General features: G+C 46.7%; 1 pseudogene; it reads right to left on the reverse strand.

Annotated features, from left to right (window-relative positions):
* Positions 1–14,068: 14,068 nt before the first annotated feature.
* LOC121047572 lies at positions 14,069–44,490 on the reverse strand (annotated as a pseudogene).
* Positions 44,491–72,089: the final 27,599 nt, after the last annotated feature.

A 72,089-nucleotide genomic window follows, 5' to 3' on the forward strand; every position in this document is an offset into this window, starting at 1 on the left:
AATTTTTAAATTTACAAGAACTATTAAGACAACGGCTAAAAAAAAAGCAATGGCAAAACCAACAATCGAATTCGCCTGCTCTCCAGTAGCACGACATCTATAGAAGGCAGACCTGCAGAATGAACAAGCAGTCTAAAGAGTATGTCCCATGTATAATTTGTTTCCATGCTGCAAAGCAAGTGCTGGAAAGAGGTTTCACGACATTAACAAAATTTCTTGCAATCAGTTGAGAACAAGTTAGAGCAGTGAACTTGCCCTTGCCCTTGGCATAACATTTTAGTGTTGCCCATGGAAACTCAAATAAATTTGTGAATAAAAACAAAAAAGACTAACCTTCATAAAAAAAATCTAACTTTCGCAAAGAAAAGTTATCTTGAACAAAATATGCGGGATACAGTTGTACAGCATCCATTTTTGTGCTGAACCAATTTTGAGGCAAATCTGCGACAATGAAAAGAAAACGCCTGAGTACATTAGGGAAAGACAGAAAGGATGCATACCTACAATAAAAAATTTAGAACGACCACGGGCAGGAACCTCTGGTGAAACTCTCGGAGTGACTCCCTGCAATGGGCCTGCGCAGACCAGAGAACAAGATCGGTCAGAGCTTGCAGCCATAAGGTGCTTCATACCATGAAGTTCCAGAAGTAGCTGCAATTGGAAGCAAAGTGCATTTCATTTCTCTGCAGAAAGGAGAGTTTAATAGCTAGTATGCATTCATAAGGTGATACAGTCACAAATGCAGATTTTTCAATGCAGCACTATATCACCAAATTGTTAACCGTGCCGGGCAACACTAAAAACCGGGAGCATTATTCCAAACTATCTCAGTTTAAAGTTAATTACGGCAGAAGCTGCAAGCCATGTGACCTTCTAGTTGGATGCCATGGTACGTCGAGCTTATAATCATGTCTCACACTGTTTTTGCTGCAATGGCTTGTAGTGTCAAAAGTGGTCCAGCTTAAAGAGATGCAAAGTATAGACGTTTGTGAGTGGGGCCCTGACCTAGTCTTGAGCTACATTGCGAGGAAGGACGTTTCAACCGGGATGTTTGCTGTCTGCATCCACACGACCAGCTTGTGCACAGCGATTGCTCGAGCCGAGCACATGTCCTCGACAGTGCCATTATTTGACAAGCAGTTTTATGAATGTTAAACATGACTGACTTGCAGAGAGACTGCATCTCAATGACTAATGGCTTGGGATACCTAACTGAATACTGATATATTAACTGAATGCAAAACAAATTACCTGGCAGGCATTAAATTTATCAACAGGGTGGGTCAACTCCGCATTAAGTTGGAGTCGATGCGTCAGGCACGTAGCCAGGATTTTGTTTCAGGGGGGGCCCCCTCATAACAAAACGCTGTATGAGGGAGAGGGGGGAGACGAGGACCCATGCAAAATGGAAGATATCGGGGGGAAGGGGGGGGGCCGGGCCTCATAAGCCTCCCGCCCGCTACGTGCCTGCGATGCGTAATAGGACAATACAAACAAAGATATGCCTTACAATTCCTTTTGCACCCCCAAAATGATGTGTTTTTGAAGGTAAGATACACAATGTTCTTGATTCAGAAAGTGCCTCAGCTGTACAAATGCATATGCAGTAAGGGCACTCGCCAAGCCTATTCTCCTCAGCTCTGTGCAGGTTAAGCTAAGTTAGAGTATAGAGGTACACGCTCACTGACAGCATGAGAAAGGCAAGGAGAAGTCTCCGTTGTTCTCCCACCCGCCCGTCTGCTACCTTCGATGACGTTTCAGCGCCTCATGAGCCTGGAGCAAGCACATCTGTCCAAAGTGGGGTGAAAAGCACAAGCACGTGCTGGAGGACGCCCAGCCATTCTCTTTTTGTCATCGGCTATTTTACATATTTTAGTATGACATATTTTTAAGTGAGAAAAAGTATTGCAAATATGCAGTCCAACTTTGACCATAATACAGAAGTCTGATAAAGATAACAGTTGCCATTCACCATTTTCCAAATAAGTGCTCCCACCTATCGGAACATCTACACATGTGGTGCGTGAGTGGGTTCAGGACTGAGACGCTAGAAAATGAAGCGCTCACAAGGCTTGTCTGGCCCTTCCAACCATGCGGGTACATTCATCGCAACTCCCAGATTTTTAGACAAAATGATTTAGAATAAGCAAATCTTGTCTACGCCCGAGGTAGAACATTGAATTGTGATTCCCCCATATTGTGCCAACCATCCTTCAACCTGCGGTACCACCTGCAAATGAACTATGTTGTGCTGCGGCACGCATCCATGCTGCCTGCTTGAGAAAAAAACCACTGCTCGTGTTGAAGACGACATCCCACAATGTACAGGCAACAATGTTTAACGAACTAAAACAAAATTGATATCATTCAATAGACACAGATAGGCTTACAAAGTGTCAACACCATGATTGTTGTTGTTGGTTTTACTCCTGCATACAAACATAAGTGACTTCCTCTTTCCTCTGATGTACAGTAAAACCCCCTTATCTTCGTGGCCCCTATTTCTTCTCGAATCAGTCACAGAGGACATAATCGATGCCACTGAATTCTGAAATTAAAGGCCGCGAAAATTAAAGGTTCGCCAACATTAAAGAGTTTACTGTTCTTCCGTGTGTCACATGATGTTAACATTTCAAGGAGGCTGATGGAATTGGTTTAAGAAAAAATTGACCTATGAAAAAAAAAGCCCTTCTCCAGGTTAGGCGCGCGAGGTTCTTTTGCACTACCTATACACCTTTCCAAAAAACGCTCCTAGGCCGCCGCCATGTTACTGATGCGGCTGGTGCTACTCTCGCGCCCTCTATCAGCTAGAAGTTTTCTGCCACTCTCTGGGACTGTGAAGACCCGCTCAGCGCGGTTCTCTACATGCATTTTAGCCGTTTTGCATTCGACGTTTCCTCGCTGTCTTGAAAGTTTCCACTTCATTTTTTTATGCGTGCTGCCTACCCTTCTTGTGTTATCTTCCATTGTGAGAAATAAGGCTGGTAAGTGCCTGTCATTCAAGCTTTTCTGCTCGACATTCACGGGAAACGAAGCAGGTGAAGGACGTCGAACAACCCTCGACGCGATTTTGCGAACATTGTTCTCCCCCCTCCCAGAGATAATCCGCGTAGAATCCTCAGTCATCTCCAAAAATAGTTGCCCGGGTTGGGGTGAGAAACGGGTCAGTCGCGTTTGTTTCTTTGCCTTGGCGCGGTTGTGAAAAAAAGGAAGCTCTCCCCGAGACGTGCCCCAAACGAAGTCATCTCGGATTCCGTCCGATCGTCAAGATGTGACTCTCGTTGACTGTGACTGTGTTGTTTGAGATCTTTCTCAAATAAATTATTTTCGGATAACGCTGCATCGTGTGGTATGTACGATATATTGTTCCAATGTTACCACTTCCTCAATTGTATGTCCGTGTCCTGTCCATCGGTAAACACGTTATTTGTGAGCGTGAAAAATGCATGCCTTTCGGCCGTCTTCTGTTGCAATTTATTTTTGACAGCAAAGCGCTTTGTAGCTTCACATGCGGCGAATCCCGCGTCGTCGTCAAAACTGATCGTAAGAAAAAAACAAATAACTAGAACTATACATTCCAGTCGCACTCGATCTGTCGCGCGCGTACTCAACAAAAACAGTTTACAGTTTTTTTGTTTTTTTTAGTGTGGCACAATGCTTTCTCAATGGCCCTCGGGAAAATACATGTACAATGAAACAAAAAATATTGCGGGAAAAGACGAGAATTTAGCCGCCAGCAGCGTTTGAAACTGCGCCTACGCAGGCTGCGCCTATTGAAATCACAGACCACTCGGTTAGGGTTAGGAGGGACGCCGGTGAGAGTCTAGCCTCAAACTCAGTGACTGGGCTCGAAAACGGTTTGTTGCCCCTGGGGTCGAGTGTTTTTTGGAAAGGTGTATAAGGCGGCAAGTTTGTTTCGGCAGAGCTTTTGGTTAAACGGAGTCACAAAAGTAGCTATACTTGGAGTCAACTATTTTGTGCTGCATTATAAAGCTAGAGTAAATTCCACTGTGCTTCTGCACAGCACTGTTTGTTGCGAGAGCATATGTGGTTCAGTGTTGCATCCCATTTGCATGATCTAGAGAAACTAGCGCTGACATTGGGAGCACTCAAAAAAAAAACAAAAAACAGCCGACTGTGGAAACATTGAGAGATGCACACATGCGAACTGTGCATTTCTTAAAAGTGGATTCGAGCAAAGGTAAAGACAATATGTATACTTACGGCGGCCATACTTGCCTTTCCCAAGCATGACCACTTTTCCCTCGGTAGCACCATCCAGTAAGCACCAGCAACACGCCCATGAAACGCCGCCGACTCATGGATTGAATGACGACCCGCCTGAGGTCTTGGAAGGAGATCCGGAACACTGCTTTAGGCCAGATGTTGTATCTGGAGGGGGCAGGGACTAAAAGTAAAAATTAACAAATTTATCTGAAGCTCTACATTCCTATAGCATAAACTCTAGGATAGCAGTATTTTTTTTTAGGTCAGTGATGCATTTTAATTAAACAGAAATGGTTGGTTTATATGATGAACCAGCAGCCCCTATTTTCCTTAAGTGTAACGGAGTGTCTAACGTTACGTCCAACGGAACCCGAAATAAATATTAAAGTTACGCCCAACGTAACTGTGAAGCATTCGAGTTGCGTCCGACGTAACCCAAAATAAAAATTAAAGTTACCGTATTTACTCGAAAATAGGTCGAACCCTATTTATTGTATCCACAAAGAACAAAAAAAAAATTCAAATATAGGTCGAATTTTTTTTATTTTTAAGAACAGGGGAAATTTTAGGCAAAAGAAAGGAAAAAACCTTTATTTACATCACTCTCAGCTAAATCACGGGGCGATGCCAAAAACTTCATCACCGTCAAAACTTCTGGACATGTTATCATCGTCCGAAGCTTCGTCAGCTGGGTAGACATCCTCGCAAATTCGCAGCAATACTTCACTGACACCGTTGTAAAATGACGACAAGAAACGAAAAAAGGTGCGAAGCGACGGAAGACAAACTACAAAGACGCAAGCCAAGCCGCCGTGTCGCCATGAGCAACACGCGAGCCGAGCCGCCTCAAGCAACTAACAAAAATAACCGTGCGCGTTTGCGAGGATGGAGGGTAAAGTGCATGGCGCATCGCGTTCCTCTCCTTACCCGTTGCCCAGCAAGGGGAACGCTAGAGGCGCGATGTCAAAATCCGACGCCCGAGGGGTGCACGCGATATCGGCACCGGCCACCGCGGGCGGCGAGCCATTTCGGCAACCAAAAGCTTTTTGAAACAAGAAGCGGCGCGGCTCTACGGCAACGCCGGCTAGGTGACTCGATAGCTTCCTGCCTCCGGTAGGGTCGCAAAATTTGGTCGCGAATGTAGGTGTCGACATTCTTTAATCACAATTTCCCCCCCCCCAAAAAAAAAGGCCGACTTATATTCGAATAAACACCGCAGTCAGCCGCGCGACGAGACACACATTATGAAAGCGATTGGTGCGAGCGACCAAGGCGATGAGCGACGTTTTCTAGAAGCCCAAGAACCGAGCGGCGCAAGCAGCGAGAGTGAGAAATCTTCGGCGCTCGGCGCCAGCTCTCGTAGCTTCTCGCCGTCGCTCGTCTCGTTGATCGCTATATTGCTAACATGCCGTTCAGAAAGGCGCTCTAAGTGGTTACCATCGCATTGGGACCAGCCTCGCATCCAACCGTAACCAGTCTTGACTTTTTTTTTTTTAGCCGCCCAGGTAGAAGTTAACATCGTACATACACCGTTTTCAAGCATGGCTCCTCGTTCATTGCTCGATTTACATTTTCGGCAAATGACCGCAATGAAGCACAATTATTCTAGTTCAAAATTGTAACGAACACTTGGCACGCATGCTTATACTGTAGCGCACCTAACGTAATTTAAAAGTAGAACGAAAACGGGACGAGATTCGCTTACCGTTTCACGGATCCTAGGCCTAACGGCCGTACTTGGAAGTCGCCTGCGGTCCGGCGATCAGACGAGTCGAGCCGGCCTGACGCAGGCTGACCACGCCTGGTTGAACTATGAGAGGCGCCGTCCAGTTGAGAGCCAGAGACGCAGTAGAAACGGACCGCAAAACATCTGTCCCGTAACCGTAAACGAGCCAACGACCCCCCACACCGCTCTATCTTCGCCATATCCGCGACAACCGGAAGTGGAAGCCGCGAAGTTAGAAAAGCCGCGGCAGCGGAAGCCACTGGGCGGAAGCTTTAAGTTTCGGTTTCGCTTTTCTCCAACGCAGGCTACGGTCGCTACAGTTTCGGGCTGGTGGGTTTGTCGGGTTTGTGGCTGGTTGCGACGACGCGAGGGGCCACGAAAAGACGCCAAGTTGGCCGAGTACGAGTCACGGCCCACGATACGAGCAACGGGCCGTTTGCCGCTGTCGACCGGCGATGCGGTATCCGCGGCTTGGTGTCACGATCGGTTTGTTGCCGCGCACGTTGACTCAAAGCTCGAAGTTATGCAGTTCCGTTCCGGCACCAGCCGCACCACGTTTTCCGGTGCATCGCACGTGGAGGCCTTTCGACGCATTCAATGAACGTAAAGATCGTGCCCGCTGTCTTCGGTGCTGTGGAAGAAGTTGGGAGACGGAAGGCGTTTAGGACTCCAGGCCGGGCCGCCGGTTCACTCTGAACGAGAGGCGACGTGTGTGTGCGCGCTTTGAGGAAGCCTCCGCGTTTCGCCGCGCCAGACCTCGCCGATCGCGACCGGACCAACCGGACCCCGAGTCCGAGAGGCTCTTGCGGAGTCAGGAACTGCACCGAGGTAGGAGCTGCTCGTTCTGCGCTACCATGCAGTGCTCTACAGTGCTCGGAGCTCTCGGTGTCATTCGTGCTTGCACTGAAGCTTTTGTGACCCCTTCGGACGCGCAAGTCGTACTTCGCAAAGGTTTGGACGGGGCCGCCCTCACCGAGCAGCTCCGCTATATTCCGCTTACTTATGATCGCAATAAAAGCTTGCGTTCTCGGGAAAAAAATTGCGGGACCGCTCTCCGCGCCGCCGACGAGGTTGGCCGCCGCCATGTTCTCAGCTGTTCACTCGCTCCCGCAGCGAGCGCCTTCCGATAATCCTCCCCGTTCCAAAATGCGATGCGCTTTGCGTATTATGCCGTTTACATGACCGCATATTGAATGCGGCAACTGGATTCAATGCGACTAAGTCGCATTCGTGTAAACGTGGCTTATGTTCTTTTTCGACATGTATGGTGTATGTAACGATAGCGGTGGTGAACGATGGACGTTTTTGTTGGAAGATGGCGGTCGTCTTTCTGCATGTATGATTTGGTTATACAGGTGGTCCTATGCAGTGTGGTATAAGCGTTTTTTGGAAAGACGGCAGTCGCCTACGTCATCGGACGCAAAATCATACCGGCCACACCGAATCATATCGGCAAGCAAAGTGGCTGCCAGTATAGACAGACCCGGAGCCATAGCGGTGCCGGCATCTCCAGTTATGTAGAACGCCAAACCAAACTAGCTGCATCCATAACACAAAGAAATTATGGTGGTGTCATACCAGAACTGTACAGGCAGCAGGTTTGTTTCTTGTACGTGTTTCCAATAGGGTACCGAATAAACTTCGTTGTTGACTTGCTACAGCCTGTCGGATACACACGGTGATCATATAACAAATAGCGAAAAAGAAGTTCGCGTTGGTCACTGTCCTCAAAATCAATATCGGCGGGACACGCTAAGCGATCGCCAGCGATACAGCTGATTGCTGGTGAGACTAACAAGCACAAAGAGCGAGCAAACCTCACTTGCGCGGCCGTTGCCTAGTCTGTTCTTGCTTTATCGCACAAAGTAAAGCCGGCGAGAATTCAGTGGCGTAGCCTAGGGAAATTTGAGCCCCCCCCCCCTCCCTCCTCCTCCCCCCCCCCCCCAAAAAAAAAGACAACCCAACCGACCCTATATTGACATTTGCAAGTACGGCTTCTGGGCTCCGCAATCTTGCGGCTGATGTCAGTAGACAGTATGCAAACAAAGCATTGCTAAGGCGTACCTGATAGTCAACCATTGTTGGGGCGTACCCAGAGTTCAGTAATGCTTGACTATCGGACAATCTACCTACACGAGCAGCAAGATGGACGCGTCCAGAAGCTGTACTTGCAACCGTCTGCAGACCTCGGAACAATACATATCTGTCTCCTGTTTTTTTACGTTTTGTTTTCTTCGTATTGAATAAACTTGCCGTAGCTTCTGTTTCTAGGCAATGCAGCCGCCAAAAAAATTCAAGAAATGTGAGCATCGTTCAAGCCCATAATAATTGTGTTGGGTGTATGTTTATATTGCAGGAATTTAGTCATCCCAATGGGCGTCTGGTTCCTCAGCTGCAGATGAGAACCTTTCCCCGTGCAGTACAGCCGCTAACCTCTTAATATGCACCAAGCAGCTGGGAAACACGACCGCACGCCGGTACGATACTCGTCCAGATCGAAGCGGGGAGGGGTGGGGATTGAGCCCAGGATGCCTGGGCTCTGCAAAGCGAGGCTTTGCTCCACGTGTTCCGATCTGGTGTATGGTAGCCGACTTTGGAAACTGATCTCTCTCGTCCTGTCTCGAATTGCGCTTGGCCAGTCGACAACAACATATGGCGCCAGCCACCCCTCCTAATTTCAAAAAGAGAAGCCCGAGGCTGCGACATAGACAGCCGTCCAACCTAAGCAAAACCTGTTCGCACCGACGCTATCGCATTGTTGTTGAGCTAGATGTACCGGGAGTTCCTGAGAAGAGAGAACTGTGTTATTCTGCCCGGGTAAATCAACTATGCATCGCAGAAAGTTTATACTCCGTGAAAATGTGACGCTAGTGGTTGGGACGGACCGCGAAAGCTTGAGGGCATAACGTTATTTGGATCAAGATACAATATATAAAACGAAACTTCTCTATTATCCCAGGTGAACCCATAACGCTAATTTATTCAAAACAAGAAATGACACTGTGGGCGCTGTCGCATTTATTTCATTAAAAAAAAAAAAAAAAAAAAAACAATGTCCTCTCCCCTTCTCACGACTGTTTTCCACAGATATTGGTCATCCACAGTGTCGAGTTCTTTTTTGACGATATTAGGCGTCGAGAAATTTCGTTTTTCTCAATTATGTTTTTATCTATTTAACGTCAAGTTTTTAAACTTTCGCGGTCTATCCGAATTATTAGCGTCACGTTCTCGATGAGTTTGAAATTTCTGCGATCCATTCCTTACAAAAATGGCATATCTGGACTTATATAACAAAAATATGGTTATATAAAACTTTCGGCGAAACAGGCCATATAATTCACATCAGTTTATATAAGGCATATCTGGCCAGGTAAGCCAAACTTTTTAAATATCCATATCTGACTCTGCCAGATAGGGGTATATCTGCCTCCCATATAAAGCCAGATATGTCCCAATCAAATAAGGCAACCTCTATATATAATGCTGTTTTCTACAAATATCTACCAAAAGTGACTTCTTACTTGTATAAGAAATGTACCAATTAAATATTGACCATGTACCAAATTTCATTAATTTTTACATGAGCTCCGCTTTATGCCACTTCTGATTTCGGTCAACCAAATTCCCATGGAAAGCAGGGTTATCGACATTCGCGTATTGAACGTTGATGAAACGTTAATAGGGAGTTTTCGTAGATCGTTTTCGCCGTCCCGCTATGCCCTCCGCAACACGCTACGCTGCCCGGAACTCTACAGTGAAGGCCATCGGCGCGCAGGCGCGTTAGCGGATTGTTCGTTGCGGAAAGCTTAGCGGAGGGAAAAACGCGGTCTACGAAAACTTCCTAATGTCGACGAAGCGTGCGTCCGTGAAACGTTGTCTCCACGAGAAGGTGGCCGTGGAACGTGTTATCACGAAACGCAGGGAGCATAAAAATATCAGTATTCTACCTGCAGTTGTGAGATGATTTCAGACGGCCAATGGCAGGTGAATGCTGGTAGAATTTTGGAGAAAGTATTCTCCCGGCTGCCAGGAGATAGACACGGCCAAATTCTAGAGGTAATCTGAAAGAGCACCTGTATGAAAACGATCAATTGTCGCGAAGTAGGTTGCAGTGCACTTACGTTGACGATACCGGACCTGAAAGGTGTAATTCGAGATACAGGTTGACACGGGCATGACAACCACTCTTTGCTTTAAAAATGACTCTATGCAGCCTCGATTCATAAAATTACCAAATAATTTTGATATTTGAGATTCTGGAGGTCATATGAAGAAGATTTAAAAGTGTTTTCTCAAATACAAAACTGCTTCAGCCTCTCTCTAAGTATAGTATGTTCCTGAAATTTGTAATCAGTGAAAATAGACCCAAGGTTCCAATTAGAAACTTGCTAAGCATCATCAAAGCACACTAATCAACTTTCTTCGTGAAGATATAAAACAAGAGCAGCATTTTATGGCGTTCTAAAAAAATGGTCAATTTGGAGGCGTTTCCAGACTTTGGTTTCTTACCAGAGCGCATCTTTGCACCTGCGGTCCTGCTGCCCGGTGGCCACAGTGCGAAGCCGCCCCTCGCCTCCCTCGGAGGATGGAGGGAAGCAAGGCGCACGTGCGTTGCGTGTCTAAGGGGGAAGAGGACCTTGGGCGCAGAGATGAGGTCTGATAAGAAACTGAAACCTAGAAACTCGTCCAAATAAAGCGTTTTTACAGAACGCGTAAAAGGCTACCCCTGCATTATATCCTTCTGAAAAGAGTTGATTTTGTGGTTTTCAATGACTCAGCAAGTTTCTAATTGAAACCATATTTTCATTTTCACTAATTTAAAAGTTAATTAACAAATTGTATTTAATTATCTGACTGATTGTTACGATTAGGTCCCTATACTACGTACGCCTGGCCGTATAACTCGCCTGCACAAACCGCATTATTTAGCTTTCACGACCTTTCTAAACATATATGTAAAGCTTAAAACTAAATCGCCCTGTACAACAGTGAAAAGGCGAAACCAACATGTTGGAGCCATATGGCTCCAACATGCCGGTATTGCCTTTTCGCTGGTATAGGTTGTCCCATATTACGTTATGCATGTATGGTTCCACATGGTTCCGCCATATTCCACTACGCTGGTATAGGATGTCCCATAATACGACACGCTTGTATGGTTCCGCCTACCTGTATCGTTCTGCCTTAATCCACTATACTGGATCCGCCGATTCGCTTGTATAGGATGTCCCATATTACGGCTACGCTTGTATGGGCCTTTTCCGTCATCTTTCCATCATCGAAATTTTCCAACAGGGTAAGCAATTAGTAATATAGGCCGACGCTGCCAGTACAGATACTAGGCACGTGGCTCATGTTAATCTCTTAGGAAAAATGACAATGCGGTTTACATTCAACGTAGACGTGACTTGCACGATACATTTCCCTCTGTCTACGAATGCGATTAAGAGTTCCAATTATAAATACGCTGAAGTTGTGCCAAGTTGTGATCGTACTGCAGCCGCTCTGGTTCTCGGGTTTGCCGTGTGGATCGCCTCGGAGCCGCAGGTGTTAGACGCATTGTCTGCCGGCGGCGTTGGTGGGTTTGTGGCAGGAGAGTGGTGTTGCCGCAGCTACTGCCTCGGAAGGACTGTCACTATCCGAGTTATCGATTTCGGCAGCCTCTTCACTAAAGGGCTCGCCTGTTGCAAGAAGATGTCGTCGGTTGCGTCGAAGAACTCGGTTGCCCTCGGTAACAACCCGATACGATCTTGGTGCCTTTGAACACAAAACAGGAGCTCTCTGCAGGCCCCACACTTTGTCTCTCACCCTCACGACCTCCCCTTTCTTGAGTTCGATCAGACTCCTTCCTCGCATGGCCAGTTTCTCGTGCTCAAAAACACACCTGCGTGGTTGTTGGTTGAAGTCAGGAAGTCGGCTGCGTAACCTTCTGCCTTGTAGCAGCTCTCCCGGCGATCGACCATCTTCTAGTGGTGTGGACCGGTAGCTAAGCAGTCCAAGCCAGAAGACCTCGTGTGCCTCTTTTAAATCTTCATGATTCGCTTGACAATCTGCACCCCTTTTACGGCGAGTCCGTTTGATTGGGGAAACTGTGGGCTCGACGTCACATGTTTGAAATCGTATCTGGAAGCAAAAACGGCAAAGTCATGAGATGAAAACTGCGGACCGTTGTCGGGCTGCACACTTCCATCGGGATTCTGTATTTTGAAAAGATAGCGCTCAACTTTGAAATAACGGCGCGTGCCGCGGTGTCCCCTAGTTTTTTCACCTCCGGAAACTTAGAAATCGCATCCAATACACACAGGTACGAACTTCCCCATGCTGAAAGAGGTCAATCCCAACTCTGTACCATCGGTGATCTGGCGTTGACCTTACTATAAGAGGCTCGCTCGGTTGTCAGTACGCATACTTTCGGCACACGGCGCAGCCTTGCAGCAAAGTTTCAATGTCCGAGTTAAGCCCAGGTCAGAACACCAAGCGTCGGGCTCTTGCTTTACACTTGCTAAGGCCCAAATGTCCTTCATGGATTCGTTTAAGAATTTCCGGCCTCATGGATTTTGGGATCACCACTCTGCTCCCCTTCAATACAGTTCCTTGAACAAGTGATAACACGGAAACTAGTGGTTTCAGTTGGCCTTCCACATCACCGCTGCCGTTCATGTAGCGTATGACTGACTGCAAGTCCGGGTCTTTTGCGGTCGCTTCAGCCAGGCGATTCAAGATTTTCTCGCTTACCAAGCCCGCGACCACGATCAGGGCGTGAACTTCCACATCTTCGGTCGAGCCGGCGGTATCCCCAGTTACAAAACTTGAAAGTATAAAACAGAGAGGACGAGGACGGGAACAGGACAGGACATGAAAGATGTCCTGTTCCCGTCCTCGTCCTCTCCGTTTTATACTTTCAAGTTTTGTATCTATTAACCAACACGCTCGTTTTCAATTGTAATTTATCCCCAGTCTTCACTGGTGATGACCTTGACAGCATGTCGGTGAGGAGCAGCAGTTTTACTGGTACGAATTGAAGGGCGTAATCGTACATAAGTAAACGCAGGAAAAAATGCTGAAGTCGCGGAAGCATGTCACCAATTCCTTTCGAAGCAATCGCTATCAGTGGCCGGTGGTCTGTTTCGATTAGTATGTTACGATCATACACAAAGTCATGAAATTTCTCGCAGCCAAAAGTAATACCCATCGCTTCCTTTTCAATCTGCGAATATCTTTGTTCTGGGCCTGTCATAACCCGTGATGCGTAAGCTACAGGCCGCCAGCTGTCGCCGTGACGCTGTATTAGTGCGGCTCCCAGCCCATTTCTTGACGCGTCAAAACAGATTTTTGTTTCTCGGGCTGAATCAAAGATAGCCAGCAAGGGCGCGCTAGTAAGCAATACGCAGACTTCCTTCCATTGCTTGGCGTGGTGGTCCGTCCAATCGCAGACTGTGTCTTTTTGAATGAGACCACGCAAAAGTTTTGTTCTTGCCGCTAATTTCGGTAAGTACTTTCCAAAGTAATTGGCTACTCCAAGCATTCTATGCACGGCCCCCTTGTCCCTGGGGCACGACATTTCGCCTAGCGACGTGACTAACGCGGAGCTTGGCCTTATCCCTTCCTGGCTTATGACGTCACCCAAGTAGTCGATCTCCGTTAGCCCAAACTTGCACTTGTCGGCAGTGAAGGTCAAGCCAGCCCGCCTGGCCAACTGCGATACGTTTCGGAGGCGCGCGTCGTGCTCCTCTTGCGTTGCTCCCCAGATCAAAATATCGTCAATGTACACACGTACTCCCGGGGCCGAGTCAAAGATCTCGCTTACAGTTTTCTGAAAAACCTCAGGTGCCGATGCTATACCGAAGGGAAGCCTCAATAACGGGTAACGCCCGAAAGGCGTGCCGAACGTGCAAATGGTCGAAGTGGCCTAAATCTAAGGGAATTTGGTGGAGCCCAGAGTTCACGTCGAGACGGGAAAAGTGTCTGGCCCCCGCTAGTTCGGCCTCAATGTCCTCGCGCTTAGCCATCGGGCAGTGTTTGCGCTTTAGACAATCGTTAATACGTCTGGGGTCAATGCGAACGCGAAGTGTGCCGTCCTTTTTTTCGTACGAGGACGAGGGGACTCACCCATTCCGTTGGCTTGCTGGCCTTTTGTATGATGCCTCCTCGTTGCATGCGCTCCAGCTCTTCTCGAAGGGGCTCTCGGAGTGCCAGGGCCACTCGTCGTGCCGGCTAGACCACCGGTGTCGCGTCCTCTCGCAGGACCATCTGGTACTGTCGTGTCACGCAACCTGTGCCTTCAAACAATGAGTGAAATTCCTCTACAATTTTGTCGGTGCCACTGCTGTTCTCAGAATCCACAGATCGCACCACAAGTCCGTGCGCCTCGCTTGCTAGCAGTCCGAGTATTGCCTGGTTGCCTTTCTTGACAATGAAGAAGTCGATGTCTCCCGAGTGACTGTTCGCAAATACTGGTAGGCTCGCTATGCCGATGTGCTTGATGACGTCTCCGCTATATGCTCGAAGCACGGAGCTCCTTGGCTCCAAGCTTGCCTTGTCCATGCACCTTGGGTAGACAGAGTAGGGCAGCAAGTTAGCTTGAGAGCCCGTGTCCACCTTCAAGAAGACTGTCTGGTCAGCCACCCTTGCGTTGATGATCCAATCTGCCTGGCTCCTGACGCTACAAATCTTCACGTCGAGAATATCAAAGTTGTCGTGGTCATTGAGAATTTCTCCGACACGGGGGTCTCTCTTGCAGCACGCCGCAAAGTGATTAGTGCCTCTGCACATAAAACACGATTTTCCAAGTGCCGGACATCTCCCACGCTCATGCTGGCGGTTGCAGTTGCCACACTTGTACGGCCGCCTCTTTTTCACGGGCGCCACGAGCTTTTCCCCCGGCGCAAACACCTCGCTGTGCAGAGCCGATACTTCCGCTGCTTTGCAGTCTGTCTCAGGTCTGTCTATGCTGGAACGCCAACTACATGATGTACAAAACTGCATCGGGCACTGATTGGCTTTTCTCTCGGGTCACGTGACATGACGTTGAAATGTAGTTTTTCCCTATGCAGTTCGAGCTATGCTCGTAAAATGATGCAGTTAGCGGTGACGTCAAAATGTCGTCACGATGCACTTTCACGATGCAGTTAACTGAGTGGTCGAGGCGAAGCCAGAGATCAATCTGCATCGTAAAAGATGGCGACCCTGACATATGCATCTCTACTGTTGGGTTCGCCAGCGGATAGAGTTTTTAGAGATCACCGGGATGCTTTCGAGACGAGCGATGCGAGGTTTGTGGGCGAATACCAACTGACCAAAGGGGTGACTCGCTGGTTGTGTGACAACTTCGCGGAAAGCTCCAGCGTTGTCCTGAAGGGCCCCGTGTGCTGACGGTCGAACAACAAGTCCTCGCAGCTCTACGCTTTTACGCCGCTGGCGGCTGCTACGGAACCGTCGGGAGCGACGAAAACATTGGTGTTCTCCAGTACTCTGTGAGTCACGTACTTGGTGATGCCACCAACGCTATCATCGATTGCCTCGGATCGAAGTGGCTGTGTTTCCAACAAACTCAAGCAGAGATGGCGCTCACAAAAAGGAAGTTCTTCGAGCGATGCAAGTTCAGCGGCGTGATCGATGAATATTCTAAATACTCTTACACGAATTAACACGATTGTGTTTTCATTCGAGTGCACCCCATATAAGCGATTTGGCTGAGCGAAAAGCCAAGCAATTGGCAACGGTAACAGGCTTAAGTTGAGCTAGTTCGTTCATACTTCAGGTAGAGAGAGAGAGAGGTATGGCTTTATTTTAAAGCAACTACTTCAGGTCAGGCCAGCTGAACTAGAATAAACATACACATAAAGAAAAGACCATACACACCGTGGGACTAACAACTGATTTTCTTCTTCCCCCTCTTCTACTACGAACCCAACTTGAGGGAAATATTCTTGACGCACGAGGACACAGCGCACCCGTAACAAACACTAGGACAACGTTCACAATCACACCAATAGAAAGGGACACTTACACAGCGCTGTAAGTTTTAACAAGGAAATATTCTCTTTTCTTCTTTTTTGCTTCCTACTTCACCGCAAATTTAACCCCCGAAGGAACATTTCTTCTTTCTCGTGCAGCACGAGAGAAGTTGCACTAACGCAGTCAAACATAGTCAAAAAGTAAAATTGGTCGTTTGTTGTTTATACAGCAAAAGGTTAGTATGCCTGAACATGACGACCATTGTTACTCACTGTAGATAAGCAATTTAGCAAGTGCAGTACGACTGCTAGCCCGGGTTCTTTAACGTGCATCGCGCAGTACACGACCGCACGCCGGTACGATGCTCATCCAGCAGACCGAAACGGGCAGAAGCGGGGATTGAACCCAGGATCCCTGAGTTCTGCAGTGCGAGCTTTCGCTCCACGTGCTCCGAGCTGGTGTGCGCTAGCCTACTCGGCGATTCTCCGAAATTCCCTGTAGGGAAAAAGAGAACGATGTAGTTTCAACTCAATCGCCGCTGTTCGGCGACGTCACCAGACACGTCACGGTGCAGTTCTCTTCCGATGTAGTTTGTTGGCGATGGAGATTAGGCTCCTCCCACCGGCGACGTCACGATGCAGTTTCTCCACCGCTTTTTCCAGCATAGACAGAGAGATCTGTCTGTCTATGCTGGAAAAAGCGGTGGAGAAACTGCATCATGACGTCGCTGGTGGGAGGAGCCTAATCTCCATCTCCAACAAACTACATCGGAAGAGAACTGCACTGTGACGTGTCCGCTGATGTCGCCGAACAGTGGCGATTGAGTTGAAACTACATCGAAACTACGTACGCAATTTTAGCGCACGCTAGCGCTAAATTTAGCGCTTGTATTAGCGCACGCGACGCAAGAGTTTTAGAATAGCGTTTCTCCGCCGCGACGCAAAAGCCCAAGCATCTCGCGCTTGCGACGCCACCAAGATACAGTAAACAATTTTATTTCACACACGAAATGATGTAACTTTAGAAAAAAAAAACGAGTTTTTTGGTCCAGAGTAGCATTTTAATTTGTTTAAACATGAGAACGCGACGCGAGCGGTTGAGCGGTCGTGTCCGCTTGCGTCGCCTCGGCAAGAGAGGTCTCGTGTACTGACCTTCGCACATCGTTCCTTCGCCGTGAAATGTTCGCGCGTCGCAAGCATCAAGTTGTTGGGGATCGCTGCCAAACCGAGTACAATGTCGTCCCGTATTGAAAGTTGCAGTCGCGAGGATACCGCCGACGTCGCACTCACGACGCCGCCAAAGCAGCCGCCGACATAATCCTGAAGCCGCCATTTTTTTTAACTGTGCTCGTCTTGGCTTTAGCCAACTTCTCATCACGAATCCTCCTGGGAGAAGCGCAAAGACTCTTTGCGTCCGCACGCTATTTCCGAGAAATAGCGCACGCTAAAATTGCGCACGTAAAGCGCAAAACGTGATTTGCGTTCGGAGCATGCGCAGTGGCGACGACGCTATTCTTTGCGTACGCAAAGCTTTAGCGTGCGCTATTCTAAAACTCCATATTATCTAGTGGCTGCGACGCGCGCATGACACCACCTATTGTACAGGGTGTCACAAAAAAAAAAAAATTACATGGTCTTTTTTACCGCAAAAAGAAACTAGGCATCGCCGAACGCTCATTGTTCGTCCAAAAGTAGAGCTAGAGGTCACAACCAGATTCCAAAGTTTCAGCCCGATCCGATAACTTAATCAAAAGTTATAACTGATTTTCTAAAAATTTCAATGGGAAAATGGCGGCCAATAGAGTTTTCGAACAGATGGGGCTCTATGGCACATGAAACCGAAAACGGGTGAAAATGGGCTCCATATTTCCATTGAAATTTCCGGAAAATCACTTATAACTTTTGATGAAGTTATCGGATCGGGCTGAAACTTTGGCATCTCGTTGTGAGCTCGAGCTCTACTTTTGGGCGGAGAATGAGCGTTCGGCGATGATTAGTTTATTTTTGCGGTAAAAAAGACCACGTAAATTTTCTTTTATGACACCTTGTATATGCCTCACACCTTGATCAAGACGCAAGGAGCGTTCGACGATACGTAGCTTATTTTGCATTTCGACAAACCCGGTTGTAATTTCACCCAAATACCCAGTATGTAATCTCGTTGCCCGTGGATTGGATGCATTGGTGCGTGAGGCTGGCGTTATTACCGGCTTTAATTTCTGTGGTAATTAGGAAATATGCAACCTGTATTTGGAAGCGAGAAAAGGGCAGGAGTTCCCCCAGTTACCATGGTGCCCGTGCACAACTTACTCTGGCCTTTTTGTGAAAAGAAGTGCGCGTGAACAGCTCTAATCGAGGTTCACGCGCGTGTCTTCCAAAGCGACAAAATCAATCAATTTTTTTTTCGTTGGGTCGTTTGGTGAGGCGCGCTACTTTTTTTTAGTTGGCCGTCGCACTGCACATTTAGTGTAAACCGAACGGTATCTTAATGCTTACAATTTCGGTATACTTCCATACAGCTAAAACCCAGTAATTTTCAGTGTTAACTGTCGCTTCTTCTTTCACTGAGAAGCTATGATTGAACACTAAATAATAACAGAAAAAGCTCCCAGTCACGAGGAAGCTCGCACTTCGAACGCATTAGCCTCCAGCATTATCTCTCTGACTGGTGCCACTGGCAGAGGTGAGCTCATTTAGCTTTGTATTTTGAAACCTTGCTATTGCGTACCGATTCGCTTTTTCAAGGCAGGAGAGTTGTGTTTTAGTGGCACCTCGGAGCTGGGTATTCAGGGGCGTCTAGTACCTGGCGTGTAAAAGAGAACCGTGTCTTTTGGCCAGCGTAAATGGACCACACATCGGAGGGAGCTGAAACCTCGTGAAATTGTGCAGCTAGCGGGCGGCAGAGAAAGCGAGAGTTTAAGAACGTGCTCTTAACTGGGCCAAAGCTAAAAGGAGAGAAAAGGTTTCTTTTTGAGCCCACGTCTACTTAAGCACGATATTGTCAAAAGAATAAATAACTTTGCAGACATGTATAGGGTGTACTTTACTGGAGGAACCAGCAAGAAAGAAAGCAATATTCCTTTCCTTGCCGCCAAGATTTTTGTCGCCGAGAGCGAGATGCGAAACAAGCGAAATGTTAGCTGTGTTTCAGGTGAGCATTCCGTTTGCCTTAGAGGACTAAATCACGCAGTGTACCCTCCTTCTGGAGGACTACTGGCTGATCTTGTTCGCGCACGCCTCTCGGTTAGTTCCGAGCAAGTGAAGATAATCCCCAGTTTTTGCGCACGGTGCCTAGCTCGACCCAGGTGGCCTCCTTGGGGATCAAATGGTAGTTCGTTAGACGAAATTCTGCCTTTCCTCATTTGAGACCATCTTCTTTATTGGAGTGTGGAGCGTACTGGTGAACTCAAAACATGTAGGTGCGCACTTATGCGCAGTATCCATTCGACTAGTTGAGATACCACTGTTAAATGCACACATTTTATCGTTCTAATGTTTACAATAAAGTCCTTCATGATTAGTATGATGACTGCACTTCATTAGTGAATATTCTGTTTATTTTGTTGCTCCTAGTGAGCATAACGAGTTCGTCTAATGTTATCTCCCTTTTTTGTAGCTGTACAGTACATTTTGAAAGAAGAAAGACTCGGAGGATGACGCTTTTTGTATAACTCGATTTCGGGCTCTCTTTCCAGGTCGTCAAAAAGAAATGTTGTTTACGGTAATCTTCATTTTCGCTTCGCTGAAGGAAGTTGCACCAGCGAGCATTGACGGAAGGGACGGCGGTTACAACGTCGTTGTTGCTCTTCACAATTCTGTACCACCCTCTGATCTGATCATCCAGAATACCAAGGTACTGAAGTAACACCTTGGGTTAAGATTCTAGATGCGTAGTTTATTGGCTGTCACGTGGCTTTTTTGGGCCTCGGTAAACCAACGAAATGTCGTAAGTAGGCTTCAATGCTGATTTCTTGGTTGATATGTTGCCTATTTGGCTCACGTCTGGAGTTTTATCAACTGCTCTAGACGACTTCATTTTTGCGAAAACATTATCTCCTCGAATTTCGCGAATCACCTACGATTTGAGAAAAATAGTTCCCGTGAACAAGTCCGGTGAAATGTAAACACATTAAAATCTGTATTGAGATCCCATCGCGTCGCAAAATTTGGAACCCGCGAATTATTATAAAAACTCAGCTTCGACCTAAATCGCGAAATATTGAGCCTGCGAAAAATACGTCGCTTACAGTGTGTGGCAAAGCAGAAAAAATCATAGAAAAGCAGACGATAAGTACCTTGACACGACGTAATGCTGAGGTAGCATAGTGAAAATGCAGTTGAAGAAGAACGGGGCAACACAAAGTGGTAACTCGTAACTTAGGGTTTTACTGTAAAGAAGGAAGGACAGAAAGAATGTAACACCGCATTACACACCTTCGCACGTGCATTCCCCACTCTGCGTCTGATGGCTGATCATATTGGCACGTCCAAGAGCCACACCGTCAACTTCATCGTAACTATTTTTGTGTTCGACTACATCATTGATGCTTCACTAATGCTGTCTGTGTTTTTTATGTAGATCTAGCACGCCTCTAGCACCTGCCCCCTCTATTTGTTATTGCGCCTTTCACAGATAGTTGTGTTCCTTAAGCGTGGTTGCCATAAAGAAAAAAGGGTAATCGTATCTTCTTGTATGCACCATGTTGCCAAGGATCGCCAAACGTAGAGCAAGCGAAGCGTTTTTTTGGCGTGCTGCCAAGGAAACGTTTACTAACATCCAGTATCTGACCCCGTTTTCAGTTAGTTTAGTTGCGTAATTCACCTTCAAGATGAACCTATGTCAACGACAGTAATTACAGACTAACTTTTTATAAACTTCCTTAATATGGGAGCTTGGGCGATTTGGTGATTCACGTTGAGGTTACAGCGCACGAGACACTGACAAAGCGAGACACACGCAAAGAGTTGTTGATTACGGGCTTTTTTGGCGCAAAGCGAAACACGCACAAAGAGACAAACACAAGTCCTGACTTACAACTCCTTTGTATTCGTCAACTATTTTTTATTCCCGAAACTAGTTTAAATAGCAGATGATTATGAATGAAAGCAAGAAAAAAAAAAAAAAGTATTCTGACAAGCGATTGCTATCATCGCGCTAAATATTCTAATTCTTCTTTCAGATGGCGTTATGGAAGGGCTACTGACACAATTATATTCTAGGCGCGCGATCATCGCTGCTTTCTATTATTTCTCTTGAGAGCGGGTTCTTACTCCTAGCTATGCTGGTACTTTTCCCGAGATCTGCCGAGCACCCGCAATCCCTGCAGTGGATGCCGAGTTGTACAGAAATGACTTCGTGGGTGTTATAATTGTGTTCCCCTAATTGATCATTTAAGCTCCGGCCACTTTGTCCGATATATTTCTTCCCGCATAAGACAGGAATAGAATAAATCACTCCTTCAGAGTAAGGAACAAAGCATGTTTGGTGCACGGTGTGCTGAGTGATTAACTTTCCTACACACAAACAAGCTTTTTAGCCTGTGAAAGACAGTAAATCACCCAGCACACCGTCAATAAAAAACAAACAAAGAAAACAAACATGATTTGTGTTTTTCTTCGAAGAATTGATTTCTTCTATTCCACTGTAATGTGGGAAGAAATATATCGAACAAAGTGGCCGGTGTTTAAATGAGAGATTAGGGGAACACCATTATAACACCCACGAAGTCATTTCTGTACAACTCGGCATCCACTACAGGGGTTGCGGGTGCTCAGCAGATCTCGAGAAAAGTACCGCCATAGCCAGAGGTAACAACACACTCACCAGAGAAACAATAGAGGCAGAGATGATCGTGCGCCTGGAAGATAACTGAGTCGGTAGCCCATTAGTGGTGAGATGTTTCGGTGGCACCCTCGCGTGGTTACCTTTCGTGACGTCATTACCTTGCGAACAACAGGTTCGATGGTGTTTGAACTTTGCATGGCGGAAGCTTGAAACCATAGCGTTCTTGAACCAACACCGTCAAAATTGAAGTCCTCACGTTCCTCTTATTTCCGTCCATGAGAACGCCTTTGCTGACGTCATAGTCAGCATTCGGGCAATCGTGGAAGGCCGACCACCGCGACGCTTTCGATCGAGCACATTGCCAATACCTAACGCTAAGTGGAAAATAATTAGAATAAGTGGCGCAATAATCGCAATGGTTTGTGAGAAGACTTTTGGATTGTTCTCCTTGTTTTCATTTAAAGCAATCTAAGATTTAAAATAGTCTCGTGAAGATGGAGATAGTAATTTATAAGTGAGCGCTTGTGTTTGCCTTTTTGTGCATCTCTCGTTTTGCCCTCGTCTTGTGCGCTGTAACCTCGAGATGGTAATTAGGCTTTGCATAGAGGACACGTTGCCACACAGATATTCTGACTTCCGTTTGGTAACTCTATGACCGATAAATGAAATTTCATTTCACCAAAAGTACGATATATTGAATTAGAAGTAATCGACGATTTGTTCTTAAGAATCAATTTTATTTCTTTCCAAATAATTTGTGACCCAAATGGCTTGGAGTGTGATTGCAACGAGGCTTCCTTGCGCTTATTGGATATTTATATATCTACCTTTTTAACACAGTCTACAATAACGTACTGACGTCCAATGACGTTTGTTACTTTTGTCCGTTGTGGTTCTTGTTACACGACGCCTTGATCATGCGAATATAAAAATGATCCTTGTTTTATTTCGGTCTGCTCATCTTCATAAACTCCTCCTAAAGGTGCTCTTCAGGCAAGGCTCCCGACTACTGCACCGGGCGACGTACGGGAAGTTCTTCTTCAAGCGCGTGACCATTGTCGTTCCCTCCTCGTGGCCCCAGACGAGTGAGAGACAGGTGACAGGGGACAGCCTCTTCCCCAGAGCTGACGTTCGCGTTGGCGGCGCCCCTAGCGGTGGGAGCGAGACTCACCCTTTCACCCGACACCAGAGAGGCTGTGGAGAGAGGGGAGAATACATCCAGGTGCCGACGGAATTTCTGGTCAGCATGAATCTTTCTTCGCTGGCAGAATGTGGGAGTCCAGGTAGGCACGGCATTAGAGATTTTTTTCAACACGAACATCATTTAAGCATTACAAACATGATGATCATGTACCAAGCGGGGACAAAAAGACAACTTCGATATATCAAACATCAAGAACGCGGAATGAAAGTGCGCGTTGTTTCAAGAAATTCAAACTACGAGTGAAACCTAAAGTTTGGCGCATCGATTGCCAAGCCTACGTAAAATGTACTGAGCTTTCGAGTTTATTTTTTTCTTTTCAGTTTCAGATGCTTTTAATTTATCTGAAATTTTACGCTATACTCTATTTCACTGTAAGAGAGATCGCGGCAGAAGCTACAACAGCGAGCTCAGGGCTTTCAGCGTCCCTGCGAAGCGCGCGCGCTCGTGCAGTGCAAGCATTGTTCAGGGCCACATGCTTGCGCTTGTGACACCTACTGCGTCTGGGCTTAAGCCGAAAGGGAGTATATACACGAGCCTTGTAGAATGCCTAGACGCCCACGTACAGGTTGCGTTTGAGTGCGTAATGGACATTTTAAAGCAACGAGCGCCGTCTGGGGAGTTATTTGCGAACTACAAATGAAAGGCAGCCCCACTTGCCTTCGCTCGTCAGAATATATTGGCATCGTGCCGTTGTAGCGGTTTCCAAAGCTTCTCATACGCCATACCATCAGTAATAAACAGATGAAGCTCAAAAATAGACGAGATAAGCGTGAATATAGATGCGGACAATGTTGGTCCTGCGGGACTGTGCCCTGCGAAAATGGCAGGAGCGGGAGGGTAGTTCTTGGGATAAAGTGTACGCATTCGGCCACGCTTACTGGAAAAAGGTGCATTGGTGTGAGTCATACGAAGCAGGGATGCCCTAGTTTGGAAATAGGCAAACTGGAGTCGCGGCCATGGCGAGACGGAGAAAGTTCACGGCAAACCCGGGAAGACCACTCCTCGGCACGACACTCTCCGGCAAGTTAAGACATACCGCATCATGACGTGTTTCATGAAGAAACAGCTGGATGCTACCAATCACGTTCGCGATTGGGGTAGAGAGGAGGTTAAGGCTAGGTTTACATAGAGCCGGACGTCGTGGCGTCGGCCGACTCCCGGATGCGAAACTCACCGAGCACTTGGACATGTCGATTGCTGGGGGTGGGCCAGTCACATCGCTTCCCCATCTCCGGCCATCATGGCTTGCCACAGCTCCCCCTCCTGTTCAAACAGAAGCACAGAAAGGGAGTCGAGCTTTGTTTACGGAGCGGTCGTTCCCACGCCGCCAGTTTGAAAGCCCTTTGATTCGACGTCGTGCGGGGAGCCCCTGTCTTCTAGGTGGTGTATTGGTCAGCTGCGCGCAAACGATCTCTTACGCATCTGTGTGTACCGGCTTTTTGGTAAAGCGAGCTCAACTCTCCTTCGTCATGTCCCGTGAAGGACGTTTCGGGTGCACTTCCGGTCCGGGGTGTCCCTGGGAGACGCCATGCGGGCAGGGCTTTGCCCTGTTGTTTTGAAGAAGCCAGACTACCACTTATTAACTTCTAGACAAAACGCCGCTACTGAAGCTGCATCGAAAGAACAGGACAAGGGGTCAAGATAATTTTTTATGTATTTTCGGCCTTCCCGGTTTGTTCGAAAAAAAAAAAATAGAGAGGGCCTTAAAAAAAGAATTTGCCGGATCAGGTTGCTTTCTGCGGGAAGTGCTTTGGGTTGAATTCGCGTATACTTTTGGTCCTCAGATTTATTGATTTTGTTCCAACACGAATGCCGAAAAAGCGCGAGTTTGTCCGGACCATCCGGACCACGTTCAGTGCGCTTTCAGATTCAAGCGGACCCCTGACGGTTCAAGCTGTTGTCTGCTCGTTCAAGCTGTTGTCTTCTTGTTCGAGTGACCACGACCCGTATACCGTACGTTAACACGGTAATTGCGATAGGAAGTAACTGGAGGAGACAAAAGACTTTTAAATAACAAGATTTTTCGTGGCTTATATAGACTCGGTGTAAAAGAACAATGAGAAGGGGATGTTGATCACTGCTACATCCTTAAAAATGTGCATTCACTTTCTACAGAATTCTTGTAGAGTATTGTGTAGGTTTCAAAGGCGATATCTGCACTCTTCTATACACTGTCTGTAGGTTTTTGGGTATCCACGTGCTGCGAGTTTCGCATCCTTCTGCAGCTGGGAAAGCTTTAAGAGCGGCAAGCGCAGACTCAAGCCGGCTGTGACCACTAAGACATCCGTCCAAAGAGGAGCGCTAATATATGAAGAAGAATAGTGCACACTCTACCACTATACACCTTTGCAAGTGGGATCCCGGCTTAACCTCGAACCGCGCGCCAAGGTAAGGCGGACCTACTTTCCAGCCAGGACGTTCGCTGGTTGTCGTACAATGTTGCCAAGCGTGACATGTGACAAGTATGTAGCGCCCCCCTCCAGTCCGCCCGTCTGTGGCCGCCAGGCTCGGCGGGCAACATTGTTCACCGCGCCAATAAACACCGTTGAGCGCACGCCGCTCCGGTCAGTCATCGTCCACCCTCACACCCCACGAACGGTAGGCGCGTGTACTGGAAGAGTCCCATGGTTGTTGAAATGGTGACATACTTCCGGGCGGCATCCTGGAGCACCAGCTGCTGGTAGGCATCTCGAAGGTCGAGCTTGGAGAACTTCTGTCATCCGGACAGAGCCGACCAGAGATCTACCCGAGGCAGCGGGTACTTCTCGACGGTAGCGACGGGGTTTATGGTGACCTTGAAGTCCCCGCAGATCCTGACGCGTCCGTCTCGCTTGAGGACTGGAACAATCGGTGAAGCCCACTCGGAGGTCTTGACGGGCACCAGAATACCCTCTCGCTGCAGCCGTTGCAGCTCCTGGGTGACCCCGTCCTTCAGGGCGAACGGCAGCGGACGCGGCTTGAAGAACCGAGGCCGGGCTCCCTCGGGTACGTGGATGCCGACCGTCGTGCCGGCGAAGGTGCCCACCCCGGGCTGGAACAGAACAGCGTGTCGTCTCTTCTCGGCGGGTGCTTCGGCCCCCTTCGCCCACGTTCCAGAAATATCGTGACACTGGCGACGAGGAACCGTGGCACTGGAGGCCACCAACATGCACGGTTCGGCCCACGCCGCCGAGAGAGTCGCAACACCGCCCCCCGCTCCGGTCGCCATGCCGCTGTACGGGAGGCTCGAGCCGTTCGAGGGACATGGGTCCGCCTGGCCAGTCTATGAAGAACAGGTCCACGTGCTCTTCCGGGCGAACGACACGCCCGAGGCGAAGCAACGGGACATCTTCTTGGCCAGCTGCGGGACCCGCGTCTTCAGCCTCCTGCTCGACCTCCTCAAGCCGGCCACGCCGCACGTCAAAACGCTGGGTGAGCGGCTCGCTACGCTGCGCTCGCACTTCAGCCTGGCGCCGTCCACGCTGATGGAGGGGTTCCGTTTCAACAACCGGAGCCGCCGGGACGGGGAGACCCTCGGGCAGTCCGTCGCTGCGCTACGAGGGTTAGCGAACACCTGCGCCTTCGGCGACCAGTTGGACTCGCTACTCCGGGACCAGTTCGTCTGCGGCATCAACAACCCCGCCATGCAGACGCGACTCCTGGAGCTCCCCGACCACTCGCTGGACGACGCGATGAAGGCAGCGCAGGCGATGGAAGCCGCAACAAAGGACGCCAGCGAGACTGCGCGTGCGGCCGGCTCCCCGTCGACGGAAGCGGCGGTGAACAAGATGGCGACAAGGAGCGGTGCGTGCAGCCGCTGTGGTGCTGCCCACTCCCCCTCACAGTGCCAGTTCGTCCAAGCACAATGCTTCACGTGCGGGAGAACTGGGCACCTCGCACGTGTCTGCCAAGGGGTGAGGACGAGCGGCGGCCAGCAGCAGCAGCAGCAGCCTGTTTCCAGCCAAGCCCGCGGCCAGGATGGCCGTCGCAATAGAACGCGGCGGGGACGAGCGGCACCAGGCCCGGGTCCGTCTTCAGCCAGGGTCCACGTCGTGGCCGAGGAACCGCAGATTTTTGACGTGTGGCACACCAATAGACTTTCATCGTCTGTGCCACCTTACTTGGTGTCAGTCGAAGTCTGCGGCCACCCCATCACCATGGAGCTGGACACAGGGGCCAGCGTGTCGGTCATGCCCGGGAAGCTGTTCAAGCGGACCTTCCCCGGCGTGTCCATCGAGGCGTCTGACGTCATGCTGCGCAGCTACTCCGGGCAGCTTTCCCAGGTCCAGGGTCGGGCCCAAGTCAGCGTTCGCCTTGGCGACAGGGAGGCAATCCTTCCCCTTTACTTAACCAAGGGGTCGTCGCCGACGCTGCTGGGCCGGAACTGGATTCACTCGCTGGGTGTTCGGCTGCCGGAGTACCAAGAAGCTGCGCTGCACGTGGTGAAGGACGTCCCGAGCCTCCTGACCGACTTCGAGTCCCTGTTCCAGCCGGGGGTGGGCGCCTTTGCGGGCACGACGGTCGGCATCCGAGGGAGCCCGGCCTCGGTTCTTCAAACCGCGTCCGCTGCCGTTCGCCCTGAAGGACGGAGTCACCCAGGAGCTGCAGCGGCTGCAGCGAGAGGGTATTCTGGTGCCCGTCAAGGCCTCCAAATGGGCTGCACCAATTGTTCCAGTCCTCAAGCGAGACGGCCGCGTCAGGATCTGCGGGGACTTCAAAGTCACCATCAACCCCGTCGCTACCGTCGAGAAGTACCCGCTGCCTCGGGTAGAAGATCTCTGGTCGGCTCTGTCCGGGGAACAGAAGTTCTCCAAGCTCGACCTTCGAGATGCCTACCAGCAGCTGGTGCTCCAGGATGCCGCCCGGAAGTATGTCACCATTTCAACAACCATGGGACTCTTCCAGTACACGCGCCTACCATTCGGCGTGGCCTCAGCCCCAGCCATCTTCCAGAGGGAGATGGACAACCTCTTCAGGGACATGAGGCACGTGGCGGTGTACTTAGACGACATCCTGGTTACCGGTAACGACGACGGGGACCACCTGCAGAACCTGCGCAAAGTGCGTGTTCCTGACCCCCAGCGTGGAGTACCTGGGACACATCATCTCCCAGGCTGGCCTGGCCCCGGCACCCCGCAAGATTGAGGCCGTGCTCAAGGCGCCGAAGCCCAAGAGCAAGAAGGAGCTTCAGAGCTACCTCGGCCTCATCAACTTCTACAGGAGGTTCCTGCCCAACCTGTCGACGCATCTAGAGCCGCTGCATCGCCTGCTTCGTGATGGGCAGCAGTGGGCCTGGAAGAAGGAGCAGGACTTGGCCTTCCAGCGCAGCAAGGAGCTGATCGTTAAGGCTCCAGTGCTGGTGCACTTCAACCCGGCCAAGCCTGTAGTCCTCACTGTGGATGCGTCGCCGTACGGGGTAGGAGCCGTCCTGTCGCACCGGGGTCAGGATGGTCAGGAACACCCTGTGGCGTTTGCTTCTCGTCGACTACATGCGGCAGAGCAACGCTACAGCCAGCTGGACAAAGAAGGCCTGGCGCTCATCTTCGGGGTCCAGAGCTTCCATCAGTACCTGTGGGGCCGGCAGTTCGAGGCAGTCACGGACCCCAAGCCGCTGCTGGGGCTGCTTGGACCTGACAAGGCAGTCCCAGTGCAAGCATCGCCTCGGGTGGTACGCTGGGCCTTGACGCTGGCAGCCTACAGGTACAAGCTGGTCTACCGCCCTGGGAAGGACCTGGGACCTGCCGATGCCCTGAGCCGCCTGCCCCTGCCGGAGGTGCCTGCTGCCGTTCCAGAGCCAGCTGACGTGTACCTGCTGGAGCGGGCCTTCCCGGGGTGTTCACCAGGCCGGCGGTGGCGCAGGCGACCAGCCGGGACCCGGTCCTGTCTCAGGTGGTCAAGGCGGTTGCCCGAGGGGAGGAGCTGCGTCACCAGGCGTACAGCCACAAGACCGCCGAGCTGAGCTTGGAGCAGGGCTGCCTCCTGTGGGGTTCCAGGGTGGTGATTCCACAAAGTCTGCGGGCCAAGGTGCTGCAGTTGCTGCACGCGGGGCACCCTGGCATTGAAAATACCAAGATGGTGGCACGGTCGCACGTTTGGTGGCCTGGCTTGGACCAGGACATCGTGCACCAGGTGCAAGGCTGCCAGGTCTGCCAAAAGAACCAGCGAGCCTCGCGCCACGTGGAGATCACCCCTTGGCCGTTTCCACAGAGGCCGTGGTCCCGCTTGCACGTGGACTATGCGGGACCCTTCAAGGGCCACTACTTCATGGTGGTAGTGGACGCCTTCTCCAAGTGGGTGGAGGCACTGCCAGTCACCAGTCCATCGGCAAGCTCGACCATTGCGGCTCTGCGGCAGGTCTTCGCGGCGCAGGGATTGCCGGACATTATCGTGTCGGACAATGGTCCCGCTTTCGCCAGCGCCAAGTACGTGGACTTGCTGCAGAGGAATGGAATCCGCCGGATGCTGGTTCCGCCGTACCACCCCGCTTTCAATGGTGCAGCAGAGCGGGTTGTACAGACCCTCAAAACAAGCCGAAGAAGAGCCAGCCCGGGGATTTCCGGACGCAGGTGGCCCGGGTACTGTTTCAATACCGGACCACACCGCATGAGGTCACTGGCCGTGCCCCCTGCGAGCTTCTGCTGGGCCGGATGGTCAACACCCCCCTGGACGTCTTGCATCCAGACCTCCGGTCCACGGCGCTCCTGAAGCAGCTGAAGCAGAAGCTGGCTGCTGACCGAGGGTGCCGTCCCGGGCCTTTGCCGGAGCCGGGAGCGTCGGTCTACGCCAGGAACTTCCGTCCTGGCCCACCCTGGTCTGCTGGGCGTGTGGTTTCACCAGCGAGTGCCTCGTCGCTGCTCGTCCGCATGCCCGACGGGACCACCTGGCACCGGCACGCCGACCATGTCAGGACTCGCTCCGGGATCTGGCTTGCACCCTCGGCCGTCGCTTCAGAGGACCAGCCTGCAAGGGGCCCAATAACAGCACCAGTCGCGGCCAGCGGAGCGCCACCCACCCCAGAGGCGACAAGCGTCACCACTCCTGTGGCACCAGTTGCACCGGTGCCACTCTCAAATCCGGTCCCTGCAGCTCCACCGGGTGGAGCGCGACCAGTTCAGGCAGCGCCCGGCGTTGCCACACCTGGCACATCGACTCCAGTGCCCAGGCGGAGTACGCGGCAGCGAAGGCCACCTGACCGCTACTCGCCGGGGTGATCTTCGCCATCGACCGGCCAGGACTTGGCACGACCAGACGCCGAGTCGGTGTCGGCCGTGTGCATTGTTTGTGTATTTATTTTGTTTGTAAGGAAACAAACTGGGGGGAGGAATGTGACAAGTATGTAGCGCCCCCCCTCCAGTCCGCCCGCCTGTGGCCGTCAGGCTCGGCGGGCAACATTGTTCACCGCGCCAATAAACACCGTTGAGCGCACGCCGCTCCGGTCAGACATCGTCCACTCTCATAACCACGCTGCGTGTCGTCTCTCCTCGGCCGGTGCTTCGGCCCCCTTCGTCCACGTTCTAGAAAGATCGTGACAATTGTGTAGGTTTCAAAGACGATATCTGCACTCTTCTATACACTGTCTGTAGGTTTTTGGGTATCCACGTGCTGCGAGTTTCGTATCCTTCTGCAGCTAGAAAACCTTTAAGAGCGACAAGCGCAGACTCAAGCCGGCTGTGACCACTAAGACATCCGTCCAAAGAGGAGCGCTAATATATGAAGAAGAATAGTGCACACTTTACCACTATACACCTTTGCAAGTGGGATCCCGGCTTAACCTCGAACCGCGCGCCGAGGTGAGGCGGACCTACTCTCCAGCCAGGACGTTCGCTGGTTGTCGTACAATGTTGCCAAGCGTCTCTCGCCGAAGCGTACACCACTAAGCGCAGAAAAAAAATTTAAAAAATAATTAAAAAACATACACGTGTCGTCTTCGACAGCGAAATAGCAAGGACAATTAAATAAAATGCCTAAAGCGGTAACAAATCGAAAATTTTCAAAAAGATCGAAAGTCTCAAGGCGCTCTCTTCAGAATGTGCCAAAAGTCGCATGGCCTTTGCATCAACGATGGCTGCGCTCGCGGCAGCTCTGGCTTCCACAACATGCAGGAACAGAGGCTGCGATCGTTATAAAGTCAGCTCCAACCCTGAAAGTCCTACAATAGGGGACGATTCTGCGTTCCGAGACAGTAAGTGTGCCGCTAACGTAAGCCATCGGCGATGCAGCAAACGGCACCATCTTGTCATCGCGCACCCCAGTGACGTGCCCCTGGCACACCCCCGCATGGCGGAAACGGTACGGGGCGTCAGCATCGCTCAAAATGGCAGCGCACAGGAGCCTTTCTTGCAAACGTGTATAGTCAACACTTGGTGCAGTCATATTTGTTGTTCACAATTGCTTTTAGTATCTTTTTCTCGCAAGCATTATATTCGTATTGGACATCGAATTTAACTCGGGCTAATCTCGGAGTTCCACTCAAGCGGCCGATCTGTTGTACACGAGGAGTGAAATGTGGAAGCAAAGTTCAAGTCTGAGTCTAGACATTGATCTCACACCTACTTCCGCTGACCGTTCCCTCGGATTCATAAAGCACAATCTTAAACAAGCACCCGCTCACTTATGTAAACTAGCTTATATCACTCTAATCCACCCCAAAATTCAGTATGCTTCTGCCATATGGGATCCTGAGCAAACCTACAGTATAAGTAACATCGAGTCTTTGCAAAACCGTGCTGCGCGTTTCAATTCCTCTGACTGCTCTCCATTTTCCAGTGTCGCCGCATTCAAAAATCAAGCTGAGTTGCATGACCTATCACGCCGCCGTAAACATGCCCGTCTGTAATTATTTTACAAGCTCTATCTCCAAGCAATGCTTCACCACGATCTTTTTTTAAAAAAATCCACCCATTATTTTTGCCCGTCGCGATCATTGATTCAAAGTAGCGCACATCACATCCCACTCTTCTAGTAACGCACGATCATTCATATCACGGACCCTAATCGACTGGAACAACCTAGCGGCTCACATTGCAACTGAACTAGATATGTCTAACTTTCAAGAGTTAGATTTAAGAATTAGATTACCTAGCCTTACATTAATTTCAATTTAGTTCACTATTTAGCATCATATTTAAAGAAAAAAAAAAAGACCAGTTATTCTCCCTGGCCCTTGCATATAGTACACATAGTAGAGGAGAAAGTGTAAATATACAGTGAGTTGTCAGTCAGCGCTGAGTACGAGTGTCTTTCTTTTTTTGTGTATGTTGACTGGAATGACTGTCTTTCGGGTGCGCTGTTCCCCCTGTACTTCGTGCGTAGTTATACGAACACTTAGGGTTTTTTTATTCCTTGCTCTCCTGTTGTTTTTGTATAAGTTTTGTGTTCTACCTGTGTACTATATATTTCCTTGCCCACCCCCCCCCCTCGTGTATAATACTCTCATACGGAGGGCCTCTGTGGGTATTCTGTATAAATAAATAAATAAAATAAATAAGAATTTCAACATATTGCTATTTGTGTCTGGTATTACAAAGTTTCATGGAACAGGTGTTTAGGTCCATTAATATACGAAATAGTCGGTGCCTGGTTCGTCAAGTGCTTGGCGTGCAATCTTTTCTCACAGAAGATGTGGCGAAAACATCTTTATTTTATTTTATTGCGGCGAAATGCGATATAGCGCTGGAAAGCTTTTTTTAAAACCATGAAAGTGATTAATGTCGTTGAGGGGAGGCATGCAAATTTACAGCTGATGGAAACTGCGTTAAGCAAAAGTTTAATTTTATAAAAGCTTACAATATCTACCTCCTTGCCACGTGTATTCGTGGATGGCTTTTAGAGCACCTTGCATTCTATTCCGAGAGAAAAAAGACGACTACATAAAAGAGAAATGTCATTACACATTTCTCAGTAGTTTTAGAGCGCAGCTCTTAGGCGCCCGTTTCCGGCTTGAGCGGCGTCGCCGTCGCCGTCGCCGTTGGCGTCGCCAACGGCACCGCGCGGTGCATTATGAGTAAATTTCCCCGCTAAATCTAGCGGAAAAAATTTCCCCGCTAAATCTAGCGGAAAACATTTCCCCGCTAAATCTAGCGGAAAAACTTTCCCCGCTAAACCTAGCGGAAAAATTTCCCCGCTAAATCTAGCGGAAAAAATTTCTCCGCTAAATCTAGCGGAAAAAATTTCCCCGCTAAATCTAGCGGAAAAAATTACCCCGCTAAATCTAGCGGAAAAATTTCCCCGTCAAATCTAGCGGAAAAAATTTCCCCGCTAAATCTAGGGGAAATATTTTGGTCACATGACCCGGGGGGTCACGTGACCTGGGGAGTCACGTGACCCCCTCCCGAGGTCACGTGACCTCTGAGGGGGCACGTGTTTGCCCCCACGTGACCCCACCAAGGTCGCGTGCCCTTGGGGGGGGTCACGTGACCCCCCCCCCCCCCCCCCCCCCCCAAGAACACGTGGCCCTCAATACCCTTCCCTCCTCCTCCTCAAGAGCTGCGCTCCAATTCGGCGTTACAGGGAGTGGTAAACGACTTTCACTTTTTGTTAACTTATTTTCAATTAAAAATTTGATGATCAATTTCTGTACTTTACGCACAATCATATCTTCGAGCAAATATACTTTATTTGAGGATGGATAGTGTACTCGTATATTTTGCACGCCTTTCATTGCGCCTTGAAGTTTAGCTCGGTGGTTACTGAACATCTGGCCTACACTGACGCGGTTCATTCCATTCCATACATCTTATTGCTTACTAGAACCACAGCATGGACGCTTTATATGAGAACCCAGAACGCGCATCTTCGCCGCTTTGGGAGGCGAGCAAAGCACGCGCCACACGCACGAACGATGAAAATGGCGCCGACCAGAAGCGCTCTTCTGGAATGGTCTATAGATATTTTTCAAAATAAATTAAACACCAAGGAGCATGTGCATATTAGAAGATTAGTTTCACGTGCTGCCGTCTCTAGCAGTAAGTTTTCTAAATAAATTCTTAAAGAAATGACACGTTCCATCAGGTAACGCAAACGTGCGGGTTATCTGTACCCGCATTCCGAACATTCTCCGTGGCACTTGGGTAATTTGTCAAAGAATGTATTGTGTGAACGTTCAGCCTTTCTTCACAGGCGTAACTGCCAGCTTCTGATAAAAGTATAGCGGGTTTGGTAGCAATTTCACGAAACTAGCGAGCCGTGGCTTGAGCGCACCGAGTTGCAAAAAACGGTTGTCTGAAGATCCCAATTGCTTCCGTTGTTTTATTTTTTCATAGAACGAAGCACAGGTCTTGGCACGTAGGCCAAGATCTCTAGCTTCACAACGCATGTTAAGCTAGAGATTATCAGAGCACGACTGCCCCTGTTTTCTCGCTATCTGACGCGAGAAAGGCGGGCGCAAGCGTACCCGATTGTCGGCCGCGCGCCTCGCTGCCCGCCGGTGATGCCACGTTTGGATGACGGAAAAAACTAGGGAAAACTTGGGAAGGGCTATTTATTGGTTTTGGCAGCGAACAAAATATCACTTTTAGGGGCGAAGTTCCTTAGGGGCTAGCCATGTCCGTATATCCATCCGATGTCCGGCGTTGGGGCTCGTGCTGCTGCTCGTGAGCTCACGCGCTCACGTGCTCACGAGCACGTGAGCACGTGCTTTCGTGCTCGTGTAGGGCAAAAAAAAGAAAACAACCGCATCTCCACGTGGTGAATGATGTTGATTGGGGCGAAGCTCTGGTGGTGCTTGTCTGCGTAGATGGTGAGCCGCAGCAGGCCGAGCCTTTCGTTCGTTTTCATCCATGTCACGCTGCGTTCAAATGCTCAAATGCGTGTATAACCCCGTTCCATACCACACATTCTCTTTCTGAGATGGATGAAAACGAACGAAAGGCTCGGCATGCTGCGGCTCAGCGTCTACGCAGACAAGCACCACCAGAGCTTCTCCCCAATCAACATCATTCACCATGTTGAGATGCGGTTGTCTTTTTAATTAGCTGGAATTCTGTAGGAACGAGATAGCATTTCGGAATCAGGAAGTCATCTTCATTCAGATGATGCCTTTGGATTAAGTAGCTAAAAAATCGGAGGAGTTCCCTTTTAACATATTTTCTTTGTATACGCTCTTTATCAAACGTGAGTTGTGAGTTTAGCGCGTGTCCGCTCTACGTATTTCACATTTCTTTGTTCTTGGTGCCTGTGTGCTTATTACGTCAATCTAGCTTTAGCCTCCATTCTGTGGAGTCCAAGTGGAGTAGATCGCCGCCTATCACATTATTCGGGCGAAGTTTTCCAAAGAGAGAAATCTTTTTACGTTCACTGAGGTCACTAACTTACTCAGATATTGCTACGAATACGTAGAATCAACAATTTCAACGCGAAAAAGAGCACGGGGACTTGCACCGACGCCGACATGGCACGCCAATGGTTGGTTGTTGGAGGACGGCGCGCTTCTTGCCTGCATTCCATTGCGCCTGCGCGGCGCCGGTTTCATACATCTAGGGACGCTCCGCAGGTTTATTTCTAAACATAAGGTATGTGTAGAACGAAGGGTGATGATGCGTCGATTATATTTTTCAGTGTTTATTTTAACTCAGGAGTGGGCTCGTTTTCGGTATGGACTGCTTGACGACTCCGGACATCCCTCTCACGACGGTTGCCACCTTTTCTGCACCGACGGTTCCCAGGTAAAATTAAGTTTTGCGTTTTTATTTCTTGTGTCTTTTTATGGTTTTGTGATCAATGTTTGTACATCCTGAAGTTAGTTTGTCTCAACCGGAGACTTATCTCTCAACTGTAGGTGAGCAATTTAGTCAGTTCACTACAACCTCTAGCTTGATGCCGTTGGAGTGCACCAAGCAGCAGTGATACACGACAGCACGCGGTACGATGCTCATCGAGATCGAAACGGGCAGGGGCAGGGATTGAACCCAGGATCGCTGGGTTCTGCAGCGCGAGCTTTCGCTCCATCTGCTTTGAGCTGGTGTGCGCTAGGTCACTTTTACCTGATGTCTTTTCAATATGTCCTGTTGATGAGCAAATCTTGACATACAAATCACATACCCAAGTTCCTCTCACTTGACACAGATTATGTTTCTAAAGATGCATTGATATTTTTACAGCCTCAAATATCAGATCAGTTTCTTTGGCGGAGCAGTAAAAATAAATTGTTAGCGGAAAACAAACAGCGCAAGGACAAGGACAGAGTAGAAGGCGGTAGACACACACAGCGCTGACTTACAACTGAGCTTTATTGGCACTGACAACCTGTATAAATACACAATTTGCCTGGCCCAAAAGCCAAGAAAAGAAACACAAGAGGAGGACTACACGTGTTCCTAGAGTCATCTGCAGGCGCCGTTTCTCTCCGATCTGAGTAGAAAAATACACTCCTTTTCCATCAAGGCAAGTGACGGAGCACTAACACACTCAGAGCCCGATTGTCCAATGGCGCGGGCTTCTATAATCTCACGTGTCAGTTTATCTTTTTGTTTACTGATGACCGTGCATCGTTCAAAAAACGGAGTACATCCGCAATCGCGGCAATGCACCCCAAGGTGCCCCGACACAACCTGAGACACATTATATCGATGCTCTCTTAAACGCTCATTAAGACAATGTCCTGTCTGCCCTATGTATCTTCGGCCACAGGACAGGGGAATAGAGTACTCTATTCCCCAGCCCGCGCCATTGGACAATCGGGCTCTGAGTGTGTTAGTGCTCCGTCACTTGCCTTGACGGAAAAGGAGTGTATTTTTCTACTCAGATCGGAGAGAAACGGCGCCTGCAGATGACTCTAGGAACTCGTGTAGTCCTCCTCTTGTGTTTCTTTCCTTGGCTTTTGGGCCGGGCAAATTGTGTATTTATACAGGTTGTCAGTGCCAATAAAGCTCAGTTGTAAGTCAGCGCTGTGTGTGTCTACCGCCTTCTACTCTGTCCTTGTCCTTGCGCTGTTTGTTTTCCGCTAATATGAATGACCAACTAGCCCAATCGTCAACACTACTGAATAAATTGTTGAGGAGAAAAGATTTCCTACATGCTTTCGTTCAATAGTGTAAACTGTTGCATTAAATTTGCAAAAGAGCTAGAGACGAGAAAATTTATAGAATTTGTTTAATTTAACGTTACAAATTCGACATTAGGCGAAACCTAATGTCGAATTTCGAATTTCTGTACGTTCTAATCTAAAAAAAAAATAACGGGGCAAACTCATGCTTGTCATTTGTATGACGTGAAATAATACAAGTCACAATCAGGTTAATGTTTCATGCAACTTAGAGATTGTACCTGCTGTGTACACCGTATGTGGTTTCTATTTGAGTTCCACGTGATGAAAAAAAAACTTGTAGAGCCCATCGAGTTCCCGTCAAGATGGAGGACCAGTGAAGCTCCTATCTTTACGACATCTTTACGACATCTATACATCTATACGATTTACATATGATTGCGATGAAGACACGTACAAGACTTTATGGTTTAATTGTCTTTATTTCCGATCGAGCCCAAGTCTGTTTATCAGCATCGCGGAAGCGAAAGAAAGGAAGGTTAAAACTGTGCTTTCTGCCCTCAGCCTCGCCACAGCGCACTCCTGGCTGAGATAAGTCGGTGACCATAGATGATAACGAGGAATCAGGACCTCTAATGCCGAGGAAGGCTAACTGACGCGGGTTGACCCCTTTTTTTGTGTTTCTATTTGTTTATACGTGCCACGACCAATGGGGAGTTTTTTGTTGACATCCACGCACGTATTTTTTCCTGATCCTAGCGCATAACAGCTTCGTTTTAAAATTTGGTATGTCTCCTTTTTGCAGGTGTTCAGGTTTTGCAATGAGAAAGTAAATGACAATATTTCACCGACAGAAAATTCTAATTACGAAACTTGCTCATCTAAACCAACCTGGGCTGTTATCAGAGAGAGCGACGACTATTATGAGTAAGCCTAATTTATTTGACACGTGTCTTAAGATGAAGAGTTTTATTCATTAACAATTTCATTACACCACATCCTTTCTTTGATCCAGATTGCAAGGCCCTTCGCTTGAAACCATACCCGATGTGGTATTTCGCGTGATTCAACACATCCAGGGGCGTGGAAGGAGAACTGTACTTGTTTTTGATACGTCGAGCTCGATTGTGAGTGATTAAATCCAAATTCTGTTTGTTTTTTTTTCGCAGTATTTTTAAACGCTTTTAATTCCGACACAAAAGGACTAGAAGTGCTTCCAGGATTTCTCGGAAATTATTTCGCTTTCTGAACAGCTAGCGTCGACAATATAAAGATTGATTTATTTCTAGATTTATGGCTCGCACAATTTTGAACTTGCGGCATTACTACATAGATTATAGCAGTGGAATTTATATGTGAAAGGGGTTTTACGATCAGAAATTTTTTTTAAGGTTTGTATTTGGTGTCTAGTAAATGCAGCTCCTTAAATAAAAAAATCCGATTCAATATTTTAGGAGCCACGATTTCTCAGCCTGGTGAAACGTTCGACTCTCTACATGATTCGAAGTTTATTTCCTGATGAAGATCGACTTAGCATTGTGTCACTCAACGAGGGAAGTCACATTGAACACCCACTTGATGTCATTGGCCCTTCCACACGGGAAAAATTCGCGAACGTTATCAGGTCTCTCAGACCGGATGGCGATGCCTGCGTCGCCTGCGGAGTGGAGAGATCCCTGACGGTAAGTTCTTGACTCTTTATTAAGCCTATTTATACATGTTTTCCTAATCAACAGGTCTTAATGTCACAAGGTGAATCGCCCGATGGTGCATCAGTGTGCATATTTTTAGGCTCCAAATCAAATCGGAGCGAAAACACTGCTAATACTTTCCCGGTTATACTAGAGAAAAATGTCATCCTGCACACCTTTGCTTTGGTATTTGACGACTTCTACAGACTGTCAGTGAAAACAGGTGGAAAAGCCTTTTTCTTCGGAGATGTCAAAAATGGACAACAGATGGCACTGGAAGAAGCCTTAACTGAGGTAGTCTATTCAAATCTTCCGGAGTGGCAGCAACCTGTGCTGGTGAGTGAATAACTTTAGTTCTCACTGTGTGGAAGGGGCCCTCCAAAGATGATCTAGAACATTGTGCTTAAAGGAGTTTCACACTAAGTTATACGAGACGAATTTTTCGGAGGCACCAAACTTGCTTGCCCCGATAAAAAAGAGACGACTTCAGAAAACGCGTTATTATTTAAACTCAGGTGTGCATCGCTTCCTTTATTATATTTAGTATTTGGCTTTTATCGGTCTGTGTTCTAAGAATGTGCGGTTATTAAAGTTATTTATTTTATCTCTAGCATAATCCCAGTCGCAGTTGAAGAATGATCCTGTTGATGTCTGCGCCTTGGTAAATGCTTCTAGGCAATACGCACGGGAACTCCAATTTACACGCTTGGTTCCGTAAGGTTCAGGGTTATAATACACCTCGATGTTCACGTGCATATTTAATTATTCTCCACAATGTTACTCAATATATTCGGTTCTATGATAAAAAAACGCTGTTTGTTCGGGTGCGATTCACTGTTTTCATATTAATATTGCGGTTCTATATCACCACCAGACACACAGCTTTTAAGCAACAGAATAAATATATATATATATATATATATATATATATATATATATATATATATATATATATATATATATATATATATATTACGGTGCTCTTTTATTCGGAAGTGTATCGCTTGCATTGTGAAGCACTTTTCAGGGGAGCCAGTACCACACACACACACACACAAACAAAATCCAGTTTTACTATTATCCAGAAGAGCACTATCGATATCAAACTAATGAATTCTCAAAAAAAAAAACATCTCAACAAATGACGATGCAATAACTATGTTTGAGCACGAAACAATTCCTGTCTGCTTCACTGAGCGAGTCGTTTTATATTTCTCAGGGCTTATCGATTTCTTCGACGATAAGTCTCAGCAGAATCCCAACCTTGTCATTCTCTAAACTTGGTCTGTAGGCTGTACCTGAAAGTAGGGTCCCGATCATTTCTATTTTCACTGTAGTCTCTTTTATAGACCTAAGTTATTTTAAAATATATAGTTCTAATCGCGAGATGCAAGCCGAGCACTGCTCATGCGAGTGTTAGCCGTTCATCTTGGCGAAAAAATAAATGTAATAAGGCTCAAAAATGCGTAGAACAGTGATGAAGCTTTGATGAAAAGCGCAACAACGCTGCGGATAATGTTTCGTTTTTAAGATATTTTGAATCGCATTTATACAGATGGAGAGGGAGAGATGAGTGCAACGTTAGCAGGCACCACTTACCATAATAATGCAAGGGAACTGTTCTGAGATGTTCTCTATATTACCTAGTGTTCTCACCATAGATAAGGACTTTGTGATTTCTTTGGAAAATTATAACGCAATAAAACTAAATTTACCGTTTTTAAATCTAGGGTAAAGACTCAACATATTCAGACGTAAGGTTTCCTCTTCTATTTCTTTGTACAGCTCCTGAAAGAATCAAAAACATTTGTGAAGACGCTGACATGCATGTTCAATGTCCCATTTGAACTGGGGAAGGAAACATCCGTCCGCATTGTAGGCAGACCAGGACGAAAACTGGACGCTCGTCTTAAGCATGAGAGTGGTACAACTTGTGCAGACTGCACTCTAATCGAGGATGACGAAGCTACTTCCTTTCTCCTTATTATATCTTCACCTGCCCAGGTCTGGCCTATATTATTACTGATTCGTGTTGTTTATTTACGCACAAGCGATTGCAGTGTCACTGCACGCTTGTTCTTTCAGTACACGATTATAAACTTAAGATGCACCCACTACAAAGTAATGTCAGGATAGCTTACCCCAAGAAACAAAATATATGCGCATATAATATAGAGCGATGCTATATGCACTACGTAGTGCACTTTGGACGGAAATTGCTATATGCACTACGCTGAGAGCTCATGCCGCTCGGGCCATCCTTTTTCGAACTGCGCGTGTACCACTGGGGAGCTCGTTAACCCAGCCTCCCGCCTGCGTTCACGCCGCTTCGCGGCGACAGTATGCGGCTGCTAATTAGAAAAGTCAACCAGTACACGCCGCTTCGCGGCGTCCAGCCGGCAACCCAAGCCCCGCTGTCCCCGATCTGCGAAGTCTGCGAAGTTTCGTCGACAACATTGGTGTTTTTTTTTTTTTTTTTTAGTGTTCATCGCAACAAAGAAATATAAATATCGCCAAATGCCTCGTCAAAACAACGTTCAAGAAAAAAAGAAAAAGAAAAAAAAAAAGGTAGGATCACCGCGATTCGAACCTGCGTCCACTTGCGTACGAAGCGGACACGCTAAGTCCTACGCTATGCCATCGGTTAGAAAACTCGTTGTGATCATTCATTTCATACGAGACAAACGTAGTGTATATAGCAATTTTCGGCCGAGCTGCACTCCGGACTGCATATAGCATTACTCTATAATATATAGGTTTTTTTAGCTGAACCAAATTTTAAATAAAAGGGGAAGATTTCTATGAATGCGGTTATTACACCGTGTTTATATGGCACGGCGAACATTAGAGGGAAATATAACCATCACGATTATCAGAATAATAACCTGCATTTTGTTAATTAACTTTTTAATTGTAGTAATTAAGTTGTATATATAAATAAAGATTTGAGGCGGTCGTCTGTTGCGACTGTTCCATTTTGTAGAATTCGAGTAACCGGCCCGGTGTTCCGGGGTATTCGTCACCGAATTTGGTTCCTTTATGCGGGTAATGAAGCAAACTTCGGCTATAGGGGTGACTTTCGTGTGTTTGCCTGATTGAGCGGAGAACCGTCGGGTTATGTTGAAAATTCGGGCGCAGATATTTGGGAATACGGGCTGGTTACGCTGCTTGAACAAAATGAAACAGTCTTTGCATACAACCGCCAAAAAATTTGTAGTATAAACATATAGCAATTACAGTAATGAAAAAGGTAATTGACGAATATGAGTTAATTAATCTGATAATAGTGAGGGTTACAATACCGTCTCGAGTACGCCGAGTATTATAAATACGCAGTGATAACCGCATATATATAACTTCCCACCCCTTTATTTAAAAATTTGCTGCTGCTAAAAGAAGGAAGTAAAACACGAAGCAAAAAAGGATGTAAAGCAAATATTGACTTTATAATAAGTGTTCTTGGAATACTACCACTTAATCGTGCCACCTCAGGCGTCGCACTTACGGAGCACCGGTAACTTGTCCCATCGAGCTAAAAGACGTCGGAAAAACCGATAAAAACGCGATTGCGCCGCACGCGCTGCTCAATGGGTGACCCTACTAGTCCCATTACCTTGGCGTTTTCCTTGCGGTCGTCCTAGACATCATCCTACACCTCCAGAAAGACTTCAATTGTTACATTACGTGAAAAACAAGCGGCATCGGCTTTGTTCTGCCCGAAAGATGGTCACAAAAACACGTCATCAAGCGTCATCAGCGTGATGTCATCAAACGCCGTTGTGCGTCAGCGTGAAAAAACCGCCGCAGCGCCGTGTGCAAAGGTTGCGCTTTGGACTTCACCTCTGCTCGTTGTGTGCTTCGTGCGATGGACTGTGAGGCGACCGCGTCTAAATCTACGTCCTCGAGAATGGCAGCAGCGTTTATATCCACGGCCGCTTCCATAGGCAAACGTGGCCGCTCAAACAAACACACCAAAGCCTCCTTAAGTGTCCTCCTCCCGCTGTCATTCTCGACGTCGTTCTAGAGGTCGTCCTAGAAGTCACCGTAGACGTCGTTCGTGACGTCGTCTCCGGTGACTTCTAGGACGACCTCTAGAAGTCGTTCTAGTACGACCTCATGGAAGTCGTCCTAGAAGGTTGTCTAGGACGACTTCCTAGAAGTCGTCCTGTACATCGTTCTTGACGTCACCCTAGAGGTCCTCCTAGACGTCGTCCTCTTAGCGTCGTTCTAAACGTGGTCTTAGAGGTCGTCTTTAAGGTCTTGCTAAAGGTCGCCCTAGACGTCTTCCTAGACATCGTCCTATACGTTGTCCTGGACTCGCTTTCAAATTCTTACCCGTGAGCAGTTTTAAGTGTACCCCTGTAACTTCACACTCTCGAAATTGTAAAGGTTGGGACATAAAAACATATCGACAAGTTCCGCACTCCTCAAAGTACGTTACTGTTTTTGTTACAATTTTGAATTTTATCTTTTTTTTTTAATTTTTAGAATATATGTGGTCCCGGCGCCAGATTACACTCCGGTGCTAAACTTTATGTCAATGTTTGTTTTGACTTTTCCTGGTAGAGCTTGTTGTAGAAGTCGGACAGGCAGCACTGGGTTTTTCTATTGTTTTGATAGTGGAGCCTGGGAGCATACTCCTCTTTTTTATCTGAAATATTTGCCATCCCTTACTGTTCAATAGCTATAGATTCTTTGTTTCTGGAGTGATACATTCTTCGAAAAATGGGATTGATATTTTCGCTTTTTTTATGTATCTATAGCGCCTTCATCGACGACTTGTTTTTCTTATGCGCCTTGCTTTGATATCACCTAATCCTTCCAGTCAGGGCAGTGGCAGCTGACCTTAACAGCACGCCGCCAAGGACCAGCCGATGTCGGCATTCTCGTGAAATCATTTCAAAAGGACAAGAAGGTGGCCACCGTAAGAGCCGCAATTTATTTTGGAAGAACTATCTTAACTGCTGGCAACGTTCCCGTAGTCTACGTGAAGGTCGCAAAAGGAAATGACGTGATACGGCATGCTGACGTGGCTGTGATGGTCACACCACCCGATGCTTCATCCCGAACCCGCATCACACTTCGCGACGACGGTCTAGGTGAGAACGCCCATCGTCGAAATGGTCGCCCCAAATATGACCGAGGACCGATAGGATAAACACTTCTTTTTCAGTTGTCGCATAAACACTTTCACCGAACTGTGCATAACATGTAAGGTTTATAAACTGCCATATCCCACAAAACCCTCCCTGCAAATGCAGATATAAAAAGACGTCTAAACTGAAGAGCAGCACTAAAACAAGCATGTCGTCAATGACGCCTTAATGGATGCAGGGCGTGGTGAGTCCCGAACATTTGATGATAACTCCACAGCCTATGAGATGGCGTAATTAGGCAACAAGAACGCCTAACAGCCAATTAGGAAGGAAGAAGCATTAGCACAAGAACCCATGCCCGGCGTTCCTTAAGCTCTCTGCGACTATATCACTCTAAATGCATGCGGTTGGCTGGAGCGGCATAACATATGTTACGATAGATCGAAGGAGCGAGTCGTATATTTCACATTAGATTATATATATATTAAAATACGGAGTTCGGGTTTAATTCTCGGAATGTGAGGCCAGGCTTCACGTCGCTCCGGCCATGTGATCGTTCTTTCTATAAAACAGAGCTGTTCACACCATGCAATTTGTACCAGCTATTTAGGAATAGCAGCAAAACCCGTGCACCCCACTTTGGCTGGTCTCCGAGCATTTCTTCGTAGTTTCTCTGAGTTTCTTGTCGGGCCTAGCGAAGAGCACGACTTTTAGCCGAATGCCGCGGACTCACCGGGCCTGCGTTTTGCCACCTTCCAACTGAAATTACGTCATCGTTACTGAAGTTTCCAGTCGAACACAGTCGAACTCACCCTCGAACTCTTCTTAGGGAATTTGGAAACCATTGCCCATCTCAAACCGTACCCCGAGCGACGCCCATCACACAGATTGTCAAGCTCCAACCGACAGGACGATGCGACGTTACACGCATCGACCCCCAAGACTTGCAAACCTCATTCGACTCCTACTTTTAAGATATCAAGCTACATCAACATCACCACGCCATGTCGACGTTCTAACACTATCGCCGTCACGACGTTCGGTTCTACTCAGCTTGCGCTCGTCCTCCGGGTCAACTCCATGCCACTGAAATTCAGACCACCACTCCAGGTGCGCTCGTTCCAGGTTCCCACAGAAGGAATCTCCCGCAGCGTGCTTTACGGGTACAAGGCGGATAACACTATAGAGAAACTCTTCAAGGTCCTGCATGCCGATTGTTCGACATACTGACCGTACGGCCTATGGGCTCTCGCGGAAATGAATTTATCAGTCCTTCTTTCCCACATCCCCCGCACCAAGTCACACGCTGGGGCTACCCGCGACAAGCAGAACGGTACGGGCACAGGTTTCTAGTGCATCTGCGCAGCCACTGCTTCGGCTCCTAAGCCACCGTTTGCGCGAATGAAACGTCCGACTGCACCAACTGCGGTCAAGAGCACCAAGAACACCAACAACATTCACTCAACGACAACCAAAGCTACTGCGCTTACTGAAAGCAAGAAAAACCACCTTGCTGACGATAATTCCGGCCGCGCCCAATCGCAGTTCACTGAATGAACAAAGCAACACAAAGAAACTAGACAAGAACAAAAATCGCCGACCATGAGGTCGACAGTGGCATGCCTCGAGGTGCAGACTTGCACGCTACAATATCAGTATCTCTGCCTCGTACCATTCTCGCACCTCACGCCAGGTTCGTATTAACGAGCTATTCCGCTCGCAAAGATCTGCAATGGCAGGACTCTCTAAAAAGTGTCAAACTTCAGACACGCAACAACTCACCGACACGCATCAGGCAGCACAAAGCCGCAACCAAGACAACTTCTACCGTACCGTCCAACAGCAGCATCAACCATTGACAGCTATACTCAGGACCGTGCAAGTGGCCACGGAGGAGTATGATCAGCGACGCCGAAAAAGAGAATGATGGCTCCGCTCCATGAGTCTCAAACAAGAGGAGGAGAGGCGGCAAATAGAGAGTGAACTCGACAAACAGGGCAAGCGCCGCCTGTCCCGCTCACGACGGCACAGTCTTTCGCCACACGTCTCCTATTCGCATCCACTCGCAACACACCAAACCCCATGACCGTCTCTACCATCCACAACAGCCCAGCTTCGTCCCGACACGCCGGAGCACGTACGCCAGCTTCAGAAGACCCAACAAGCACAACATTTCCTGCACGCCTTCCAGAAGGGCAAGTAGCAAAAACAGCAAGGCACGAAACGAGCCATTCGGCAAGTGCATAAACAACTAAAGCAACGTATTCAAGCAATTTCTCCCCTTATCAATCAATATGGATGCACACAAGAAGCACAAGCTCAGCCCTGCGCCCAACGGCATCCGCAAAGGCCCCCTGACGCCCTGCAGTGGAACTGCTCCTCGCTGCGTCAAAACGGCACGGAGCTTACAGAACACTTTACCCTCATCTGTAGTCGGGGAGCGCTTCAACTGCAAAAAACGCAACAAAAAATAAAAAAATAAAAAAGAGGCCCCATCTCCACGTGGTGAACGATGTTGATTGGGGCGAAGCTCTGGTGGTGCTGATCATACTGATTTTATTGCTCATAGGTGGTGCTGAGTTCCGAGTTGCGCTTCGACTTCATTATTACTGCTTTATGGTCGGTGAAATGCAGAGCCAGCGGTTCTTCTAGCGGATCAGCTTGGGTCCGCTAGAAGCCGTGGGAACGCATCTCCACTGCTTAAGTCAACGGTCCATGTTAGAAAGAAAATGTGTGGTATGAATCGTGGTTATATGCGCAGTTCAGCATTTGACCACAGCGCAGCGTCTATAAACGTTGAGCTAATGCATGCATGGTTTAACGCGATTATATATGTATTTTACGGCAGCGCCTTCTCCTGTATAGACGTTGAGCGGCTACATGGCACGTTGGAGCCTAGCGAAGTAGTTGAGACGCCTGGCTTGTAAGCAAGCGGTCCTGAGTTCGAATCCCCGTGCGGGCGTACGTTTTTTTTTTTTTTTTTTTTTTTTTAAGTGGGCCGATTTTGAAGGCAGTGCAATCGATGTGAGTACGGACTCCGGACGGACAAGCCTATGCCCTAAGGAGCTTCGCCCCACTATATTTTCTAGCCTTTCCGGCTAGAAAATATAGTGACAACCTATCATGGAGCATAAACCTGCGGCTGATGTTACGACCGGTCGCGCACCGTCGAAGCCCAAGCTGGTGTATTTGTACGTAAGAAGTTTCCACAGAAACAGCTGGACCTGTCCAGCCTCTGCGATACCTTTGATAAGGGTCTGACAACCCGCCCTACCCTAGGACGCTGTCACGTAATCGTCATCTCTTACTACGTGAGACCCCAACCCAGCTGCTCCCGGCCGGGCCCATCCAGCCCGACCGGGTTCCAGTGGATGAAATGACTGTAGAGAACGCTGTTCTAAGTACCGTTTATTAATTACTGGGAACTTCAGTGCTCATCACTCGGACTGTTACCACAACAGAGCGGACCAACACGAACCATGACTTCAAAAGATGGCAAAACTCACGCATCTCAAGTTCACCAATGACCTATACTATCTGACATGAACTTCATGAGGGCCAGTTTGGCACCACCCCCCACCCGACCTAGCGTACGTCCGACGAAGAATGTAGACTAGGATGCCGTGTGACAGGCGACCTTTACTTACGAAGGCTCCGTCTCCATCCCCACCAAGCTACTGAGAATAGTAGAATCCGACACGGGCCATGTGGTAGTTACCGAGCAGGACCTAACTCCCAACAAGCGAATCGCCATCCTCTGGGAAGAACACTGACGTCTTCATCGGATCTTCGTCTCCAACAGCAAGCGCTTTAAGGATCTGGTGCACGTCCGCCCCAAGACATCACCGGCCCGACGGTACGCCAAGTGCTTGTCCCGCACAGAGTGGCTTGACCATTCTGCTACTTTCAACGAAAGGACCGGCACCCACAAACACTGGCCCAGCCACACAGCTTTGGCGGCCAAGCACAAGACGCCCAATATTGCCCGCAAAATTCAACTGAGCACCAACTGTGCTCCCGAAGAATTCGAAGACGAGGCGCGCAAGACTTCCTTCCATCAACCGCACAATCCAACAGTCCCCAGCATGTAAAAAACAACGGCATCTTCACGCGCTGGATGTTGGTGATTGGGGCGAAGGTCTGGTGGTGCTTGTCTGAGTAGATGGTGAGCCGCAGCATGCCGAGCCTTTCGTTCGTTTTCATCCATGTCACACTGCGGTCATATGCTCAAATGCGGATATAACCACGTTCTATACCACACATTCTCTTTCTGACATGGATGAAAACGAAAGAAACGCTCGGCATGCTGCGGCTCACCGTCTGCGCGCAAAACACGGTGTAAGTGTAGCACAAAAGCGCCACCAGAGCTTTGCCCCAATCAACATCATTCACCGCGTAGAGATGCGGTTTTTTTTTTCCCTAGACGAGTACGTGAGTGCGTGAGCTCACGAGCAGAAGCACGTGCACGTGCAACAACTGGCACCACCGACGGCGCACCTCATCCAAGGCTGACCTGTGGCAGCTCCAGCTGCTCCACCAAACCATTCGCAGAATCGTGCTCCTCCCACCAGCCAGCATACCGCGGTTGCGAAAGTGTTCTAGTTCGAATGCCCAAAAGCTCTCACTGACCGGTAAAACTGCGAGGACCACCCAAAAGCTAGAGCGGCCATCGCCGCACTCACCGACAAATCGGAGAACGCCGTCTTCACTGGCCTTGGATGATGCGCCGAGACTAAGCGGGTCACCCTCGCCCTCATTTACAACAAGCATCGGCACGCCCAGACACTCCAATTTCATCACGATCTGAACCTGAGTCTCCTCCAGGGTTGGGCAGAAATACTCAAAAATTTATTTGGAAATACAAATACTGGGATACATTAAAATGGTAGCTGAAATACTGATACTAAAATATATCTGTAAAAATGTATCGCGATACGTATCGGAAATACATTTTAAAAAAGAGGAAATAAGTATTTTAAAATACAAATACAGAAATACATTTTAGGGAGGGTAGAAATACAAGTACAGAAATACTGATACTGCAATACATTTTCAAATTTGTTTAAGACGCAACTGAGATGAAGCTTAATTGAAGTTTGAAGTGGAAGTTTTCTATCCCGAGATTACTTTGCCGTGGGCTTGGCACCTTGCCCTGAAGGTGGTGGTTTGGGACCACAATTAGTCTTCAATGGGATCAATCATATTAACGTTCAACCATGGGCTGACCGCGGCCCCTTCCCTGATATCCTGTCTGCCTGACGAAGCATTCCTCTCAACAATGATCACATGACGTCACGGTGGAATGAACTAGTATTCTTTATCTGTAGGTGTGGCCTTGAACATGAAACATTATCACGCTGCTGTATGAAAGGACTACATGCACTTTAGTTGTAGGTTACCTAGTTGAACATCGTGCAGGCAGTGCCATTTAGAATTTTTGAGAATAGTGGACCAGCTCAAAGCATCCTGGAACACATGTCTTATCTTCTGTTACGGTTGAAAAAACTATACGGTGGCATCCCTGTTCTGAAGGTCCTTCCTGGCGACCCTCCGCTACCGATTGCAGTCCTCAAGTTTTGCCTAGCATTATCCAAACAGAGACCTCGTGGATTGCGACCTGATATTACCGGCACAGGTGTGAGCTCCCCGAGAAACAGCGCGCTCGAGACGAGTCGCAGGTGTACGAAGTTTGGGTCGGCACAGCGGGGCCACGTCTGGCCTCCTTCCTGGGTTTCGGATCACCAGAGCAGCGGGTCACGTTTATGTCGGCTGGTGACGTACCCTTGAGCCGTGCAATATTACGGGCGCAGCCGCAGACGCATTCGAATATGTGTTGAACTTTACTGCGTGAGTCATCCTACTACTTCAAGTCAACCACCACCAGGCTCATGCTACAACGGACTGTAACACAGCTTTGCCGGCTGGGTGTACTGTATACGCTAAGGCAAGAAAGACGGTTAGCAGCGGGCGTTGGATGCCAGCAAACAATGACTCAAGAAATCCTACCTAAGGACCTGCGGCAGAAGATGCTTTGACTCCCCCCCTGGCACGCCACCTGGTTCGAGTCTCCTACTATGCAACACTTCTCAGAAGAGAGAAGAGGACGTATAGAAAAATGGTTTGGGAGAATCGGAAGGAACCTTGGTCAGCATAGTAACAATACCCCAGATCTTCTTGGCCCTAGTGCCCTCAGAAGTAAAAAAAAAAAAAAAAAGAAATGCGTTCGAACTTGTTTTTTTTTTTTTCGAAGGTGGGTTGGGGGGGGGGGGGGAGTATTTTTCAAGAAATGTAATGAAATACATTTCATCCCGATTGTATCGCGATACAAAGAAACATTCCAAATGTATTCCAATGCAGGAATACAGATACTGGTGAAAAAAATGTATCGCGATACAGAAATACAAATACTAAATGTACTTCTGAAATACTATCGCGATACTGCCCAACCCTGGTCTCCTCAAGCTGAAAGCCATGCATCTACCCATCTTACAACATCTAAAGACATGGGCAGAAATAAAATCGCCTACCCGCCTCACCGTCTACACGAATTTTCGCAACACACACGCAGTGTCAGCGGATCAAGAGCCCCTGCAGCGAGCTTCTCTCCATCAAGAAAATTGAGATACGGGTCGAGTGAATACCGGGAATGCAGAGGCTACAGCAAAGAGGCTGCACATGCGTTTGCAGGCGAGCAAGTAGCCATCCGCTCCGACACGGATGTCGCAGTCCCTTGTGCGCCATCGGTCCCCGACCTTATTGAACAAAAGGCTGCGGCCTGCCAGGTGGACCGACGCCGGCTGCTCGAGAAAACTCCGTCAATATTGCGCCCCTACCTCCAGGGATTCTCCGAGGCGAAAAGGTCCTCGGAGAATGCCGGAGCGTATATACTGATGACATCCTCGCTAAACGAAGGAACTGCGCCCCCATTTGAGAATGACGACCTGGCCGAGGCCACACCGACGAAGATCACACCCCCTCATCATCGACACCACCGGTTTCCAGCGGAACGTGCAACAGAGGCATCTGGCCGGCTATTCACCACTTACTGTGGGAGTGTGTCGCCCTGCAGCAAGTCCGCGCCCGGCATATGAGCCCCAATATTCGGTCTGGAAGGCTAGATATCACCCCATGCCCACTCCAAGAACGCGCTTCTTGGTTGGTGGACGCTTGCTAGCGCCACTGCCTTTCACCGCCGAATGTAATTTTTTCCTCACTCTTGCTTTTTAAAATCTTGGCCATCGAGCAATACTCCAAATAAACGCATTCAATCATATATGAATACAAAGATATTTCCGATGACATGTATATATTTCATCACATTTTCATTGACAGGTAGATGCAGGTGTCTCTTGCTACCTGTACGATGAGAGAAAACATACATGATTGTTTTTATATTGACGTTTTCGAAAACAATTTCCTGCGAGAACCAACGCCATAGCTCACATTCTTTTTACGCAGGTTAGAAAGCATATATTGCGCATGATTATTTACTGACGTTCCGCAACTATAAATAATTATTTATATTAGATTCATTTGGTAGCGCCTGAAATATAGAAAATATCAGGTGAAATGAATAGGCTGCAATGATACGCCGTAATCACGTGTTTGTCTATTTTTCAGGGTTCGATGTTCAAAGTGGTGACGGGGTTTACACAACCTCGTTGGTTGGTGACATTCAAAGTGGGTTTTATCATGCTCAAGCTGAAATTAGGGTTGCCGAAGACATGGAACCTGAGATGAACCTTCGACGAAGAGATCCTCTTTTCAAAATCGCACGAAGTGAGTTGAAAATGCCATTTAGTCGAAGCAAACATGCAGTGCTCGTGACCGACAAGTCTATTATTTACGTTACAGTAGAGGTAGAATTTCTCTGGGAAATGAGCGCCAAAAGAACAGGGACAAAGAGTAGAATAACAGCGACACAGGGCGCACTCTCAACTGAATTTATTAGGAAAAAACACAAACTTATATACCAACGGGAGAGCACTATCAGACACCACACGTCACGTTAGTCCTCGCTCAGACCACGTTTCAAATATTCAAACTCCTCCGTAGACAGAGCCAGAGATGTATCGCTAATGCATTTTTCACCCCTACTCCTAATCTCAAATGCCTCGTGAAGCTCGCGTGACACTTTGTTTTTGGACTTCACCAATATTTTAGTGCGGTCAAGTGACAGCACTACAATATTAGCGTGTGCGCGACGTCTTCGGCATCCTCGCGACTGCTATCTTCAACACAGTACTACATTGCACCCCTACGGGGAATGCACGTCAGAAATGTGCTTGAAGGCCCCTTAATGTGGGCAGCGATCACCGGAAACTTGCTGCTTGCGAAGCGCGAACGTTCTTCCGCGAAGGTACTCCGCCCGAAAAGTCAGTATACGAGATCTCTGTTGCCGAGGCGACGCTAGCGGATACGACTGGTTGACCGCTCCCGTCGCGTTTATGCATATTTAGGCAAATCGTAGATGTTACTCTGAACCAATAAACTTTTTTTTATCAAGTTACACCATTTCGTGTGTGAAATGAAAGGTGTCTCTGCATCTTCCTGGCGTTGCAAGAGCGAGATGCTTGGCCTTTTCCGTCGTGACGGCGAAACGCTCTTCTAAAACACTTTTGCGTTGCGTGCGCTAATGCAAGCGCTAACTATAATGCTAGAGTACGCTACAATTGCGTACGTTTTTTTAAAACTCCCTCTTGATGTGCGTGTCATAGAATGCCAGGATGTCGCGTTTTGACCCGCGCGTTTCCCTTTGCGTAAGTAAATAAATTGCTCCAGCAGTTCCCAGTGCCTCCATCACGCGACAGCCGAACCATCATGCGTCACAGACACGTAATATGCGCGGAGGAGACGGCATGAGTATCGGAAAGGACGCACGGAGGTCTTTGATGTGTTGGGTTAGGAAAGGCGTTTGTGGTGTTCGACTGTCCTGTTGAACATGTGGTCGAAATACTGAGAGCCGAAATGAAAACCGATGTTATCATGTTTTTTCAAATTTTTGTTTTTTCAGTTGTACTACTGAATTTTACAATACGATGAATCCGAGTCATGCGACATGAGTAGCCTTTTGCCCCATTCTCCTAGACGCTGGTGTAAACTAAACAAATTAAAAAGAAGCTTTGCATTTTTATTTTTAGGAAGGAGATCTATAACGCATTGGCACGTAATAATCACTTCATGATCTGTGCTGCGATTACGTAGAAGAGTAGATACAGTATTATCTCCAGTATTCATTGATTAAATATAAATGCCTCTCTTCTTATTTTAATTCTTTCGTCATTTTTTTTTATCCAGTAGATCAGAATGATTTAGAACTCCGGCGGTCCACTTTACCTTAAGCAACGTGATATTAGTTGTCTCAATGAGTGCAGAAATTATGTAAAAAAGTAGCTAGACAATGTATCTACATTGTGTGTATACAAAATATTTTAATCACTTTTTCAACCAGTTGATCGGAAGCTAAAGAAAAAGAATCAAGGGCCCTCGAGGGTAGAGGTAACTGCACAAATAAGTAGCGATAGATTTGACTCGATTATATTTAAGAACATGCAAAAGATCTAATCGGTGTTGTTCCACTGGTTTGCTACCCTGTAAAAGAGAAATAAGTTGAAGAGATATTGGATTAACAATAGTACATAATAAAGAAATGTGGATATAAAAACACATGTACACACAACTACTCATAAAAACATCCAACGCACGTACAAAGGTTGGCAGAAATGAAAGTTAAAATTTAGTTAACTTCTCTCCACACGTATATTTATTTACAGTAGTATCGCGAAAAAATCGAAGCACTAATGCCTTGTGTAATTAATCGCCTTACGTCAAAGAACCCGATATTCTTCTAATATCTCCATATATTGTTTTGTTGCAATTGTGTTTTTTATGGGTGTAGGTGTGTGTGATATGTACTTAACGTAACTGCATAAAACAACTTTGATGCCATGAATCAGTGATAGCGATGGGATATGACTTAAGTGAGTCTGCTCGATCAATAAAGTGTCGAAGTTTTCTTGTGCATACCACATTAAGGCGTAAACAATTGCAGGTGCGGATACCAGGAGTGTTCCAGCCGTGTCTGTGAACCATCAAATACAAGGAAGGACGCCTCAATACACGACTGCACAGATCAAAACTATTCCTACGTATGACTGGGATGTAAGCACTTAAACCTGAATCAATAGGAACTTAGATGCCTTTTTCTTTTCACTATAATTTATTTAAATTTAAGTCTGGACGCAACTGGAGCAACGGGCTGTTGGAATCCATCAAACAACGCCCACATTACACCAAGATGCTTTTAGTCTTGCTTTTATACTTTCCCTATTATAGCTAAATCAATCACGTGCGGAGAAGTCCCAGTGACTTGGGCTTTTTATGTTGTTTGCTTGGTCCCATCCTATCGCTGCGTCGTTTGCGTCCATAAGTAAGGTAAAACAAAGTATAATAGTTTAAGAAGTTCCTGTCCTGGCGTGGTAAGTTGCAACTGCCTAATAGTGACTGGCCGATGGGAACTGCACAAATTTTATAACGAATCATTACATATCCGCGCATATAAATGCCATCGTTGAAAAGTTTCTTGCAACGGAACTCTTTATGAAAATTTATCGCGCTACGGTTTTAGAGCGAACAAGCAGTAGCCGGATTTTGTGTTTTGATCTTCGTATCAGAAGTCTTAAAGTAAAACTTCTATTCCGATGGAGTATGGTAGCTTGAAGCACTAACAAAAAGTGTAAACTACGTTACTCCACAACAACGTTTCGAGCAAAAATGTTAAGCCGCAAGCGCAATGCTAATACATCCCTGAAAAGACAGTCTACATGACACTTTCTAAGGTGTGTTTCTTGTACGAATGTCCTTTCACATTGGTTATAAAACGTCTGCGGACATAATCGACTCATGCATATATCTGGACCATATTAGCACCCATGCTGCTCGGGGTGTGTCCGCTGTCGTCATCTGCAGCAAACTCTCTAACTTTTGTATTATGTGTGAGCTGTGCGACTCGGGCTACTTCGACAAACGAGGTTTCTTTTTTACACAAACTTCGGAGGGATTTGGAGCGTCACCAGGTCGCCTAGGGGCAATCTGCTAAGCATTAATTTTAGATTGGCGTAGGGATGTAGGGACAAAGGGGCGCTACATCATCGGAGAAGCCGTTCAATCAGCGGGCTCTTCGCGCCCCTCACGCACCGCACGCGCGCCTCGACGAACTTTGCTACATTCTGCCTCTCTCAAAGAAATGAGCGTTCGAATGATTGACACCTCGCTCGGCGCGACGTCAGCGTCGCGAGAGTCCAATTAGCGCGTTCCGCAAACTTCGGGCACAAAGTTGTGCTTGACGAGTTTAGCGACCCAGACGTCGGTCTTTTTTGGCGCCACTTGTTCTGGACGAACGTGCGCCCGATCTTCCTGGCGTCGGGAAAACTGCGGCGCTGGAGGTTACGTCGGGGAGTCGCCACGTACGGACGCGGGGTTGGTGGTGCTCGTCGGACCATTGCGGCGTAGCTTAGCGTCGGTTCCTCCGGTGTCGCGGTGTTGATGGGAACTTCAGGGTGGACCGCCCGTTGTACTTCCTCGCGCACGGCCTCGGTGATGGCGAATGTCGCTGGACGGCTTGCGGCTGGCAGCAACCGGCGAATTTCCTCCCGGACGACCTCCCGGATAATTTCGCGGATGTCCGTACCAGGAGCGTCTTTGCAGCGGGGTATTCAGACGAGGGAGAAATCCCGGGAATTTGTCTCCGGCACGCGAGAATCACGAGACGAAAACGCGAGGCTTTTCCACACCGCAAAGCCTGACGTTTTCGTCGCGGGATGCGCGTGCCGTGGAGGAATCCCCGGGATTTCTCCCTCGTGTGAACGCTCCTTTAAAGGGGTATTCAGACGAGGGAGAAATCCCGGGAATTTGTCTCCGGCACGCGCGAATCACGAGACGAAAACGCGAGGCTTTTCCACACCGCAAAGCCTGACGTTTTCGTCGCGGGATGCGCGTGCCGTGGAGGAATCCCCAGGATTTCTCCCTCGTGTGAACGCTCCTTTAAAGGGGTATTCACACGAGGGAGAAATCCCGGGAATTTGTCTCCGGCACGCGCGAATCACGAGACGAAAACGCGAGGCTTTTGCACATCGCAAAGCCTGACGTTTTCGTCGCGGGATGCGCGTGCCGTGGAGGAATCCCCGGGATTTCTCCCTCGTGTGAACGCTCCTTTAAAGGGGTATTCAGACGAGGGAGAAATCCCGGGAATTTGTCTCCGGCACGCGCAAATCACGAAACGAAAACGCGAGGCTTTTCCACACCGCAAAGCCTGACGTTTTCGTCGCGGGATGCGCGCGCCGTAGAGGAATCCCCGGGATTTCTCCCTCGTGTGAACGCTCCTTTAAAGGGGTATTCAGACGAGGGAGAAATCCCGGGAATTTGTCTCCGGCACGCGCGAATCACGAGACGAAAACGCGAGGCTTTTCCACACCGCAAAGCCTGACGTTTTCGTCGCGGGATGCGCGCGCCGTAGAGGAATCCCCGGGATTTCTCCCTCGTGTGAACGCTCCTTTAAAGGGGTATTCAGACGAGGGAGAAATCCCGGGAATTTGTCTCCGGCACGCGCGAATCACGAGACGAAAACGCGAGGCTTTTCCACACCGCAAAGCCTGACGTTTTCGTCGCGGGATGCGCGTGCCGTGGAGGAATCCCCAGGATTTCTCCCTCGTGTGAACGCTCCTTTAAAGGGGTATTCAGACGGGGGAGAAATCCCGGGAATTTGTCTCCGGCACGCGCGAATCACGAGACGAAAACGCGAGGCTTTTGCACATCGCAAAGCCTGACGTTTTCGTCGCGGGATGCGCGTGCCGTGGAGGAATCCCCGGGATTTCTCCCTCGTGTGAACGCTCCTTTAAAGGGGTATTCAGACGAGGGAGAAATCCCGGGAATTTGTCTCCGGCACGCGCAAATCACGAAACGAAAACGCGAGGCTTTTCCACACCGCAAAGCCTGACGTTTTCGTCGCGGGATGCGCGCGCCGTAGAGGAATCCCCGGGATTTCTCCCTCGTGTGAACGCTCCTTTAAAGGGGTATTCAGACGAGGGAGAAATCCCGGGAATTTGTCTCCGGCACGCGCGAATCACGAGACGAAAACGCGAGGCTTTTCCACACCGCAAAGCCTGACGTTTTCGTCGCGGGATGCGCGCGCCGTAGAGGAATCCCCGGGATTTCTCCCTCGTGTGAACGCTCCTTTAAAGGGGTATTCAGACGAGGGAGAAATCCCGGGAATTTGTCTCCGGCACGCGCGAATCACGAGACGAAAACGCGAGGCTTTTCCACACCGCAAAGCCTGACGTTTTCGTCGCGGGATGCGCGTGCCGTGGAGGAATCCCCAGGATTTCTCCCTCGTGTGAACGCTCCTTTAAAGGGGTATTCAGACGGGGGAGAAATCCCGGGAATTTGTCTCCGGCACGCGCGAATCACGAGACGAAAACGCGAGGCTTTTGCACATCGCAAAGCCTGACGTTTTCGTCGCGGGATGCGCGTGCCGTGGAGGAATCCCCGGGATTTCTCCCTCGTGTGAACGCTCCTTTAAAGGGGTATTCACACGAGGGAGAAATCCCGGGAATTTGTCTCCGGCACGCGCGAATCACGAGACGAAAACGCGAGGCTTTTCCACACCGCAAAGCCTGACGTTTTCGTCGCGGGATGCGCGTGCCGTAGAGGAATCCCCGGGATTTCTCCCTCATGTGAACGCTCCTTTAAAGGGGTATTCACACGAGGGAGAAATCCCGGGAATTTTTCTCCGGCACGCGCGAATCACGAGACGAAAACGCGAGGCTTTTCCACACCGCAAAGCCTGACGTTTTCGTCGCGGGATGCGCGTGCCGTAGAGGAATCCCCGGGATTTCTCCCTCGTGTGAATGCTCCTTTAAAGGGGTATTCACACGAGGGAGAAATCCCGGGAATTTGTCTTCGGCACGCGCGAATCACGAGACGAACACGCGAGGCTTTTCCACACCGCAAAGCCTGACGTTTTCGTCGCGGGATGCGCGTGCCGTAGAGGAATCCCCAGGATTTCTCCCTCGTGTGAACGCTCCTTTAAAGGGGTATTCACACGAGGGAGAAATCCCGGGAATTTGTCTCCGGCACGCGCGAATCACGAGACGAAAACGCGAGGCTTTTCCACACCGCAAAGCCTGACGTTTTTGTCGCGGGATGCGCGTGCCGTGGAGGAATCCCCGGGATTTCTCCCTCGTGTGAACGCTCCTTTAAAGGGGTATTCACACGAGGGAGAAATCCCGGGAATTTGTCTCCGGCACGCGCGAATCACGAGACGAAAACGCGAGGCTTTTGCACATCGCAAAGCCTGACGTTTTCGTCGCGGGATGCGCGTGCCGTGGAGAAATCCTCAGGATTTCTCTCTTGTGTGAACGCTCCTATAAGGGGTATCCACAAAAAGGAGAAATGCGTCCCTTTCCTCCGCGGAGCGCGCATCACGTGAGACATACGTCACCCTTTTTGACGCCTCGCGGCACCGTTCTGCTCCGCAGAGCGGTTGCAGTGACGCTTGGATGCCGCTGGTAGTGAGTGGGAAGCGCGTCGATGTTTGTTGCCCTGGTGACGAAGGCATCGACGGTTGCCGGCTAGTTGCGGACGAGGCCTCCGAAGATGTCGTCTCTCACCCCGCGCGTGAGGATTCGTAGCTTCTTCTGTAGCTCGGGGGTCGGCGCGGGCACCCAGGCGCAGAACGTCCTCTTCGAAGCCGGTGACGATCTCATTGCGGGCCTGGGTTCTGAATCGCAGTAGGTCCTCGGCTCTCTCTCGGCGGTGGTGATTGCTGAACGTAGCCTTGAGATCGGTCTTTAAAATGTTCCACGACATCAAAGAGGAGTCATGGTTCTCGTACCAGTGCTTGGCGATCTCCTCAAGCGAAAAATACACGTTGTGCAGGCGCTGCTCGTCGGTCCAGCCATTGTGGCGGGCAACGTGTTCATACTGGTCAGTCCAGTCTTCGGCGTCTTTGTATTGCTCGCCGTGGAACGGAGCAGCCGTCCGCGGAACGACGGGCAGGTAAACGACGGCAGAAGCGGCCGGGGTCTGCGGCTGGTTGGCCATCGTCGTCGTCCTCGGCTTCGGCCTGTCCGGCAGCAAACACAATTCAGCAGCCTGCCCCTGGATGCGGCGGCTGGCCCGAGTTTGACGTTCCTCGTAGAGCGGTCTTCTCGAAGGGCGCTTAGGATCGGACTTGCGCTGCGGGCCCTCGTAGGGGTACGCTGGACATGCGCTACCCAGCACCTCCACCAAAATGTTACGAATGACAAGGTGAAACAAAGAATAACAGGGGAAACGGGAACGTATAATGGAGCGAACTTGTGCCCCCCAGAAAGCAGACCGTCGCGGGCCTCGTAGTCGGCGCGACAGCAGAATCGAACGCTGGGGCGAAAACTGAGTCCGGCTGGACACACGGAGCCCCTTTTGTACACGCGTGGACTTTTGGATCAATCGACGTGGAAGGTTCGGCGTGTAGAACATTCTAACCTCAAATCATCAACAGGGTTCTCGAATTTACAAGAACATCACATTAGAGTCAACAAAAATGCGTACCCGCGCCCAGTAATCAAACCCTGGCTCTCTGCGTGGAAGGCACACGACAACCGTTAGGCCACGAGCACGCTGCCTACTTAGCTGCGCTCGCGGGACTATAAATAAGTAAATATATATATATATATATATATATATATATATATATATATATATACCTGTGTGTGTGTGTGTGTGTGTGTGTGTTTGTGTGTGCGCGTTCGTTGATACACCTATCGTAACAGGCTACGCAGGGGCCAAGATACTCACCCTTCTACCCGTTTACATAGATTTATATATAAAAAAAAAAAAACGTATTGCGGCATTATACCATGCAGTCAACATGTCATTGACGCATTAGGGCCTCTTCTTCCTAATGAAGTACGCCTCTCGCAGTTCGGGTGCTCTTTGTTTCTTGCTTCTACCCAAAATCTTTTTTTTTTTTTTTGGTTCTTGGCCATTGATAAAAAAAGAAATCATTTAGCCAACAGGCGGACTTGTTTTCCTCGGGTTCCTTGGGTCAGAGCAAGTACAGCTGAAAATTAAAAATAAATCAACCATTAAGATGCATGATATATATTTTAAGGATTAAACCCTTTGTACTATGCGTCTTTTCAATAGCTGTACTCAATATAATATAGGTTTTTTGCTAAATTTTACTGTCCGGCTTGTCATCTTTCCTCTAAAATATTTATATAATAGCTGCTTTGCTCGTCTTTGTTATGAATCGAGTTTATTACGATCTGTTTTTGATTTCAAGAAGGGCTAATACGAACAGATAGTTGTCTTAGCAGAAAAAGAAATTCTTAATCAGACCTATGTAATCGGTTTCGTTGTGAAGTTTCTTTTACACTGCACAAATTTAAACATCTATAAACGTTTATAAACGGGACAAATAAAGACGCAATCAAAACACACTTTTGAACACATTGATAATCAGGAAGGTTTGTATAACCAAATTTTGATGCACGTGTTTGTGTTTATCACGTATATAGAACCCCGTCCCAGTGATTGAAGACGACTCGTACATTAGAATTCTGCCATCTGGAGGATTCATTGTATTAAAGGACGTTCCTTTTGATCTCAGCAGTCCTGTCAAAATTAAGGACCTTTCAGTTAATGGCCGATCTACAATTACGCGCAAATACCCACTAGTGCCATTGAGGTGGACTAGCATGGGAGCATACGATATTCACTATAGAGGTACGTATGCTTCAACATTTTCTTTGTTTGTGTAGATTACTTTAAAGGCAAGCATCGTGGAACTTGATAATCATATCATTGTTTTGACATCGTACTTTAGAACGAGACAACGAATTGATCAAAAATATATTGAACCTTTGATCAAAAAGGCAGACACACCAGCGGTGTGTCTGCCTTTTTCGTTCCTCTGTGTGTGTGTGTCCGTAAAACGTTCAGCTGGCACTTTAAAAATCATGAACCAACTAGCTCAGCTTCAAGCCGTCACATATTGAACCTTAATTCAGTATTCATAGCCCATGTTTTGAGAAAACTATGTTAAAATATAAATACGTCTTAACAAAATATTTTTGGTTTACTAATGTGCTTTTACTTAGCTTAATAATAGTGAATTTTGCTTGCTTTCAAATAAGCAAAGCTTTGTGAGAGCTTTTAGATAAGATGAAACGACCATGCTCGGTCTACATTACTAATTTACATAGAAGAAATTAGTATGTACACTCAGAATAAATCAGACTTTTTTGGGGGAAATAAAATTAATTTTACGGAACGAAATTCACACAATCGCTGTCGGTAAGATTCGTGTTTCGCGACTTGCGCGGAGTCGACATTTTCATCATCATCATCATCATCATCATCATCATCATCATAATTTATTAAACCTTGAAGACCCTTGTGGGCATTACCCACAAGTAACTGCTGGTAGTTACTTGTAACTGGTAGGAGTAACTGCTGAAGAAACATTATATAAAGGAACAAACAAAAACGTGGGTTACATGCTAGAAAACATTGTTATATAAAGCAGGAAAAACAGAAAAAAAAGAAATACTCAAAACATTCTTAGAGAAAAACAGCTGATGAAACAGAAAAATACCCAAATAAAATATTTCTATAAGCACGAGTTGACTTTGCTATTAGTGCAAATGCAGATGGATGGTCAGTTGGGATATGAATGCATTCTAATCTGTCTGGGTCACGATACTGTTTGGTAGGCTATTGCAGTCCGTTACTGTGAGTGGCAAGGCGGAGTTAAGAAACGAAACTTTCGTGGCGAAAATTGGACGGACTTTACAGACGTTATCAATGCGAGGAAATATTCGAGTCGCTTTTGTCGCTAGAGCCTAACATATTTTATGTGAAGAACATCCCGTAAAATGGTTTAAAATTTTTGTATTGTTTACAAAGAATTGTTTTTGTAATAAAAATACAAAAAAAAAATACATGATGCAAAATCTTTAAATACGAAACTATGTATCCCCGCAATAAATAATTTTAGAAACGTGAGATTATTCAGGATTATTCGGACAAACGTACGTGTTCACTGTTTGTTAACACTTTCATACATATTTAAGGCCCGTATCTTTATCAAAAATTGACTGTAATGCAGGTAGATTACTTATTCTGAAATATTTTAATAATCGTTTCAAAAAGGCCATCTTTATTTTATTGTTCAATTTAAAAAAAAAAATTGAGGCCTATATTGGTTCCCATACGGCCCTTAACAGACATATGCGATGATATGTTTTTCTATTTGGAATTTACGGCAGGTTCACTACGACCAAGTTAGCAGAACTGTCATTATTAGAGTAAAGAAAGATAATATGTTCCCGATTTTAAGGAAGGGAAAGAAAACGGTTGAAAAATATTAGCCTGTGAGCAGAGTCTACCCTTGAAAGATTGTTTTTTAAATCAACTGTTGATGACCAAAAGTTTTTTTTTTGTTTTTTTTGAGTATGCAATGCACGCACTTTTCTTCGGGGACAATGAAGGGACTGTGCCATATCGTTGACTTTTGCGACCTTTTTTTTACTTACAAAAGTCGGTGTGGAAACAAACTTGAAATGCTCTGCTTACACCCGTCTCTTTATTGAGCCGGATGTTTGGCGGCGGTAAATTCACTCGCAAGGTGAGGAACGGGATTGCCGGTGCAAGGAGTTACTGTGAAATGAAGGGCACAACTATTTTAAAGGTTATTGTTCTGGTTTATTTAAAAAAAAAGTTTGAATACGTTTCCCGGTGCCGAAACAAAACAATATATATTTCGTAAGAATTAAAAGTGCCAACCGGACATGATTGTCCGACCATATCGGCAAACGTCATTGTAGCACAATTTGTTTCTTTCTGTCAACTTAATTTTAGTTAGAGTATAACTGAGTTTGTGACTTATAATTTTTTTTGTAAATGTTTATCCTCGTGACCAACAGCGTACCACCAAACACAGAAGTTATTCGCATAAACTATGCATTTCAAATTGTATTCTAAATGATATGACATCTCTAAATTGAGAAGAAATGCAGCGAACGTGTTTCACTGATCTATACAGCGAACACAAAAGAATATTTGAAGCGTGGGGAGTATCAATAGGCTTGAATATACAAATTTTGATTTGTTCTACGAAAATGTGCTGTAGCTTCTGGAATTTATTCATTTATTTATTTCAAACTACTGCGACCTCAATGAGGTCATTGAAGTAGTGGAAAGAAAGCATACATATACATTCAAAAAGACATCGATTAAAGATGTACACACCCTACGAAACAACACTTAGAAAACCGTGAAAAATGCAATATAAAAAAGAGTACAAAAACAATGACATACACTTCAAGTACATATTCCAGGCACCATACCAGAACACCTACTGTATTTCTAACACAAACCTATCAAAATCGAGACAACGAACTGATCCATTTATGTTATTCCAGTTTTCTATCGTTCGAGGAAAAAAAGAATGTTTAAAACAGTTAAGGTGGGCTTCGTATGGTTCAAGATTCAATGGATGGAAGCTTCGAGTGCGTGATTCAGTAACAAAATCAACATATTTTTCCCTGATTAAGTGCACAGTTATTATTCACTATTTTATGTAGGACCTTGAGCCGTTCTACAGCGCGTCTAGAATCAAGAGGCGCAAGTCCTATGTCAGTCATGGTAGATATAGGAGAAAAATTGCGGTCATATCTATTAGAAATAAATCTAGCTGCCTTTGATTGTATTGCGTCAATCTGCTTAATATTACCCTTTAGGTACGGATCCCACAGCACACAACCGTACTCTAAGATAGTTCTAATCAAGGTCTTATACGCCGGTATTTTAACTTCCCTAGTTGAAGATTTTAAAGTTATCTTGACGTATCCTACGAGAACAAATAGAACTGATGTGCTTATCCCATTTAAGACTAGGCGTGAAGAAAATACCCAAATACTTGTGTTCATGAACTTGACGCAGAATTATATTACTAGTACTATAGCTAAAAACAGACGGTTCCTTCTTATTAGTAAATGACATAACATATTTTGAACATATTTGTTATGTAACGTATTTGGAAGTTTGTATCTTATAGCAACCACGAAGTGCTTGATAATCTATTCTAAATGATAATGTCACAGTACCTATACGGCCAAGGTGTTTTGAACAAAAAGAGGTCGTTTACTTGGAGCGTACATAATGGTGATTATATTGAAATCCCTGAAATATAATCATGAAAGAGCAGGAATACAGTCTTCAGGAGAGAGTTGGTAACGTCTGTGACAACAAAATAGGATAAACACACACCAGGCGAGGTACACAGAGAAGCACAGAAGCATAATAAGCACAGGACAAAAAATACCGCATTCTTTACAAAAATATTATGACCCATTGGTTTGTAAAATGATATGGTTATTTTTTCGCTACTTAGATTCAATGAAAAATATACAGGTCAAGCGAAGTAAAAGATGCTAAACTTGAAGCCTGGGTGAGTTAATATGACATATTTAAAAGGTCGTTTTTTGCGCTGTTTTAGCCTTCTAAGTATGTCAGTTGTTCTTTGCGCTATTTTAACCTTTTAAGTATGTCATGCCAACTCGCCCAGGCGCCAACTTTAGAACAGCGCTCTGTCTCTGTCCTCCTTTACCCTGTCCGATGTTTTTGGCGCTGCGTTAATCTTTGAAGTGAAAGAGCTGAAATAACGAGTACAACCATGTGCTGATTTCAACAAATTTTAACACATTAGTATATAATGAGGTAATACATTTATTCATTTGTGTTACTGGTTTTTAAGGTCGTTCAGTCTTGTTCAATGTAAACCTGGCCAACAACGTCTCTGCAGTTTATGAATTGGTTCTGAAGATAATTCTTTCAGTTTTATTGTTTTATTTGTCCTTAGGATGATATGACGAATTTTTTAGCGTCCACCAGGTTATCTTAACAAGACAGTTGATATCCTAAATATGAGCTACGTAGGTTTATATCAAGCATATTGTTGTGCAGAATTTTAAATGCTTATTATTTTACGTTATAGGGCATGTTATATGAGGATACTGAAAAGTATTTAGGTTGTTTCATACAGTATTTACTCAAAATGCAGTCTAAGTTTCTAGGACTGTACGTAGTGACGCTATTGGACTCAATAACGATTTTTTTTAAATTGCATAACATTCATAGGGTTTCAGCGAGTGTTGACAACTTACAAAATCAAATATCCGCAAAATCTCAATCTTCTACACCAACGCGCTCAAACTTCTACATTCTCCATTCGGAGACGTGCTAAAAACGGCTGAGGTTAGAGAGCAGGGCAAGAAAGTTTGTATTTCAATTTTCTCTTTTTTTAGTATAGACGCACATCCAAACAAAAACCCCATAAGAAAACGGTATTTTTCCTCAGACTGCCCCTTTATACGCAGAACTATGTGCGCTTGCTCATGTTGCTTTTACCGCTAGTCCCAGGTATTTTGCCATGACCAAGAAACTTTGCATCCGCCATTTTGAAGTTTCGTGCAACGATCGATGCAACTCAAAGTTTCGCTAAAACTTTCCACACATTGCGGAAACGTGCGTACAGTGGTAAACTTGACTTGTCTTGCGTGGCTTTGAGCCTTGTTTAACCAGTCTACAATTTTAAGAGCATAAAAGCGCCATAGCAACAATGAGACGTAGAAAAATATAAAAAGGACAGAACAACGAAGTCTCTAACAAAGCTTGAAATTTATTTAACAACCATTGTCTTGTATACATGTCACGAAGCTCCATCACAATTCAAAAGACCCCCTCGCCAACTTCAGAGTGTACCCTCACCCTCAACCTATACCGACAAACGCACAGAAAAGCAAACACGCCCGAAGCACAAGGGGACACCAACACGAAATAGGAATGCAAGAACTTCCGCACTTGGCAAGGTGAGACTGAACCCAAGAACACTTACAAACTCTTTTGTTCCCCTCATGAGACAAACAAGGTTTTTCGAAAAAGAAACCACAAAAAACCACACCCAAAGAAAGAGAAGAATCCGAACCGCGATACGACTGACCCATCACTGAACCAAAAAAAAAAATCTAAACCTAGAAACGTTTTCGTTCTTTTATCAAGGGATAATGAAGGTTGACTGATACAGTTCCCGGAGCTAAAAATACGCAAAGTTTCTCTTAACACTCTCCTATGGCTTTCCTTCACTCTATGTAAGACTTCAGTGCCCTCCCACTCTGGTACACAGCTGTTGCACTCTACTACCTGTTTAGCAATTTTAGAGATCGGTGCATTATTTATTTATTTTTGACCGCCCTTCTGGGCTCTATTATACGACAGTTGTTCGACTTCGTTGATCTGTCCGTTTTTCTTTATTTTCCTACGTGTCAGGGTTACTATGAATATCATTCTCCAGCTCGCCTGCGTTTTTTACCTTTGTTCATTAAAGCTCTTTTTTTTAATTTATGGATATTCTTCCAGGCCTAATTGAACTTCCGCACTTTCAAACGCATTCAGGCGTTCACGCGCGGGTCAGTTCGCAACACGTTTTAGGGCTTTTCAATATAATATCTAAATGACATCGCTAGGGGCTTTATTTAACCCGCCACTATTATAATGGGAGTAAGCAAAGCTGACCTGCACTATGACTTCTAACCTCATCAAGTAACTTAGCATCTTGGGATGAATAAACATAAAGTAATACATTAAAGACCGCCATAAGGGACACTAACATGACTTATACCCCGCTAAAAACTTCACCAAATTGAAAACAGCAATTTATTCATAACAGATAATATTAAAAAAAAAAAAAAAAAACACTAAGCTAGCAACAAGGCTTTAACGCTTTACTTTTTGTGTTCGGTTATTGCTTGGCTGATGTTTGTATTTAAGGTTTTTTTTCGATATTGTTATACGCTATCAGTAGTCTGCTTGAAGTATTCCAGTTTTTGGTGTCGTACCCCTAAGCAGGATCTGATCATTTAGATGAACATAATTATGTATGCCACCACTGATTACACCGAATTTATTGCAGCGTCCTTCGTCGAAATTAGAATTAGTGATAACGAGGAGAAGCTCATAAAAAACTTTACGCAGACAACTTTGATCACGTGGAACGAAGTCGTGACTGGATCGTTGCTTCCCGTCGACCCTATGAAGTAAGTCTATGATTATTTACTTTACTTGAAGTAATTAACATTCCGTCTCTTGCATTGTCAAGAAACAGAGATATGCAACTGTTTTTGGGGTTGAAAAACTTGGTAGCCATATCATGCACAACTCGTTACAATTTAAATAGCGAGCACCTAAAGAAGCTTAACGCCCTAAAGGTACAGTGCTACAACCAAAACGACAAAGCAGCGCTGTTAAACTTGTTGCTTTTAACATATCTGTGGCAGTGTTTGCTGATGGTTCTGGTTATTAAGTGCGCGAGTTTCTTCTAAATAAATATGCGTTCGACAAGGGCAAAGGTTTTCCCATTTTTAAATAAAAAATTACAGCCTCTCGACATGCACCTCGAAGCGCGGAAACATGCAATTCGGGGTGGGTTGCAGAAGAAGCCGCCGTATTTCATGCACATATCTGACACAATATCAAACACTTTTCAGTGCAATACCTAGCTTTTTCAGCAAAACCTTTGGACAGCGTGTCATGGAACACTAGAAATTGTGTCACAAAACACAGCACACAGGACGTTTTTATTTGAACATTTTTAGAGGGCTGACCATTTTATGGACCCGGTCCTCACCGCACGATAACGCGGCTCTTTCGGTTAAAATCAGACTTATTTTGATTGCACAAACCTCAAAGGCCCCAGCGGGATTACATAAAGGGTGTTTATGTAAAATCAGTCAAACGAGGGATGCGGCACAAAACAACAATTTTATGCAAACATTTTGAAAAACGCGCTTGGCACCATCATTGAACATATTCAAAAAAAAAAAAAAAAGTTAGCGAAAAAGAGGGTATCTTTGATACATTTTGTGTAGAAAAAATTACACTCAAACTTGCAAACGACTCGAACAAGGTAATACTTCAGAGCGCACAAAGGACAACCCTCAATCACATCCACACAAGGAAACAGCACTCACGCAGCGCTCATTGTCAACTCCGGGATGTATCGAACATGATCTTCGTTATCTTTTACTCTTGCATACTAAAAAGAAGAGAATAAAATTTAACCAAGGAAGAACACAGAAGGAAAAAGAAAAAGAGATAGAGAAAAGGAAAAGGAGAGAAGATAAGAGAAAAAAGGAGTCATTGAAATAAAATGTGGAAAAGAAAAAGAAAACACGAAATAAAAGAGGATAAGATCATGTCCGACTACAGTAAAAGTCACTACGGAGAGTTTCCTAAATAATCTGACTCGTTCTTGAATAAGCTAATCGACGGGGTACTCACGGATAATTTATCTAACTGGTCTATGCTAGCGGCTTCGATAATTTTTCTAGTTAATTTGTTCTTGCTTCCTCCCAGTATCGTGCAATCGTTTAGAAGGGGGGAGCATCCCCAATCTCTACGATGTAGAGATTGGGGATACAGCAGAGATCGGGCAGACAGCGACCCGTCTGCCCGACGTAACGCGCTTGTCACAGGTAAGAGGGAAAGAATGAATCACTCCTGCGCAGGAAACGAACTTGGGCTTGCGGATTTCGCTGCAGCACTCTTGTAGAATAGATGGCACATTCACCCGATTGCATAGGCTGGAATGTGTTTACGGAGTAGAGAAAACAACGTCGGCGTTGACTCTGCAATAATAACTGGGGTTGTGCGGATATTTATAAAGGGAGTCGTTGGTCAGCCATTTTTAAAGTTGCGACGAGTCACTCGCTGTAGATGAGCAATTTAGCCGGTGCAGTGCAACCGTAGCCTGGGGTATTTAACGTGCTCACGCAGTAGTGATACACGACCGCACGCGGGTACGATGCTCATCCAGATCGAAACGGGCAGGGGCGGGGATTGAGCCCAGGATCCCTGGGTTCTGCAGCGCGAGCTTTCGCTCCACGCGCGTCGAGCTGGTGTGCGCTAGCCCACTCGGCCACCGGCCCCCTGTTGACTCTACATGCTACTTTTTAAGCTTTTGAGACAGGATGTGAATATATATGGCACTACGACAAGCCTTATAGTGCTTTCTCTTGTTCTGTAGTTAGTGGCTTCTGCTTGCTTGACCTCCTTAAGCAGGCATTCAGAGACTGAAATTAATAACGACAAAGGGTATCCTGTTTACTTTTTATTTAGTACGTAAAAGTAAGAGATAACAAAGATGATTAATATATCCCAGAGTTGACAGTCAGCGCTCCGTGAGTGTCGTTTTTTTTGTATGGATGTGATTGATGGGGTCTTTTGTGCGTTGTGAATGATTACCATGATTCACCAACTGGCACAAGCTGAAGTATTGACTAAAACAAGCAACAAAAAATAAACACGGATTCAAAAACAAAATAATAAATATTGAGCAAAAAAAAAAAAGGGGGGGGGGGCTACATTTCATTTTTAGCTTCGAGGATTGAGAAGACAGCAGTCTGAAATTTAGAACTTTATGTTAAATTAGCTATGCATTAAATAATAAACGTACGTTCCAACGAGTTAAGTATTAAACTAAATTATGCCTAGTCGCATTTTCGTTATCATTTTGATGCACCGCTTCCTTTCCTTGTATATAAATCAGTTATAAAAGGGTGACTAAAAATAGTAGCATATCTGCGTTCCAACATTAATTTCTTGTTGCATGTACCCTCAACTCAAGAGTCCAGAAGATGACATTTGCCATTCCCCCGGAGTACCTAGGGGACGACGCAGGTCTTTTTTTTATCGGCATGCGGTACTGGAACAATTGCAGCCGAGCGAGCGATCTTTCAAATATCGTGAAAGTCAGTATAGAAAAGTCTGTGAAGTCCCATAGTTCACCTTCCACAAGCATTACGCCTGAAACAAGCAGAGAAAGCTTGACTGGAACCTCAGGAACAGCCACAAGCGCCCCAGAAGTTTTGCAGACCATCCGGAGTTCGACGAATCTACCAAACCAGTCATGTGCGGGAGCATCCATTTTACTGGCTTCTGCTCTACTTGTATTTTTTTTCACAGTCATGTGTGCAGCCCATGTAACAGTGAGTCGGCGGAACGATGGCGCCGAACATCGCGAAGAGGCTACTCCTTCAGGAACAGGTTTAGTTTCCAGCTGATACGAAATGTGTGCAAATAAAATACTAACTAGACAACAAACCTTCTAATTTTCAGCATTTTTTCTCAACATAGATCAAGCACCACAATATTTAACCTTTTTGACACAAACCCTCTCAAATATTTTAGCGCACCGTCGGTTTTATTTATTATAATGAACAAGACGATTTGGTGGACCTTAGATTTTTGTTGAATTGGTGTCTTTCACATTTTAATATTTCATTATAGTGCACATGAAAGCATCGGATAAAAGCATCCGTTAAACGTCTTCTTATATTCTTGTTGAATAATGCTTATTCGAAAAGCGGCAGAATTTATATTGAAAATCCGCAGACACACAATATATCAGGAAGCTCGTAAAGGGGTACTCCACTGGTTTTTTGAGCTACCTCATCTAACTATATTTTATGACTTTCTGGCTTTTATCTGTCCCGGTATGCTATTTTTTTAACTTTGAACTTTGAACTTTTATTTTCAGCAACATTATGCCGAGGACACCGGACAAAAAGCTAACAGAAGCTAGCTTGACTGGGTCCGGTGCCCTTGCATGTACAGGGAACACAATCATATTTAAACAATCCTAAATATTTCTTACAATATTCAAATCAAACAATTTAAAATCTTCCAATAAAAATTTTAAAATCACCGACATTAGAGAACATTTTTTTTCTTAATTTAACAACCCAAAAAAGTACGCAATGTTTTTTTAGTTATACAATGAATATCGATGCGGTTAATTACAATGTTGTTAAGCAATGTAGGTAGATTATGAGTAAGAGACTGCAGTGCATAATTTGTACGAAAATGCGAAAATTGATAATAGGTATTGTCAAAGCAGGAAACTAAAATGATGTAAAACCAACATTCAAATGTACCCGCACTTTTCAAGCCCATAACGTCAGTGGTAGGGAGGGTTGCCCGTCGAGCAAGCGGTCTAAAAAATAAAATATGCCAATCATTTGTTCCTTGCTAAAGCGCGGGTACTGAAGCGAGCTTTCGAAGCATCCATTTGACCGCATGAAACTGAATCGAATTGGTTGGGAACAAATTTTACACTCCAAAGAGTGAACCCCTGCCTTCAGCTGACGTCACCTTTTCGTTGCTGCCAGCAGACACTTTCTGTTTGAAAAACACGGTGAGGACCAGAACTGTAAACTCAATAACTTCGCGAAAAATAATATTTTGACCTAACATGTGGGTTACTAATTTAGCGATGTTTGTTGGTGAGTTTAGCAAAATTTCAAGCAAAGCGGGGACAATGAAAAACCTGTGGAGTACCCCTTATTTATCCATTATTTGCGAATTTCTGGTTTATTTACTGAAATACGTTATGAAGGGTTATTTAGACGTTTGTTACACCGTGGAAGCCCCGAGCTATCCTTCCGCCGCTAGTTGAATCATTAATTAATTAATTAAATTCTTTATTTGATTCTTTCAAGGACAGCTGTTGCCTTGGGGATACTAAGCAAACAATAAATCGCACACGTCAGACACAACTCAAATGCTAGAAATATGAGTTAAAACATAAATAATCACTGCACCGAGGGTAACATACAAGCGTTGTTTGCCGGTCATGCTAGTTGAGATAATTGAATGTGCAAATAAAGTAGGAGAAACTCGCAAAACTCACGTCGTAAAGTGGACACGACTAAATCAAGTGATAGAAAGACAGCCAAACAAACCGCCAAAAGAATTATTTAAAGATAATAAATCTTGCTTACATCTTCAGAAACTCAAAGTGGGCAATTGGATGTCCCGAGAAGAACAGGGAGAGGAGATGAGAGCACTCGAGTGCGTCCGAACGGCGAGCTCTGGTTGGAATGATTATTCTGTAAGCCTAAAGTCAGCAACCTTTGTCTCCACTGCACCCGTCGAATGCGTTCGAATGCATTCGAATGCGTAAGCCAAACGCCGGACGCCGGCGTTTCGCATTCTAAGTGAAACATGATATTCAGAGGACTGTTTCACACGCGGGATATTGTGTCTATTAAACAAGTAATCTAAAAACGAGTTGCACACCCGATGAGTTTATGCCGTTAGATCGCAATTTGTTCCCAAGTATAGAATGATTGAAAGTTGAGTTTCTCGTTTAATCATCGTTTGCCTAATGCATTGTAAAGTAATGATGAAATAAGCACGTCTTAAACATAAAATTCAATGTCAAGATATTGGTGTCTTCTATTTGGCCATTTTATTATTCCTAGAAATAAGCTGGGCTGATTGCGAAAGCCGTGCGAATGACCAACAATCAACATAATTCAGCTGCATGCTTTGGGCGCGCCGT

The sequence above is a fragment of the Ixodes scapularis genome, unplaced genomic scaffold, assembly GCF_016920785.2.
Source record: "Ixodes scapularis isolate PalLabHiFi unplaced genomic scaffold, ASM1692078v2 PGA_scaffold45__5_contigs__length_3442486, whole genome shotgun sequence".
Classification (NCBI taxonomy): Eukaryota; Metazoa; Arthropoda; class Arachnida; order Ixodida; family Ixodidae; genus Ixodes; species Ixodes scapularis.